Raw genomic sequence first — 72,089 nt, 5'->3', positions numbered from 1 at the left:
CTAATAGTTAATAATTTGTGATTTGGCAAAGAGTTTTGTAACTTAACTAGCACTATTCAGCGTTTCTAATAAAAATGTTTAGGACTCAATTTGTCATTTAAGATTATAGATGTTATAAATTTTTATGTCATGTGACTAATAAATCTATAGACATACAAAGGCAGAGCCAAGGGTGAGGAAACTCCTCCGAAAACTTCTTATATTTATATATTGAAGGAGTTTGGTAACAAACTTGGTATGTCTATTTATATATTGTAGTCTAAAATTACATCCGATTGACATGAAATTTGATATGTCTATTATGAACATAAAGAACATATAATTCAATAATTATATTTTAAAAATATATAATCATATTTATATTTATAGTGAAAGTTGTAGTTTTAGGTTACAACTAAGTTTGTAACCAAATTTTAATCTATATTGAAAAAGTTCTTTTAGTACTTTTGTCTCCTAACATAGGAAGGGGAAAAAAGAAAACAACCAAAGTTGACATTACAAAGCTCCATAATAGGTACTTAATATTATATATCCTCTTTTGTCTCAAAAAAAAAAAAAAGAATAAAACAAAAGGTGAAAAACAATTGATTGGGTTTAAACGAGTAGAGCCGAGCTTATTACTAAAAATATAAGCTTGTTTATTTAATTTTATTTCAAACATGAGCTCAGCTCGAGTTCAATACCAAACAAGATTACATGTTTAAACTTGGTTTATTTTCTTGTCAAATAAGCTACTTGATTAATTTATTATTTTCATACATATTGTAAAACCATGAGTAAAGTTGTTTACCACTTTACAATTCTATGAATTTTTCCTATGAATAGACTATTTACATAATAATAATAATAATAATAATAATAATAATAATAATAATAATAATAATAATAATAATAATAATAATAATAATAATACGTTAATGTCATATGAACTTATTTAAATGAAAATCTAGTACTATATACAATTCAATTGAGCTTCATGTTTATTAGCTTGTTCACAAATGCACTATCATATTTGAACTTGGCTTATTTAAAATGAATATAAACAAGTTTTTTCTCAATTTGAACTTGAGTTATTCATAAATAGCTTGGTTCATTTATAGTCAAGGGGGAGGGAGGGTAGCAATTGTCCCCTTGATCAACCCAACAATAGTAAAGTAGTGATGTGTTACATTGTATAAGTTTGTGGGTTTGATATTTTAAGGATAAACGTTTTTTCCATTCATTCAGGGACATTACTTGTGTCTAGTGCACCGGACACATTAAGAAATGGACACGTATCTACATCTTAATGTGTTTAGTGCACTGATGCACTGGACACAATCCCTACCCTTCAAATTCAACTAATTGCCATCCTTTTCCCAAGTAGCATGTATTCATAGTAAAGTTATGACTTATGCGCCCTTTTATTGCTACATTTAGAAACCATTAGAAATTTATTGCTTAGTCAAATCCTTTTAGCTAAGCCCGCGATGTTTCAATATAAATAAGGGGTAATTCTACGATTCCCCTTCTTTTCTTTTTTTTTGGGGGGGGGGGGGGAGGGGTACAATACCCACAAGTAGTAAACCTACTATAACAGGTTACCAAAACATCATATTTAATGGTTCCATCTTCATATTGGACACTACTAACATTACATATGACTGTACTTTTGTCACATTGTGTAGTTCCCTTATTTTTTTCTCTCATTTGATAGTTCCATCGTCACATTAGACAATACCAACATTACATATAACTATACTTTTATTACATTCGGCGATTCCCTTATTTTTTTACTCACATTTGACAATTTCATCGTTATATTATGCAGTACTAATATCACATATGATTGTACTTTTGTCACATTCGGTGGTTTTCTTATTTTTTTTTACTCACATTGGATGGTGGCCAACGTTATACTGGGTGGTACCAACATTACATATGACGATATCATTGTCACATTCAGTAGTTCACTTATTTTCCAGTTACATTGGATGGTGCCAATATCACACTAGGCAATACCATCACATATGATGGCCCCTTTATTTTTTTTTAGTTGCACTGGATGGTACCAAAGAAACATTGGGCAGTACCATCCATTGTAACTAAAAATTAGAGTGGGCTAACTTTGTTAAATTTATCTCTCTCTCTCTCTCATTGAGTTTTGGCTATTACTTGGCTTGTTAAATTTTTTTTCCTAGAGATCTCATCAATTTATCCAATAATTTGACAATCACACAATTTGAAAATTACATGACTTTATTTCTCAACATCATTTTTCATTACCCCAAATTAAAAGAAAAAAAAAAAAAAAAAAAAAAAAAAAAAAAAAAAAAAAAAACCCAACTAATTAAGTAACTGATATGGAAGACTTCAAATTGAGACACATTTATAGGGAAGAACCCTCATAAATACAAAACAATTGACATTACATTTGAATATTAATACTTGCAAGAGGCCAATCTTTGGATTGTAGTTTTAGACTTTTAGTGCGCGAAGTCAATTTAGATATATACTCTCAAAGGTTCAATAACTTTCTCGAGCCTGTCAAAATAAGATAAATTTCAAGATTTTGTTTAAAAAAATGAACTTACAATGCTCATTTATCTTATCTATAACTAAAATCCTTACCAATCCTCGTGGCATATGAACGGCACCCTCTATTAAGTCAAAGTTTGATGGCAATTGGATTCGTTTCTGAAACTCTTCTGCAACAAACAGATACTCGTCTACCTTAAAGCACAAGAACTTGTGCCATAAACATATAAAAAAGAACCAATACATCAAAATGTACACATCCCACAGAGAGAAAAAGAAAAAGAAATTATACCTTTCAAATGCAAAGCCTTCTACTATTTGGCTTAGGATGACTGTGAAATTGACCTTGATTGCAGCTTCAAGCATAGCTGAAACACCAACATAGAAGCCTTAAATAACACAACATAGAAACCTAAATAACCACAATTTTAGGGGTCAAAAATTTTCTCAAAGCAATCTTTTAACACATGGACAAAACTTGTTATAGCTTGAAAATTGAAATACTAGGAAGTAGTCAACACACGACTATATAGTTGAGTTAGCCCTGGGAAGTCATTCAATTTGGGTAGATCATAGCGAATACAAAGTCTATAGTTTTTTATTCCAAAAATTTCCATATAGGTTATGAGTTACCAAAGATGAAAGTTACCTATTTTTTTTTGTAAAATTACCTTCCTTTCTTGGACCAGTTAAGAGTTTTACTTTAAACACAGAGAGAGAGAGAGAGAGAGAGAGAGAGAGAGAGAGCAAGTAACTGTGGCTATCAACTAGAGCAAATAGGGAAAGCTTAGGAAGGGAGTTGATCAATGGTTTGTTTTAAAGAAGTTCTCTTTTCTACTTGTTAGGTTCTAAATATTTAACTGTGGCTATCAACTAGAGCAAATAGGGAAAGCTTAGGAAGGGAGTTGATCAATGGTTTGCTTTAAAGAAGTTCTCTTTTCTACTTGTTAGGTTCTAAATATTTAGGATTAAATCTTTAGGTTCTAATTTTATGTATATTGGCAAACCAAGAACAAAAACATGTCTAGGTTAAGATATTATGTCTTAGAACAAGTGTTAGACATTGCTCAAGTTGGTTTAAGTCAAGATTCAAGAACAGTCAAGCTACAGAAAGAAGAATTCAAAAACTGTCTTGCTCGACCAATCGAAAGTTGATTTCTGTAGAATTTATATCAGGTACGAAAGCCCATGAAACGTTTAGGGTTTGAGTCCAACACTACTAGGTATAAAAGGAAAACCCTAAATCACATTTCAGAAGCCCTAGAGAGTCTTGTGAGTTATTCCTGTAAGATTTGAGAGGTTTTGTAACCTTCTAACTCAACAAGTGTCTACCGAAAAGAAGATCCATATATAAGAACCAGTGAAGATAAGTTGTTGCATACAAGATCAACAACTGCTGTTAATTTGAAGTTTTGAGTGGGATCTCAAAGTCACAAACGTGTGTGTTTGTGTGCGACAAATTCAGATAGAAGAGTCCATGGATTTTGAGCTGCGTGTGATCGTGTGAGTAAGTACTACAAGAGGTAGCATTAAATTTAGGAAAAAATCTATTGTAAAACTTCCATTCTATTTAGTGAATTTGTTACCTTGAGAATTGTTTAGGTTGAATCCTCCCTATATTTTTTTACCTTTAAACTAGACGGTTTCATTGGTTTTCCAAGGTCATCATATTGCTTGTCTTCTTTACTTTTCCGTACTTAGGGTGTGTTTGTTTGGAAGTGAAATAGGGTGGATGGAAAACTTTGGAGAGAAAATAGAAAAGAAAACTTTTTTGGAGTGTGTTTGGTTGGGTGGGAAAGAAGGAAAATAAATGGTAGGGCCTAGGTGTTTTCTCCCCTAGTCTACCAAAACGTTTTCTCTCCAAAATGGAAAAAAAACTAAGTTGATTTCTGAAAAATGTTGCTTTAGCCACGCTTTTACACTTTTACCCCTCTTTTAAACAACAACCAACTATGCCACAGTCTTTTTTTTTCCCTCCCTTTCCAGTTTCCACTATGCCATAGCAACCAACTGAGTTGTTTGTTTCTTTTTTTTCCTTTTTGTCTTTTTCTCTCTTTATAATGTGTTGAGCTTTTTTTTTCCTTTCTTTTTTTTTTCTTACACACACACACACACACACACACACACATATATATATATATATTATAATTAATATAATATAATATGTATGATGTGTAAATTTTTTAAAATATTATTTTAATAATTTTAATTAATAATAAGTAATATTTTTATTATTTAATGAGTATAATATAAATTATTTCTTACATATTATGTAATAAGGGTATAAGAGTAGTTTTACATAAACTACATTTTCTATCTTCCTACTTTTCTTCTCAATCAAACAAATGAGTTTTCCATCCTTCCAACTAGACACATATGAGAGAAAATTAAATTTTTTCTATCCTCTCACTTTTCTATCCTCCCATTTTTCCATCTCCCCAACCAAACGGACCCTTAGTGATATGATTATTTGTGTTTAACTTAAATCTGAATAATAAATCTAAGTAACAACTTGGTTAATTAATTAAGTTAAACAATATGAGTATACAGGGGTCTAAATAATCCAACACTAATGTTATAGGACTTGAGTGTATTTGCTGTTAATAGAAGTGGGGTCTTACCTTGCCATTGATATTTGTGTGCTTTCAGGGAGCTTTATGTCATTCTTTTGGTTATTGTAAATCTAGTCGCTGTAGAGTGCTGTACAGAGTGTGTAGGGTTATTAAAGATCTATGTGGTTTTGAAGACTGTATCAAATAGATAGAGAGCACTCAAGTGATATCAACATTTTAACATCCGAAATACTAACAAAGAAAAATTGAAACAAAACAAACATATGGTAATCATTTATTAAGAGATTTCACAATTCGTGGTGAAATTAGGGTTTGTCGTTTTGATCCTTACCTTCATTCATATAAAAGCGATTCTTGGAAACCTTCACCAGTGACTAAAGTGACGGGGTGCCAAAAGGAAATTCACTGAACATAGAACGCAAGAGAGAAGAAGCACCTTCTGTTTCTTTCTATCCTTTTTTTTTTTTTCTTCAAGTTTTTTGCTATTATACATTACCTGCTTGACTGGTAATTGGTGTCTCATTAAAATTAAATTAACGGTCGAGATTAAAATGAAGTGAAACAAACTGTTAAGATGTAAGTGGGCAACACACCCACTAGAAATATAAAGGGTACCATGGAAAGATTAAAATGAAGTGAAATAAACTGTTAAGATGTAAGTGGGCAACACACCCACTAAAAATATAAAGGGTACCCTTATCAAAAAAATAAAATAAAATAAAGGGTACCATGGAATGACCCTAACTAAATGATTATTATTATTTTTATTATTATTATTTTTTTTTTCAGTATTCAACTAAAAATTGATCCTAGAGAAATTAATATTAGAGATGGTAATTTTTCCCCGCCCCTCCCCGCTTCACCCTGCGTGAATTTTCCCCACCCCGCAAAGGTGGTGGGGCGGGGATGGGGCAAGATTTTAGCCTTGCACCATGGGGTGAGGCGGGGATGGGTTTAGACTTTTTAGACCCACCCTGCCCCGCTCCACCCCGTCCCCGCCCTGTGTTGCTAAGGGTTATAATTGTAAATTTTTTATACCTTAAAACCCTACTATTTAAACAAACATATCAATATTAACTTCTTTTATTCTACCTAATGTGATTCTCTGCCTTTATTTTGTTATATGTTATACTATGAGATTTTTTATATGATTGTCTTGATAAATACTTGGATATATTATTCAATTTTTTATAAAAATTGATTTGATTTGATGAGATAAATTTAGTTGTAATTTCAAGTATATTTTTATCAATGAAATAAGTTTCATTAAAAAAAGTGTGCTAGTTGTAGGGCAAATTAACAAAAAATAGATTTTTACGGGACAGGGTGGAGCAAGGCTTCGTGAGGCCCCAAGGGGTGGGGATGGGGTGAGAAAGTTTTTCCTGTCATGCGGGGCAGGGCGGGGATGAGGCAAGACAAAACCATGCGGGGCAGGGACGAAGACCCCATAATTCGGCCCCGCCCCACCCTATTGCCATCCCTAATTTAGTTTTCCTCGGTTACTGATGACAACAAATGTATTGTCAACCTATATTTATTGATATTCATATTAGGATTTTGTGAACGCTATTTATGGAATTTTGAGAAACAAACAAATACACATACACACAAGAGAAAGGGAAATGAGTATTAACCAGATAAGTTGTGATTGTGCCATAGTCCAAGTTACTTGCTCAACTTTTTATTTATTATTATTATTGACTCTTAAACTTTTATATATATATATATATATATATATATATATAACGCACAGTTGATGGGAAGAGATGGAAGCACAGTAATATTGTAATGAAAAGAGTGTACGTAACTTGAAAATAAATAACTTGAAAGTAAGAACAATTATAAGGCGGTAGAACCAGCCAAGTATATATGAAAATAATTCAAAGTAAATGAAAGCAATTTAGAACCGTCCGTCTCTATTTGTATTTTTTATATTTTTTATGGCTTTTATCATTTTTTTACTTTTTTGCCTAGAAGGAGCAATGGGAGGCAAACCATATTGTTCACAGAAATTTCCCATTTCATATTTAGCTTTTCTTTTATTTCTTAATTGGTGTTTTAGCAATTTTTCATCATTACACATATTGATACCAAGTTTTTTAATAGTCCTGAAAATATCACCATAGGTTAAATTATCATAATCAATAGAATCATTTTTTCCCATTAATTCTTGTTTTACCTTATGAGCAAAGATAGGAGGCAGACCGTCAATAAAGTTTTCTTTCCAATAAGGCTTATGACAATCTTTCTGGAGCATCACTCTGGAAGTAAAAACATCTTGATACCATCTGTAATCATACATAGTTGGACAACTCAAATTATTCAAATAATCAGAAACACGAGATGAAATATTGGATGGAGTACCAACAAAATGTTTGAGAATAGTATAGATCAGGGTATTAACACCACCAGGAATGCCACGACCAATACTTTCATCAAAAATAGGCAAACCTTCATCATTCTTTTTAACAGCATGTTTAATAGACTCTCTGGATTCTTCAGTGATGTATGAATCCCACCATCCACGAAGAGTACCAGAAAAACCAGTAACAAGTAAATTAACAATTTCAGGTTGATCAAGATCATGGTTATTTTGATAAGCAATACCAACCATAGACATATGACTCATTTTATTAATGATTTCTTGTTCAGATAAACCATCAATATTCCATTCATAAAGCTTATTGGCAAAAACAAAAAACTGTGTTTGAAAAGATCTCTCTTCAAATTGCATATCAGGAGTGGGTTTTGAATACCAGTTTTTAGTAAAAGACATGGGTTTGGAGTTTCCAACAAATCTTTTAATTTCTGGGAAATCATCATCAAAGATTCTTTTTGCAGAAGAAACAGTATCAGGATCTGTTTTTTCTTCAGAAACAATTTCTTTTTTAGAAATAGTTTGAGCAGCTGGAGCACTTGTAGAAGTACCCTCAGTTTTAACTTTTAAATCAGAAAGGAATTTTTCAACAATTTCAAGAGTCTTGGACTGAGAAGTTCTAAAAATAACTTTTTCTTTTTGACTGGGTAAATCAATCAAAGGTTTCTCAGTTTTAACAGAAACAGATTTTTCAGAAACAGGTTTTTCAACAATTTTTTCTTCAATACGGTCAAGCTGTTGACCAAAAATATGCAAAGATTGATTAGTAAAATTGTTTTGTTCAATAAGACTAACAATGGGAGTTTGATCATCAACAATTTTGAAAGGAGAGGCCTTCACTTCCTCTTTTGTCACTTCATCTTTCTTAGTAGATATCAAAATTGGCTCAAGAGGAGGATGACTAGACCTAATAATGGTTTTATCTATTTTAACAAAATTTGATTTTTTTATCACATTTAAATGTTGTTTTGAAACCTCATCTTTTGAAACGTAATGGTTTTCAAGAAAATCAAAAAACAAAATATGTTTTTTCAATTGATTCATCTTTTCCAACAATTTTCTTTTAACACGGTCTTTTTCAGACTGAGCAAAATTATTTTGGAAATATTTTCTTTTAGGTCTATTTTTTGAAAGCATAAATTCATCATACAAAGAAACCAAATCAACTTCAAAGCTTTCATTCAAGATTGTCAAAACTCTTAATTGATTTTGGTAAACAGGGTTTTCAATAGGAGGAAAATCAGAATCAGAAGGACAAAAAGATTTATCAGATTTAGTGTCATCTTCTTCTTCATTAGCAGTTCTACTAAATGGAGAGGAAGTTTCAGGTTTAGTAGAATAGTAAATAGATAGAACACATGAGAGGTATAAGGTTGGTTAGGGTATGTGTTATGAAATGCAACGGTTGTGAGAAAAACATGATAACTGAGTGTTGAACCTAGGATAGTATGGATAGGTTGTGGAGATCCAACTCCTCTATCAGCTCCAGGACTAGTTGTCCTCCTGATATTGTAAATGAAGAAGATTACACTATTGATGATAATGAGTTGATCCCTGATTTTCGTAATTGGAATATTCCTAAAGTTAATACTAAAACTGTTTATAAAACTAGTTTTGTTGAAAGTGCTTTTCATTCTGCTTACAAAGCCAGAACTGTTGAACAAATTTTCTCTATTTCCAAAGTTCATGAAAAATGCTATTTGTTCACTAAAAGAAATATTAGTGATTTCCTTGCTGCTAAAAAATTCAGTTATTTGCATATTGGTATGGTTCAAGTTGCTATTAAACCACTTACCCAAAAGGGTATTAATGCTTATGTTCTCATGTGTTTAAGAGATGCTAGATTTAAGATTTTTAAAGATAGCATTCTTGGTATGATTACTGCTTCTATGTATGATGGTCCTGTTTATTTTAATTGTTATCCTGATCTTACTCTTGCTTTGGATGATCCTAATATTGTTAAAGCTTTGACATTGAATATTGCTTCATCTGGTTATCACATGGAAGAAGGTAGTAAGCCTTTTGCTTTGATTTATCATATTTATTATAGATTGTTGGGGACTCAAATGAATCCATGTGCTAAAATCCCTAGAGAACCTTTTGGTAAAACCATGTTAATTCAATGTTCAACCCCTGATGCTAAAATTCAAGTTCCAAAAATGATTCAATGGCAAGATGTTAAACTTCCTAATGATTGGTTGTTGGAACAAGAATCCCCTCCTGCTAAACCTGTTTTTGATGAACTTGATCTCACTCATATTCAACAATATCTTGATGGTACTGTTAAAATAAGCTTTCAAAACAATCCACCTTTGAGGATCAACGAAGGAAGACATTCCTTTACTGGATCAAGGATCAACGATGGAAGAAATTCCTTTGCTGGATCTGAAAGTATCTCAAAAAGAGATCAAGAGATCAATGATTTTTTGAAAAAGAATTTGGAAAAATCCTCTGATTTTTTGAAAAAGAATCTAGAAAAACCCTCTGATTTAAAGCTAAAAGGAGTTTCCAGTAGTAATTCACAAGTTAGCACTCCTTTCTATTCTACTAAAGCTGAATCTTCCTCCCCTTATGGCAATGTTTCTGTTGATGATGAAGAAGACTTTGTATCTGTTACTCCATTAGATTTTGATTCTCCTTCTATTGAAAATCCTCCTGTTTACCAAAATCAATTAAGAGTTTTAACTGTTTTAAACGATGATTTTTAAATTGATTGGGATTCTCTGTACAATGAGTTTATGCTTTCAAAAAACAAACCTAAAAGAAAATATTTCCAAAATAATTTTGCTCAGTCTGAAAAAGACCGTGTTAAGAGAAAATGGTTGGAAAAGATGAATCAATGGAAAACACATATTTTGTTTTTTGATTTTCTTGAAAACCATTATGTTTCAAAAGATGAAGTTTCAAAACAACATTTAAATGTGATAAAGAAATCAAATTTTGTTAAAATAGATAAAACCATTATTAGGTCTAGTCATCCACCTCTTGACTCAATTTTGATAACTACTAAGAAAGATGAAGTGACAAAAGAGGAAGTGAAGGCCTCTCCTTTTAAAATTGCTGATGATCAAACTCTCATTGTTAGTCTTATTGAACAAAACAATTTTACTAATCAATCTTTGCATATTATTGGTCAATAACTTGACCATATTGAAGAAAAAATTGTTGAAAAACCTGTTTCTGAAAAATCTGTTTCGGTTAAAATTGAGAAACCTTTGATTGATTTACCCAGTCAAAGAGAAAAAGTTATGTTTAAAACTTCTCAGTCCAAGACTCTTGAAACTGTTGAAAAAATGCTTTCTGGTTTAAAAGTTAAAACTGAAGGTACTTCTACAAGTACTTCAGCTGCTCGAACTATTTCTAAAAAAGAAATTGTTTCTGAAGAAAATATAGATTCTGATACTGTTTCTTCTGTTTCTGCAAAAAGAATCTTTGATGATGATTTCCCAGAAATTAAAAGATTTGTTGGAAACTCCAAACCCATGTCTTTTACTAAAAACTGGTATTCAAAACCCACTCCTCCTGATATGCAATTTGAAGAGAGATCTTTTCAAACACAGTTTTCTGTTTCTGCTGATAAGCTTTATGAATGGAATATTGATGATTTGTCTAAACAAGAAATCATTAATAAAATGAGTCATATGTCTATGGTTGGTATTGCTTATCAAAATAACTATGATCTTGATCAACCTGAAATTGTTAATTTACTTGTTACTGGTTTTTCTGGTACTCTTCGTGGATGGTGGGATTCATACATCACTGAAGAATCCAGAGAGTTTATTAAACATGCTGTTAAAAAGAATGATGAAGGTTTGCCTATTTTTTATGAAAGTATTGGTTGTGGTATTCCTGATGGTGTTAATACCCTGATCTATACTATTCTCAAACACTTTGTTGGTACTCCATCCAATATTTCATCTCGTGTTTCTAACTATTTAAATAATTTGAGTTGTCCTACTATGTCTGATTACAGATGGTATCAAGATGTTTTTACTTCCAGAGTGATGCTCCGAAAAGATTGTCATAAGCCTTATTGGAAAGAAAAGTTTATTGACGATCTGCCTCCTATCTTTGCTCATAAGGTAAAACAAGAATTAATGGGTAAAAATGATTCTATTAACTATGATAATTTAACCTATGGTGATATTTTCAGTACTATTAAAAAACTTGGTATCAATATGTGTAATGATGAAAAATTGTTAAAACACCAATTAAAGAATAAAAAGAAAGCTAAATATGAAATGAGAAATTTCTGTGAATAATATGGTTTGCCTCCTATTGCTCCTTCCAGGCAAAAAAGTAAAAAACATGATAAAAGCCATAAAAATATAAAAAATACAGAAATAATTTTGTTAAACCTAATGATTTCTATGCTAAGAAGAAAAATGTTTCTAAAAAATATGTTAAACAAAGATCAGGTAAAGGTAAATGTTTTAACTGTGGTAAATCTGGACACTTCAGTAAAGACTGTAAAGAAAAACCTGGTAAGTTAAAAAACAAATTTAAAATGTTAAATATTGATGATACAGAGCAAGAAGAATTATTCAGAATCCTTGAATCAAACAACTCGTCTGATTCTTTGGAAGATGACTTTTCTCCTTCAACTGATTCTTGCTATCAATTTGCTGATGATTCTTCTGATTCTCCTAATATTAAAATTGGTTGTAGAGATTCTTGTTGCAATGTTGTTAAAACCATTAATGCTCTCACCAAGAGTGAAGAAGATGAAAAATTAATAATTCAACTAATAAATCAAATTCAAAACCCTGAACTGCAAAAAGAATATTTGGATAGGTTTAAGAAAAATTTGATAAGAGATGAAACTGGTAAAAAACCAAAATCTACTATAAGCTTTGAAGAAACTTTGGAAAGATTCAATAAAAAGAAATCTAAAGAATTAACTGTTAATGATCTCCAACATGAAATTAATATTGTTAAACAAGAGATAAATGAATTAAAACATGAATTTAAAAGCATGAAAAGTGATAACAATAATCTCAAACAAGAATTGATAATGTTAAAAATTGATAAAGATCTTAATAAATCCGATAATGAACAAGATAAACAAGATGAGCACAACGATGGAGCTGAATCCTGTCAACAGACTCTTCTTTCTGATAAAGGTACTCCTAATACTTTCACTGATCCTCAACTTGCTTTTGTTAATAAAATACTTCCTCCAAAATGGTTTACACAAGTTAAAATTGTTGTTTCTCCTAATTATCATTTCACTGTTATTGCTATGATTGATTTTGGTGCGGATATGAACTGTATCCAAGAAGGTTTGATTCCTTCAAAATATTTTGAAAAATCCAATGAAAGATTGGTTTCTGCTAATGGTTCCTAAATGAAGATCAAATATGAATTGAATGATGCTCATGTTTGCCATGATAATGTCTGTTTCAAAATTCCTTTTGTTCTTGTTAAAAATATGACTGATAAAGTGATTCTTGGCCTGCCATTTATAAATGCTTTATACCCTTTTCTTGTTGAACATGATGGAATTACTACTGATCCTTTTGGACAGAAAGTAAAATTCAAATTTGCTTCAAAGTTTGAAATTAATATTGAAAATCTGTCTTATAAGAAGAATTCTCCCATGAATGAACTTATTCAAGAACTAGTAATGAATTCTTGCCAATATTTCACTGATGATTTTAAAGGTAATTTTCATAATACCAAAATATTAAATACTATTAATTATCCTAACATTATCAATGATTCTTTGCAGGAATCAGACAATGATGAGTGGATAAATACCACTAATAAGTGGGATAATAATAATAATATTCATATTTATACCACTAGTAAGTGGATTATTATGGAAAAGAAAAACAAGGGAAAAGCTCCTACACGGGACTATTCTCAAAACAAAAGACTCCCAGCGGGACCTTTTGCAATGCATGAAGGCGCATCTTCTGGGGCAAAACCCAGCGGATCAACATCCCTTCAGGGATATGTCCCAGCTAAAATGACATATTCCAGTGGTGATATGATAATTGCTTTACATGAAGTCTTATCCAGATCCTTACAGTTTCATAATGGAGTCTATAGTGAATTACCAGATTCCATAAAATATATTCTTGATAATCTCTATGTTGCTTTTACTAGAAACAATCGTTCCCTGTTTGAAAAAACCCTCCAAGCTCTCGAAATCCACCTTGTTAATCTTACTGCTTAGAATGAAGCTTATATAAGCCACTATGCTAACCTTATTTCAGAAAAAATCCTTGCTTCGGAAAATGACCTTGTTACAAACCTTGTTCCAGGGAATATTCTTATTTCAGAAAATGAGGCTTTTAGAAGTCATCTTGTTGACCATCCAAATATTACAATTGATTCTTACATTAGTCAACTCTTTGGCAAATAGGATATCCATTCAAAGGATAAAATGACTATAATGGGCACTGATTATGCTAGATTGAGTCTTAAGACCCAATCTATGATAAGAAGTGCTTTTGCCAACTTGCCATCAGATATACAATCCCGTATTCTGAGAAGCAAGGCTATGTTTAGGTCTTTCGACCTATGGTTCAAATGTTTTAAGAAACTTGTTACAGCCACTATTCCTGATCCTGATGAATTAGATGAAGGTGATAATGTCTTTATTCAGCTTGATTGGGAAGAACACTTTGGGAGTACTCTCAGAGTATATGAAAAGAAACACCCATTTCCTGGTCTCTTGATAAATTATATGATGGTGCAATTGTTGCTAATGATTCAGATGATGAAGATGACAGGGACCCTAACTGGCTTTCACAAATGTTTGAATATGGCTTTATCAGATCTATAAAATTAACAAGCCATTATCAAGCCAGCCAACTCCCACAGATTATTCAGGATGCTATTAAAGAATTTAACAGTCCTTTTGTTTCCATCAGATGTTGGAGTACGTTGCCAAAATGGGAAAGAGATAACTGGATGAACATCCAGCCTTCAAAGCATCTCATTCTCCTTAATGGTCACACTCACCAAGGGCCATGGTTTGAAGGAAATTCTCAATTATCCTTTGATAATCCTTTTGCTCTTGCAGAATGTTGGAGAAATTGTTTTAATAACCAAATTATTAATGTTGCTCAGAATTTATGGAAAAATTATCATTTTATGGGAAGCACAGATAGGATTTCTGTCTTTGGTCCCAGACCATATTCTGATGCCATTGCTCATTTGCAGATTACTGATCATTGTAATCCAAGGAGTCTTCTCATCCCGGGGAAAACTCCAACGTTTGAACCAATTTTATATTGTGGATTCTGTAACCAGTATGCTATTTACCATGAGCATGAATGTCATTCTCCACAAGGCCCTTTTGATCCTTTTGATGGTTATCCATCCGATGCTCCCTCTACTGATTGATGAGCTTATTCCTGAGGTCACTACTATTACAAGACTGATGCTACTTTATTTGTTTGGCTTGCACAAAAGCCAAAATATTTTATTGCCCTTCACAAATATGTTGCTGAAAATCCGGAACTGATTCATGATGCTTCGGATTTCGCGGAAGATTTTGATTCCCCTATTTGTCTAGCTTGCACAACGGCCAAAATTGTTACAATATTCAAAATGCGTCTGAAAAGCCACAAGCTATGGAATGATGATATATGAAGTGAAGAGATGATATGAAGTGATGCTTCTGACAAAGATTTCAATAAAGCCAACAAAGGTCATATTGAAGTCTTTAAAAAAGAAAAGAGAATCTAAGTACATTCCTTGCATGATGTTGCTATTACCATGCTTCTCTTGACAATGTTGGAGCCAAGAAGAGGACAAAAAAGTTCAGATGTTTTTAAGTCAAAAAAGTGGAAAAAATACTATTCACTTTTACTGTTCACAGATTACTGTTCACGGATTACTGTTTACGGATTACTGTTCATGGATTACTGTTCACTGACACTGTTCACTTTTTACTGTTCATGACACTGTTCACTCCGAAATTTTGCCTATTTAAGGGGGGTTGTCCCTTAAGTTCAAGGGGTTTTTTAACTCAAGTTTAGTTCAAATTTCTCTTCCCTTAGGAAGCCTTCTTAGAGAGAGAACTCACCCTACTTCCACTACTATTACCTTGTTCACCCTTGTTCACTACAAACTTTGTAACTCTACGAACCTTGTAACGAGGACTAGTTCAAACTTTGTAACTGTTAACTTGTACTGTTGAGATCTTGTATTCACTACTACTGTAAGTGTTTATCCTACTTTCAATAACAAGTATTTTCAGTTTTATGTTCATTGTTCTATTTGTTGCTACCGCCACCTTGGACGGATTACTGCCATAACGGACGGTTCTAAATTGGTTTCATTTACTTTGAATTATTTTCATATATACTTGGCTGGTTCTACCGCCTTATAATTGTTCTTACTTTCAAGTTATTTATTTTCAAGTTACGTACACTCTTTTCATTACAATATTACTGTGCTTGTGTCTCTTCCCATCAACTGTGCGTCCCCTTCCCCTTTTATGGTATATATATATAAATATAAAACCGAAACCTCTGAAACTCCCACAATTTTCTACGTCACCACTATTTTCTTTTTCTTTATATTTTAGGTTTTATATCTTATATATTTATCATTTCTCTTCAACGTGTAATTATCTTATCAGTTTTACAATAGTTTAGTTTAAGTAAAACTCTATTAGATATATGTTTCAAGAGCCTGAAACACACAGTTCTCTATTTCTCTCTTTTTAAGAATTCTGTAACAATATTCGAGTCCATACGGATCTTGCTGAAGTCAAGTTGCTTAGGCTTTTACGGCATCTTGATATTGTTGAAATTAAGTGCATCATGTTGCCACCATCAAAGAGGGAGTTCAAATACATGCATTTACGTTGTCTTTGAGCTAATGGCGTCTGATCTTCACGAAGAGATTAAAGCTAATGATGACTTGACCCATGAACATCATCAGTTTTTTCTTTATTAGATGCTACGTGCATTGAAATATATGCATACAAGTAATTTTCTTAATATCTTATCTTTTTTTTTTTTTTTTTTTGTGTGCTTTTCTTTAGTTTTAGTCTTTGTTTAGCTCCCGTGAAAATTGTGGTACAAAGTATTTAGCATCATAGGTAATACTTAGCCTTTGATTCAAATTTGAGAGGGTCTTCAATGTCAACTTTGATTATTTTTATTATCAAGTTGAGATTTTAATTGGTTTATCAAGCATGGGTTAGTTGAGAAATCTGGTCCTCATATGCGATTGGCAGATGATTACTAAGAGAGACAATCACTTATTATAAATAGAGGATGAGGAGTTTAACAAGGTTTTGGGCATGTGGAAAGCATGGCTTAATGAGTAGCAACATGAGAGAAGTCGATGGAGGGGAGGAGACCAGAGAGTTTTTGGACCTCTTTTTTTTTTTTTTTTTTTTTTTTTTTTTTTTTTTGTGAGTATTTCATAGCGTATTATTTTGGGTATTGGGAATTTTGTTATCCAAGTAGGAAATAGAAAACCTAGGTATAAATAGTTGATTTGTTATTTGTTGTTTCATACTGAATTGTTTCCATAGTTTGTAAGTGTATGGAAGGAATTAGGGTTATTTGGAGTGTGGTTTTTGGTGGATAAGGCTAGAAAAATATATAGAGGTAAGGTTTAGAATATATAGCAATGAATAGATCTTATGAAGTTAGATATGCTATGCATTTTTCTGCAAGGAAATATATGAACTTAACTGAAATTTTACGTGATTAATAATGTTATTTATTTTTTTATTTATGGATTGTGGCAACATGGTTGAGACTTCTATGCAAAATACTGATGGAGTAAATACAAGAAAAAGCTAGAGGTAATAGATGCTTGAAATTATTTAACATTTGTTAATTATCCTGTGTATCGCACGGATTAGAGACTAGTTATTATTAGTTTTAAAGCATATGCAAGGCACGTATAAACTCAAAAACCATAACCTGGATATTTGTATTGTTTAAAGCTTTTGCAGTACGTTTTTATAAAAAAGTAAAATATATATTTGTAGTTCATGTTTACAAAATTACAAAAATAAATTATTTGAGCAATACGTTTTGGTTATATATATTGTGTGTTTTTTTTTTCCTAGAAAATTTTAATTTAATCAGAAAATGGGTCACTGTTGCCTTGCCGGCTATGCAATATATATCCAGTATCCATTTCCTCTTTTGTATCTTTTGATGTTCCACCGCCTGTGGTGGAAAGTTTCCTAACTTTTGATAAAGTTGACATGTTTTGTAACAAACTTGTTAATTCTTAGTTATATATATCTTCTGTTTAATAATTTTTTTTTTGAAGAAAAAGTTGTGAAGAGAAGATATGTGAAGAAGAGGAAAGAAAAGTGAATAACAAAATAAAATAATTTAAAAATATTTATCTATTTCTTTTTCTAAAGAGGTCAATCATTGTAGCTTTGATATGTACTTTTTTTTAAGAAGAAGCTTATATATATACTTAGTTGTTTTAAAATAATTCTCAAATAAATAAATTTTATTTTTTTTAAATGTTTATTTTTTAGTTTGATAGTTGGAAGTGAGAAGATTTGAATCCTGGACATTTTTGTGGAAAATACTAGGAGATTCTAGAAGAGTTGTGTGGATTGGAATGTTTGAGTGTGTTGTGCAAGTCTATATTGAGTCCCATAAGGGTGTTTATAAGGTGGATATTCGATTTTTAAATATGTACAATAAACCCTATTTGTAACTTAACTAGTCTTTTTGGATTATAAACACAAATGTGACTAGAATTATATAAGGCCCCCACTATATAGCGGTAAAGATTTTTTTTTTTTTTTCTCTTTAAACATTTATCAAATTAACTTTAATATATGTAACTAAGACTCAATGTAAAGAATATTCCATATTAATGTTAAAAAAATGGTCATTATTAATTATAGTAATTTGGATTTCTTAGTTTGAGTTATTAGTTGCATATTTGATCAAGTTAGAAAGGAATTGGTCAAGCTAAATTTAAAAGGATAATATATCAATTTGGTCCTTATAACATTTTGGGGTCATTATCAATTTGGTCTCTATATTTTGATATCTGTCAATTTGGTCACTATTACATTAAACTTGCAATTAAATTCAACTCACTAACAAAAATTGACTACAAGTTGAAAATAATATGGATCAAATTGACTATTATCAAAATTTAGGGACTAAATTCACTGTGAATGTTGGTTTATTTAGATCCTTGTACACTCAGATTGTTTTACCTAATTAATTAACCAAGTTATTACTTAGGTTTATTATGTAGATCTATGTTAAACACAAACAATCATATCACTTAATGTGAAAAAGTAAAGAAGACAAGCGATATAATGACCTAGGAAAACCAATAAAAGCGTTCGTTTCAAGGTAAAAAAAACCTGGAGAGGATTTAACCAAAACAATCTTCAAGGCAACAAATTCACTAAATAGAATGGAAGATTGACAATAGATTTTTCCCTAAATTTAAAGCTACCTCTTGTAGTACTTGCTCATGTGACCACACACAACTCTGAATCTACGGACTCCTCTATCTGAATTTGTTGAACACAAACACCCATGTTTGTGACTTTGAGATCTCACTCAAAGCTTTAGATCATCAACACAAACTCTCTTGTTTGTGACTTCAAGATCACCTTTGAAGGTTTAAATCTCTAGCACCTTTGATGACTAGTGATAACAGTAACTTTTACAACACCAAATCTTGAGTTTCTTCAAAGAATATTACTAGTAGAAGATGTTAGAGAACTTGGGTATAGAAACCCTAGATCTACAATAGGAGGCACAAGATGCACTCTTCTCTCTCTTAAAAACCCCTTTAAAACGTGCCTTAGGATTTCCTTTAAATACTAGGAGAATTAGATTTGAAACCCTAATCACTTAATGGGCTTAACCAGCTGTTGGGCCAAAATTAAATTCTATAGATCTGTGTCTCGATCAGTTGAACTTGTTCTCTCGATTGGTTGAGCAAGATAGTTTCCGAAATTTTCTTTCTGTAGCTTCCTTATTCTTGTATTATGACTTGCAGCGCATTGAGCATTGTCTAATCATACCTATAGACTTAGAAATCTATATCTAGACAAGTTTGTATCCATGGTTTGCCAATTGTTGTACACTTTTAGAACCTAATAGTGACCCAAAAATGTAATGACCAAAATAGTATTTTCACTACAAGAAAAACGGGCTATTGCGGCGGTCCAGAACCACCGCTAAAGCCCAAAAAACCGCCGCTAAAGGTACATTCGACCTATAGCGACGGGCCGTCTGTCGGTGTTGCAGTGCCGCTATAGGTCGATTGTGGCAGTCGCAAAAAGCGCCGCTATAGATGTACCTTTTAGCGGTGGGCATAAAACCGCCGCTATATGTGTTCAGAATTTGTGACATTGACTTTTAGCGACGGGGTAATGCCCGCCGCTATAGACAATCAATCAAAACAGCTGATTGTACTTGTAGCGATGGGTCATGCCCGCCGCTATAGACAATCAATCAAAACAACTAATTGTACTTTTAGCGGTGGGGTCATGCCCGCCGCTATATGTTTCAACCTTTAGCGGCAGGTGATAGGCGCCGCTATAGGTATTTATTTAAAACGTAAAATGTGCACCTTTAGCAGCGCTTTTTGACCGCCGCTATAGGTATTTTTTTTTTCCAGTGGGTTTTAAAACTGCTGTTTGCTAGTAAATAAATGGTTCACAAACCTGTTACAAAGAACTGTAATAGTTTTAGCTCTACTAACACAATACCACAAATGTAACTAATTAACCACACCACAAATGTCTTGAAACTAACGTAATATTAACATAGAAATATATTATCAAATACATAACATTGTCTATAACCACCATCTTAAAATTAAAAAAAAAAAGATGTGGTCATTTGAATAAAACAACCGCTGAAATTAATCTAATACTATAATCAAAGTTCCAAAGTATTTAAAAATATCTTTCAACACTTGCAAAAAATGCGGTTGTTCTTCCATAGTTCTCTGTACACAAAAAAGTCCAAGAACTCCAAGATAAAACTTATAAGCTTCTTGGTTGATGAGATGCAGCTAATGATTTGGGGAGAGCTGGAGATTGTTCGATCAGAGGAGCATCCTACATACAAAGTATGATTACTTAATAAGTGTGTATAAATGAAATAGAATGACAAGAAAATATTACCAAGGTAAAAAATGGGAACAAGTTAAATGAAGACATGTTTCTTGATCTTTTATGGGAGGACCACCTCTCTTTGCAGCTTCCTAGTTTTGAAAATTTGAAATTACAAAGCAGAGGCACAACAAGACAACTGATGGGATCAAATCAAAATGATTGGTGTTGGGAGGTCCCTTGATATAGAATTCAAAGGATGCAAAGGTGTCACCACATAATTCCATAAACATCTATTAATAACATGGAGCTTCTAGAAATCTTTTTCCTTCACCACCCTTTATCAATGTTACAGATCAATAAATTCATACCGTCACAATTCACAAGTAAATACTAATTATTAAATCAATAAATATGTTTCCAGCTAATGTAATTACTAAACATGTAATTATCTTTCCAGCTAATTGCCACAAGTAAATATTAATTAGCAACCATACATTTAACGTTCCTTTCCTACTACATATAAATTGACACTCAAGTCATTTATCATACTTGATTGCATTGTGTGGTTTGTTGCATTTGTTGAAACATGCGAGCCATTCTTTGCTCCATTTCTTCGAATTGACTAACTTTTTCCTTCATTTCGTCAAAACCAACTAGTGTTTAATGCCCAAATATAAATAAATAACAACCAACCCAACACTATCATAAGACAACATACAATAGTAGTTCAAAGTTGGTAAATCAACAACCATAACTCGACACAAATGTAGCCATGTGTGGTGGAGAAAGAAGGTAGGGGTTGTCTACATTTTCCATGCAATGCCAACAGACATTTCAATAAAAAAAAAGGTGTCGGTATGTAGTTAGAATGCAATCAATAGATAATGTGATCCTAAGACTCTAGCTAGCTCCATAACTATAAGTTTACCTAGTACATAATAGTTGATCCCTTAAATTTATTCCTGTAGTTTACTAAAAAACCCGTTGTAAACTGGAGCTATAAAAAGGGTACAAATATTCTGCACAAAAATTTTTTATACTAGTTCATTTTTTTTTTTGGTTTTATGATGGTTCCAAGATATCATTCAGCAATGAAGATAAAATTAAACTCAATTTTCTATCTTTCTTCAAGTTAATTTTGCAATAAAACCAAAGCAATTAATATTGCTTTGACTGTACAGTTATCACTACAGACCAGAACAAACATTTTCGCAAACACCTACCGCGCATAACTATAAACTATCACAGAAAGTACTAAATTTTTAGATAATTTACCACCCATATAAACAAAAAACATCTTCCCAAATAATATGAATTCAATTTTAATAGCCAAGAAGAAAAACCCAAAAACCACAGCCCAAATGTCATTGAAAAAATCAACACAGATTACAGATATGATTATGAATATTTATACACACCTCTCTGGCAATGAAAACACGAAATGGGGCAAAGATTTTTCAATTTCGTTCCTTCAAATTCAACCGTGTTAATTTACTCTTGTGTTGGTGGGGGAAATGGGATGCCGCTATTCAAAAACCAAACAAATCAAACCAAAATAATAATAATAACAGCAAAGAATCAGAGAGAAATAGAGAATCAGACCGAGTGAGAGATAGACAGAGCGAAGAATTTCTTGCGAAGCGTCAATCGGTGCCAAGATGAACCTTGAGGACTTCCTCTTTTGCTCTTTTGACCAGTCTTCGGTCCTGCTGTGTACCAAACAAGAAATTAGGGTTTCAATAACAATAAATAGAAAAAAGAAATAGGAATCGATGAATGCAAAAGAGTTGTGCGTACCTAGATTAGAGAGATCTCGGTAAGGTTTTTGATGATGCAGTTTTTATTTGACACTGATTAGGCACGGGAAATTCAAGAAGGGTCTACATTACTAGGTAAAACATTACAAAAAAATGATATCCAAAGAAAGTGATTATGCAGAAATGTCCAGATATCAAAGCACGCTCAACAAGCTTTATATTTACTTATATGTTTGCTTTATTTCTCACTAACCTACTTTTTCCAGAAGATAATATGAAACAAAAGAGAGAAGATATTAAATCACACACCATCTCACATAACAATCATAACTGTCATATAAAATGAATTAGTGAAACATAATAATAAACCTGTTAGATTAGCAAGCCCTTCATCACCTATCCCACAGGAATCCAAGTTCAAACTTTCCAAATTCGTTAAACCTGCAAAGAAGCAATAACACACAAAAAGAACTAGTTTGAAGCCACTCCCTAAAAATCCAGGAAGAAATATCAAAGGCAGCATAAAAATAGGCCAGTCAAACAATAAAATTTATAGGGAAGAAATATCTAAAATGAAAAAACTAAATACTTGCAAATTAGAAAAATTAAGTAACAATTATCTCATCATATATGGTGTTTGACCAACAAAGCAGCTATTATTTTTTTATCCAAGCTTTGAACAATTCATTTCAAAACTGCCTTTATCATTTAGATGTCCCATTGTAAAAGAAAATTAAACTATTAGAATTTTACAAAGGAAAAAATAGAAAATCCAACAAAACCCAGGCTAGTCCTTTACTCCAAAAAGGTTTTAAGTATTTCTTTTTCAAACAACCATCACCAACAGATCAAGAGTTCTTCATCCACAATATTTCATTATAAATGAAAATGTAGTGTTCTAAGTCATTTTAGTCAAGGTTGCAAAGAGCTCCCATGTCCTTTCATTACTGAGTGAGGAAAAGAATGAAAAGGTCAAAACTAAGTAACAAGTTAACACAAAAACTTGCTCAGACTGAGCTCACTTGCTCTTTGGATATCTTACATTGGAAAATAGAAAGGAAAAGGTCAAACATTCTGAAGGGAAAAAGAAAGGAGTGGGTGGAGAGAAACAGAGAGAACCTTTAAGATGCACCAAACAGGCATCAGTAATATTGTTGAATCCCAAGCTCAATACTTTCAAGTTTTTATTCCCTGTAGCAATGCAGTAGACTCAAGATTAACAGCCATGCAACAGTTGTAAAGATAAGAATAAGAATTTTCTTATTATGATGCATTACATCATCCACAAGGCCATATCCAATATGGCATCAATAACCTAAGGTCACTCACCAGGAAATTTCTCCCATCCATCATCATTTAGACTACTACATCTGTTAAGGTTTAAGACGGCCAGGGCAACCAGAGCTGTACCCCAAAAAAAAAAAAAAACAAAAACAAAATTAATAATAATAATAAATACACATGTTCAAAGAACTCAAAACTATGGCATGTTAAAAAAAGAAAAGTGATTTCCCAACATATCATATAATTTGTGGACATGGACCTAAGTGTCATGAATTGTGCTGAATATAGAACCTATTAAAAATCTAGGGTTAAGGACATGGCTGTATACTTGATATACAACCATGTTGAACAAATAATTTTAAAAACATCACGACTTGATACTTGACAACACCCGAAGGCTTTGGGCAACATTTGACTAGTGAATATATTTTGGCTCTGCCCACCAATGACCAACCAGGGAGAAGGTAAAAACCAACCAGGCAATTGTGAATTGTAATGGTTGATTCAAGGTAGCTGGGCCTCCTAAGAATATTAGGGGTAGAGATTAGAGTACAAAAAAGAGAAAACTCAGATTATTATTCTTCTGATGTTCTTCCTTAAAATCATTGCAGCCTTTTAACTAAGCTACAGCTGAATTGATCAACTAACTCCTTATCTATCACATGCTCTATAATACATTCAGCACATGCCTAATTAGCCAGGTCATCTATAACTGAATGTGACCTGCCAATAACTACCAAAACATCCTAGGATTCTGTATCAATTCCTCGTACAATGCTAATAGCTACCAAGTATCACAATACAGCTAACACCAAGTACAACAGAAGCATAGTGCATATAAGCATGTACAACAACAACAACAATGCACAAACAGTAGCACCAGCCTTTAGTATAGCAGCACAAAACAGCAATGCACACAGGTAGGGAGACCAGCAGGTTGTAATACCTTTGTCATGATACCACATTTTAAGTAAAGGATGCCCTAAATCCTTGCAACTTAGCATTTAATAACTCTTTTCTCTTTATTTATTGCATTTCTTTTATAGTGTTCTCTTATAAGTTATAATAATCCTAAAGCTGCAGCATCTTAGTGTCACATGATTGAGATAGGTTATAAAAAAAAATTTATTAAAAAATTTGAAATAAGTACATTGGCATTATACTATCAGCTCAACAAGCTAAGATCTAAAATTTAGTATTTCAGTATATATACTCAAAGGGGAAAAAAAACCCTAAAGAGAGAGAGAGAGAGAGAGAGAGAGAGAGAGAGAGAAGGAAAGAAAAGGATTTATAAGGCACATTATATATAAATCTAGGAGTCAAGATCACAAACTAACAAAAGTGGCAGTCAAGGGTTACAAAACCCATTTAGTTTTACTATATTTTGAAACAATTTCTTCACTGTCATTCAATCTTATGTACATTGGCCTACCAATGCAGTTGCCAATGAGCTCTAGCACAAGTGGTACCTTCTTCCCCTATAAGTGTTAGGTGGAGGGTGAGGTTGCAGGTTCAAGACCCACTGGGTGTGTAACTTACCAATCAAAAAAGGAAAAAAACAAGCCTGCCTATGTAGTCTAGATGAACTGTGATGGAAACTATCAAAATATGTGTCATTTGACCTAAGACTCAAACAACTGTGCTGCATTACCTATTTGATTTTGTAAAATGTTAAATCTGTAATTAGAAATGTGTCTTCCTCTGCATAGAATATGTGGCTAAGCAGATCCCAGATTAGTTTTAACTATTTTTGCCCTCCTCATTCTCTACTTAATTTTATTTTGGGTTTTCAGTTAGAATTTCTATATAACTAAACGAAACAAATGAACAGAAAAGGACCAACAAATAAGCAGCACAAAGAATTGATATTTTCTAGCTACAAAAAATCAAAGTAACAACTGAATCATAAACAACAAACAACCCAAAACAGATCAATTTAACTTTAGTACTGATTAGAAAGTTGGCTTTATTTGATAGCAGCATTAGAAACAAGCACAAAAATAAACACATACACTTCACTAAAAATGTGCATTCACATGAAAACAATTGAAAAAAATAATTGCAGTTCCAAACTTAACAAGATGGGGATGTATCATCTTTTTTGCTTCTTAGCACCTATAAAGACTGTAATTAAAAAAAATAAAAATAAAACACTAACCTTTGCTACCATAACATCAAAACCACAAAGAACAGAATTCATATTGAAAAGGAAAGCTTGGGAACCAAAAAAATCACATATGAAACGGAAAATTATACAATACTCCGAGGACCAGGTGTAGCAAACTATATGATACCCCAAATGAAACATCTACTTGAATGTATTAAAAGGAAACTAGCTGTTCCTTTAAAAAGAATTAGGAAAATGCTAAAACTACTATATAAATTATCAGATCAACAACTTAATAACTTTCTTAATTTATTTGTTGTGTTCTGTTTAAAATACAACAACCCAGTTTGTAAGAACTATGTATTTTTTTTTGGGATCATGACAATCTAAATTTTACAAAGCAGAGGAGACAAAAAAACACACACACACACAAGTACAACAGCATTCCAGAGGCATTTAAGAACAACAACAGAGAAGCTGAATAGACCCAGTAGAGTCACACCATCATAGAACAATTTTTTCACACAAAAATAAATAAATAAATAAATCACAAACAGAGAGAGATTTTTTCCTTTACCTTTTTAGCAGAGACACTGGAATCGTTGATGGGTATTTAGAACTTGCTGTTTGCAGAGACACTGGCTTTACAATCTCTGAAATCGTCAACAACAAAAAAATAATACGCATACCTGAGAAAGCCCTTACCCACCCATTACCCCTCCATTAATTAAAATTACTTAATTAACCAAAAAAAAAAACATCTTTACCTGAGAAAGTGAAGGGTTTACAGTGCCATCGACCAATCTCAACAGCTCTTGAATTTCCTCTAAATCCCTAGCCGCTATTCAAAAACCAAACAAATAATCAAACCAAAATAATAATAATAACAGCAAAGAATCAGAGAGAAATAGAGAATCAAAACGAGTGAGAGATAGATAGAGCGAAGAATTTCTCACGAAGCGTTAATCGGTGCCAAGATGAACCTTGAGGACTTCCTCTTTTGCTCTTTTGACCAGTCTTTCGGTCCTGCGGTGTACCAAACAAGAAATTAGGGTTTCGATAACAATAAACAGAAAAAGAAATAGGAATCGATGAATGCAAAAGAGTTGTGCGTACCTAGATTAGAGAGATCTCGGTAAGGGTTTTTGATGAGGAGCAAGCCGCCTCATGTGGTGGCAGTGTTGATTTGAGGTGATGAGATCAGGTAGCTCAAGCCATGGGTTTCTGTCAAGAGAGTTCGGATGAGATAGCAAAAAGAGGGAAGGTTCTAGATTAGGGGTATGAACCGTTAGGGTTAGAAATGATAAGAGAAATGGGTCGGGCTAGACCTGACCCATTTGTTTTTGGACCTAACTAGGCTCGATTTTTGGGTGGTGGTGGTGGCTGTGGTTGGGGGTTGGGAGGTGGTGGTGGTGGTGGCTGTGGCTGTGGGTTTGTGGGTAGTGATAGAGATGAGACAGTGAGGAGATTTTCGGTGTCTGAGAGAAAGAGAGAAAGTGTGGGAGACTAGCTAAAAACGAAAAGGCGCTAAAAATGAACAGGGACAAAAAAAATAGAGGGAAAATTTAGGTCCGGGTGGGGAAAATGTAAGGGCCTACTGCGGCAGGTCAATGACCTGCCGCTATATCTAAGCTTGGGGCTGCTGAAACAGGTATATTACGGCGGGTCATTGGCCCGCCGCTGTAGCACACTGCAATAGCTATAACTATTGCGGCGGGCTATTGGCCCGCCGCAATAGATCTCATGTACAGTGGCAGGCCCAAAACGCACCGCAATAAGGCAACCTATAGCGGCTATTTTGGCACCCGCCGCAATAGGTCCGCTGCAACTGCTTGATTTTCTTGTAGTGTTTTGCCAATAAGAATATGAGAAAATTCACTTGAAAATTGTCATGTGTGTGTATAATTTTAATATTTTAGAGTTAATACAAATACTTCCCCTAAGGTTTGGGTTGATACTAGGTTGTATCAAATCTTTTAAAACACTTTTTGAAAACACCCTTATTCCTATGCATCCTTCTTTATACTTGTCTATTATTTATCTGGCATTGACTACCTTAACACTCTTTTGCAAATATAATTGTCATAGACTCATAATGCAATCATTATGAGACTTGTGCAGTTAAGATAAGTTGTTAGAAGAAAGTAGAGAATTTATAGGAAGGAGGAATTTTCAAACAATGGTAAGAATCGTTTTTGCTACAAGAATAAATTGGATATTTTGAAAAAAAAAAATTATAAGTTATTTAATTATTCTTATTATCAAATAATTACTTAAGTTGGTCCAATCTCAATTATGAGGATTCCTTTCTTTTAATTTTGTACGAAGGGAAGCCCACCTTGTGGAGAAAATACATGGTGTTTCCGTAACATGCATTCTCCCCCTCACACATGTGTGGTCCACGCCCATGTGAGGGGGAGGATGCATGTTATGGAAACACCATATACCACCTCTACCTTGTAAGGGCATCTATTTAATTTTGAGGGCATGCATTACTTGGGGTGCTTCAGTGCTTCTAGCATTTGGGTAAATATGCATTTAGCCAAAAAGTTACATTTAAACTCAATGTTGGTCTTAAATTTTAGAACGTAAAAGTAAAATTTTGAAATGATAAAGCTTAATTTGAAATCACTACTAAAATATAAGGATTGTTGGTATGTATTGAGTTTGAGTCCTATAAGGGTGTTTGTTAGGTGGATATTAGATTTATAAATAAGTACAACGAGCCCTATTTGCAACTTAACTAGTCCTTTTGGATTATAAACACAAATGTGACCAGCACTTTTCCTATGTAAGGCCACCATTGTATAACAGTAAAAATAAGCCTATATAGGGTCCGTTTGAATACAACTTATTTTTGCTTTAACTGAAAACTGAAAACTAAAAACACTGTAACAAAATAATTTTTAAATGTGTGAACTCATGAACAGTGCCTTTTGTCCCCTGCACAGTGAATGCATGTGATGTTGCTGTTCATGCACTAAAAAAAATAAAAATAAAAAAACGTAGAAAACGCAAACTTGAAAACTCAATGTGGATCCAAACACTCATATAATATTTTTCTCATATGGAAAATAAGCCTTTATGTAATGTTCTATACATTGCGTTTTAGTTACTATATATTAAAAGAAAGTTATTTTTTTACTCTCTCAAAAAAAAAAAAACTTTCTTTTAATAAATAGTAACTTAAAGGCAATGTATAGAACATTCCATATTAATGTTTAAAAACAGGTCATTATTAATTATAGTAATTTGGATTTGATTTCTAAGTATGAGTTATTAGTTGCAAGAGTAACGCTATAAGTACAAACTATTTTACAATATTTTTACAAACTATTGTTGTAGTCAACTTTTTATTGGTTCTCATTTGGGCCCATCACTAATATCACTTTCAAAAAAAATAAAAATAAATATAACATTTTTATTTACCAATAATCACTTAGCAGTTTGTAAATTTTTTTGTAAGAAAAATTGTATCTCTAGCATTTTTCTTAGTGGCAGATTTGAGCAAGTTATAAGGGAATTGGTCAAGTTAAACTTGAAAGGAAAATATATCATTTTGGTTCCTACATTTTGGAGTCATTATCAATTTGGTCCCTATTTTTTGATAATTGTCAATTAGGTCCATGTTATTTTCAACTTGTAATTAATTTGGTCCCTACCGTCAACTCACTAACAAAAATTGACTGCAAACTAAAAACTACATGGATCAAATTGATTGCTATCGAAATTTAGTGACCAAATTGATTGTAACCAAAAAATGTAAAGACCAAAATGATATTTTTACCAATAAGATTATGAGAAAATTCACTTGAAAATTGTCACACACACACACACACACACACACACATATATATATATATATATATATATAATTTTTAAATTTTAGGGTTAATACAAATACTTCCTCTAAGGTTTGGGTTGATACTAGGTGTGGTACCAAATTTTTTAAAACACCGTTTGAAAAGACCCTTATTCCTATGCTTCCTTCTCCATATCTGTCTGTTATTTATCTGGCATTGACTACCATACTCCGTATATATAATTGCTATAATGCAATCATTATGAGACTTATGTAGTTAATTAAGACAGGCTGTTAGAAGAAAGTAGAGGATTTGGAGGAATGAGAAAATTTCAAACAATGTTAAAGAAATATTTTGAAAAGTATTTTAACAATAAAATTATTTTTTATAAGTTATTTAATTATATATATACATATATATATATATATATATATATTTATACAAGATAGAAATTCTACTCTAATCTAATCTGAGTGTATATGTGTGTAAAAACTCCCTCTTAGAGACTTGAACCTTGACCCTTTCCCCTCACACCTCACAAGCACTTATACTTGTAGAGTGACCATCGCACCAAAAGTGTGCGGTGGTTAATTATATATTATTATTATCATCAAATAATTACTTGAGTTGGTCCAATCTGAATTATGAGGACTCCCCTCTTTTAATTTTGTAGGTAGGGAAGCCCACCTTGTGATGACATCTATTTAATTTTGACGGCATGCAGTACTTGTTGTACTTCATTGCTTCTAGCATTTGGGTAAATATGTATTCAGCCTAGAAGTTACATTTACGCTCAAGCGGTGTTTGGTATGAGGGAATTTATATTACCTCTAACATCCAGATTCTTTGGAATGTGATGATTTGCAATTTGGATGTCTTGAAATATAACTATTCCTATATTTGGTTTATTTATAAGAATTTTAAAGAAATTATTTATTTTTCTCATACTATCCTTAGATTTATAAACCCAATATCAATTTTTTTTTAACCTTCCTCTAAATAAGTAATAACAAACAAAATGTAAACTATAAATTAAAACAAATTCATTAAAACTGTAGTCTAACTTCAAAATGACATGCATTTTACAAAAATAACTATTTAAATTTTTGTTCTTTATGAAAATCACATCATGTTTTGTTAATAAAAATAAATATTTTATTTTATTTTAGCAAATAACCAATCTCAAATAGGAGATATAAATATTTTATTTTATTTTAGCATTTATGTTATTGTGGTAGGAAGAGATAAAAATAAAGGAATATATATTGATGATTTGTTTTATATTTTTTTTTAATTTTTTTATTAGTATGTTTTATCTCCATTGGTAAATGATAAGTGAGAAATGATAAAATTGTTAATTTATAATAAATGTAAATTTTTTAAGTTTTAGAATTTGGATACCCACCTGTTTCAAATAAAATCCACATTTCTAAAAGAAGGGAGTTAAGCGGGAATCCAAATACTCTTAGCATTTGATTCCCTTATGTGGTTTCCAACGAAACGTAGGAATCTTTCAACATTTTCGAGAATCTTAAAACATTACCCCGTTAAATATTAGAATGTAATGTAAAAATTTTGAAATTATAAAGTTTAATTTAAAATCACTACTAAAATATAAAGGATTAAATTGTAATTTAGCCAAACAACTTTTCAATGTGTATTTTCCATTCGAACTTATCGTTAATGCTCTAAATTTATAATATAAATATAACATTCTAGCTAATCTTTGAATGCCACAAATCTGCAACTAAACTGTTTCTAGTGCAAAAGTATCGAATTAAGCTAAAGAAACAATAAAAATGGAGGTAAAGGAAGGATTGGAGCCTGCGAGTCCTAGGGCACAATACTTCAACAGTTCTGTGCTATCGGTGTTCATTATGGGCGTTATGGAAACAGAGGTTCCAATTACAATCAACGACGCCCGCACCATGTCATTGCTTAAGGACGTGTTCCTGCCCATCAATCCACGCTTCTCCTCCATCATGGTGCTCTCTCTCTCTCTCTCTGCCTCTCTCTTGATGTTTTTTACTTTTTTCTAAGAATATAAAATACCCTCCTGTGGATTTGCGCACTTATACAAATTGCAGTTTCTTGGAAAATAAATGATATGATTTTGCTTCTTTTTCCTCTTTTATGAAATACACAAACAAAAGTGACTCTAAGTAGTGAGAATTTGTGAACAGGTAAAGGATAGAAAAGGTGAGAAACAATGGAAACGGATTGAGGTGAAGCTTGAAGAGCATGTTAATATCCCCATTTTCCCTACTGACTTGTCACCCACATCATACGATGAATATCTTGAAGAATATATATCAAAGATTGCAATGGAGCAGTTTTCACAAAACAAACCACTATGGGAAATTCACATTGTTAAATATCCAACAAGCAATGCAGCAGGTACTATCATATTCAAGCTTCACAATGCGCTTGGTGATGGCTACTCTCTCATGGGTGCACTTCTTTCTTGTCTCCAAAGAGCTGATAATCCTTCTCTTCCCCTAACATTTCCTTCACGCCAACAGTCAGAGATAAAAAGCTACAGAGGAAGTGTTTATAGAAGAGTGTCTGAACATTTTTCCTTGATTTTTAACTCTCTATCTGATTTTGGATGGAGCATGTTAAAGAGTACTTTGATTGAAGATGATCGATCACCAATAAGATCTGGGGACGAAGGGGTCGAGTGTCGGCCAACCATGGTAGCAAGCATGATATTCTCTCTGGATCGTATCAAACACATTAAGGCCAAGCTTGGTGTGGTAAGATCAGTATCTCTTATGGTTTTTACAGTACTTTTCATAAAAAAAAAAAAAAAAAAAAGTATTTAATATTCAAATTATTACAATCTTTTGCTTTTTACTAGTGATTTTATGTAGGAAGAGAAATATTTCAAATTGCTCCTAGATTTTTTTATTAGGTGTGAATTTTGAAAATCTAATCGTTAGAATGCATGTTCTTATTATATAATCCATGCTTGCAAAATTTCAAGAAAATCAAAGATCAATTGCTATCTTATCAATCAAATGTTTAAATTTCAAGTTTTTATTGTATAAAATTATGCATAAAATATAAGTTTATTGATCGAATAATAAATAACATCTTATTTGTACGAAATTTGATATATATATTAAAAACATAGATAACATGCAATCTAATAGTTAAATTTTCAAAATTCATACATAATAAAAAGATATATAAGAAGTTCAAAGAGTTTCTCTTCAAATTAGTTTGAAGAAAAACATTTACCTTTTATATAAGTGTTGCAAATCATTGTTTGATATATATATATATATATATATATATATATATATAAATAGATTTTTGGGTAGAGAACACCTTGGAGACATCAATTGAGCGGTTAATATAACATATAAGGATACTACTTAACCTAAAAACTTAAGTCATGAGTTTGGACCTAATTATATTATATTAGTGACTCATTTTTTTCATTATTACTAATTTGAGACTTTATATATATATACATATATATATATATATATATATATATATTGGAATAGAACACCTTAGAAAGACTTCAATTGAAGGGTTAATATAACATATAAAGACAATACTTAGCCCAAAAACTTAAGTTATTGAGATTGGGTATAATTATATTATATTAACAACTCATCTAGCCACACCAGTCACACATGAAATATTCGTGATTTTAAAAATTGGAATGGATAAAGAACTGGAATGGGAACTAGTTCCTGATTCTCTGGTCCGGTTGATGGTTGGACCGTGACATCATAAATAAATAATTACAATAATTTTATAGCTTATAGTATTTGTTGAAAATGTCTAAACTTTTAAAATAATTTCTATGTGATTTTTACATCTTATATTTCTTTTTCTCAATAATATAAAAATTACAAAATATAGTTAAACTTAGAAGAAAATCAACTAATAAACCAATAATTAATAAGTATAACTAAAATTCTAAAGCAATAAATGCAGGTTTCAAAAGGAAAAAAAAAAAATGAAAGAGATTAAAACAACAAAGGTGGAAATACACTTTTGGTCCCTACATATTGGACTAATTTCCATTTTGGTCCCCACTTTTTTTTTCCCCCTGGATGTGGTCCCCAAAACCTAAAAATCGTTCTTATTTTAGTTACCATCATCTTAGTTACGAAAATTGCTTATGTGACAAACAGAGTGCACTGTTGGCATGTTAGATATAGACATGACTAGTAAAATGATAATAAAAAATTTATTTGATATTAAAAAAATGTCACATCATTATTTAAATAAATAAAAAATCCAAGTTAGAAATTTTTTCATAAAAAATAAATAATTAAAAAAACTACAATCTAATTAAATAAAATAACTAATTTTTTTTTAATTTTCGTTATTTTTTTGGGAATAACATAAGAAGATCACTTATGTTCTTCTCCAAACCTAGAACATCATTACCTCTCTCTCTCTCTCTCTCTCTCTCTCTCTCGGAGAGAGAGGTTTAAGATTCGTTTATGTTTTGACCTTGGGGTTTGGACCATTGAAAATATCATTGCTGGGGTTTCGATCTAAGAGGATGGATTAGAGAGAAAAAGGTGAGGAGAGAGAAGTCACTGCCGAGTAGTAGCTGTGAGCGGTGGAGTGCAGGTCTTCTTCCCCAAAGACAAATTTGGGAACAAAAAAGCATTTTAGTTCGGTCTGTATCTCACTTGACTCAAAATGATTGAGACCCATGAACCCAACCACTAATGACAGTGGCAGTACATACCAGCACCACCACCACTGGTGACTACCTTATCCCTCTAGAGAAAAGCCCTATAGTCTTAAGGCGAAACTTACAATCTTACTGTCCACCTTGCTTTCATCGAAAACCCTAACTTTAGAGAGTTTTTCTTTGAGAGATGTTTTCTTTGCTTGTTTCTTTTCATTTTCGTTTTCATTCTTTTACGCAGGGGAATTGGGGTTTTCCCATCTAGCAACTTGTATTGCCATTGATTCTCTTTCTTTTTAGTTTTACAAGACTTGCCTCTTTTGATCTACAACCATTCTTCTCTTTTTCATGATCTTTAAGGGTAGCCTTTGCTTCCATGAAAATGACTAAGAGCTCTCCTAGTGTTTTAAACCTAAGTCAATCATCCACTAGTTTTGTATCTTGTTGAACAAATATGGTGATATTGTTCCTCTTGATCAAGAATTTCAATTTGAAGGGTTCCATTTTTTTAATAAGAAGGGTTGATCATTTGGACCTTTCAATTCATAGATGTGGATCTCGGACCTATGAATGAGGATATTCCCAAAACTCACAAATAAAAAAGGAAGTGAGTTAGACAAAAAGAGAAGATCTCCAAGCCCTTTGGATTTCCTTGCCTTTACCCCCTTGTAGCGGGATCAATTCAAGCAATGGATCAATTCAGTGCCTCGCTCTTTGTCAAGATGATCTTTCTGAATCCTTTTTTTGTAAACTTCAAGCGGGGCTCATTGATCCATTTGGGAAATAAATCCCTTTGACGCCTTCTCTCTTTCTCCTCATTGTTAATTGACTCCCTACTTCAATTTTAGCTTCCTCCCACCCCATTTATCCCTAAAAACCCTTCACTCCACTCATTTTAATATTTCCAATCATACCTTTGGATGAATGTGTGTACTGTTGAAGTGTTTGTGTTTTGAATTTTGAATTGTAAATCAGTGGGCTATAATGTGTGTTAATACTTGTGCTCTGTGTTTATGTGTTCTATGTGTTTCTTTGCTGGGTTTATAGATTTGATCTGCTGGATGTTTCGGGTTTGTGGTGTATTCTTGTGTTATGGAGGTTATTGTGTTTGTGATCTTGTGTTCATATTGTGTTTTGAGTTTGTGTTCTTGTGATTGAATTTTCTAGGTTTGTGTTCATGTTCAAGATGAAGTCAGAATTGAGTTCCTGTTTATTTTGGGTTTTAATTATGTTTATTATTTATTTTATTAAAATTGATAATTTTTTAATTATTATTTTTATGTTGTCGTGCCATTTTTTAAATGCCAAATAATTTTTTTATTATTTTATTAGCCACGTTAGTGTCTAACTTACCAATGGTGCACACCAAGCAATTTTTGTTAGTAAGATGAGGGTAAGGACTAAAATAAGAATGATTTTTGGGTTTTGGGAACCACATCCTAGAAGAAAAAAAAGGTGGAGACCAAATGAGAATTAGCCAAAATTGTAAGAACCAAAAATGTATTTCCTCTATCAACAAAAGACAAGCATAAGAATTCATAATCAAAAAGTAAAAAAATTAAGTGAAGCCCACGGCCCACCTATATACTATGGCAAACCCCCGTGCCATAACATGTCAAGTTCTTAGTGCTTAGATAAAAGGCACGTCCTTAACATATTTAAAGAAAAAAAAAATAAATAAAACCCTAATCTTATACAAATACGTTCCCCTACCCCACCCAATTGAAAAGAATGAAACAAAACATTTCAGCTCTCTCTCTCTCTCTCTCTCTCTCTCTCTCTCTCTGTGTGTGAAAAACTAAAGAACTATTTCACCCATGGATAGGAACTAAAGAACTGAAGATCTGTTCTCTTTTTTTATTTTCATTGATCTCAACTATGAGTCTATGACTAATAGTAATATATCTTTTATCACCCATTCTAAGAAAAAAGTTGTGTCCTCTTCGATGGTCCAATAGGCTACTAGATATAAGAAAAAAATATAGATTTTTTTTTTTTCCTGGAAATTTGCACCATTCAAGATCCTTTTTCACTTGTCAAAAGTCTTGTAACTGAATTGGTACCTCTTTATGTGCACAAAGTGCTTAGGAGTTTAGGGAGGAAAATGTTAGAGTTGTGGAGTTAGCAACTTATTTTAATTATCTCTTAAAAAAAAAGATATGTTTTAACCCATTTCGTAAAATTGATTCAATTGTACCGGTTTTCGGTTTTCTCAATTGAACCAACGATTACTGGTTTTATGTATTTTTTTGTTTAATTTCCGATTTTTGGAACAATCAAATTGGTGTCCAATTTGAACCGGCTGGTTCGGTTTCTTAAAACCATGGAAATATTACATTAAAACATCCCCTTTCATGTGTGAGTCTTCTACCAAGTCACTTGTGGCATCTTGGTTATGCATAACCATCACCAATAGTGCTCTCTACTCAACCATGGGCAGAGTGAATATGAAAGTCTTTCTTGCACAACTATGGGAATCACCAACATGCACCTAGTAGAACATTTACTCAACCATTGTTAGAATTGGCATGAGAATCTTCCTTGTTCTCTCGGTGAGACCAACTAATGAAAACCTGCCCTAAAACCATTGGCTCTAATACCACTTGTTGTGAAGAGAAAATATAGGGACACCATTTCAACTAAAAGCTTAGTCCAATAACTTTGGACTCAATTATATTATATTAACTACTTATTCTTCTTATTAGTATCCAATGTGAGACTACTTTTTACCAAATTACATTACTCATATGTGAAATATTACAATATATATATATATATATATATATATATATATTCTTCTTATTAGTATCCAATGTGAGACTACTTTTTACCAAACTACATTACTCATATGTGAAATATTACAATATATATATATATATATATATATATACACGGATATCTTTTAGTAGAGTAAGCAAAATTTTTTTTTTTTTTTATTCCTCTATTATAATCGGTAAATGAAATGTAGTTTATTGAAATATTTAGACTTAGTTTATATATATATATTTAATGTGATACAATTAATTTTGTTAACTTTTATTATATTTTACAAGTATGAAGATTCATTTGTTATGAAAATCTATTGAAAATGGCCAATCAATTATCTAGAGTATAGTAACATTGTTTTTCAATTGAACTTTATTTTCTCAAGCACAGACAAAAAATGATGTAATTACTGGAATAATCTTCCTTGGCACCCGGTTATGCATGCAAGAGATTAGCTATAAATCAAGCGAATCGCAATCCACAGCATTGGTCCTGCTCAACACTAGGATGATGACTGGCTACAAGTCAATCGAGGAGATGCTTAAACCTAACTCAAAGGGGCCATGGGGGAACCGATCTACCTTCTTGCATGTACCAATGCCAAAGTTTAAGGATCATAGATCTTCAAACCCACTTGAGTTTGTTTGGACAGCGAGCAAGATAATCAAGAAGAAGAAAAGTTCATTAGGTTTTTATCTCACTGGTAGGCTTTTGGAGATTGTGAAAAAACTTAGAGGCCCTGAGGTACATACATGATCTTATTCATCACCAATAATTCACTATTTCTGCCTTTCATCATTTGCCTTTTTCTTTATATTTGAAAAAAAAAAAAAAAAAAAAAAAAGACCCTGCTTAAGTTGATATATGTTTTTTGGCAACCATTTAACAATTAATACTTGTTGCTCATAACACAAGCCATTAGCCCGATTGCACGGGATAAGTTGTCGAAAAGCCTCTTTAGTCTGTTTTTACTTTTACAGTGTTTCTCCTTTTTCTTTTTTTCTTTTTTTTTTCATTCTTCCACGTTTTCTAAAAATAAAAATTTTTTCCCCAAAAATAGATTAGTGTAACGTGCTACAGATAACATCAAGACTATGTTAACCATTGAAATCAATTTTTCCATATATCACCCCACTTTTTTAAGTTTAAAACAAATTCATCTACCAAACCTAGTTTAAAATTTCTTAGGGCAATTCTACTCAAGGCCAATATCGGTTCATATTTTAAACTTAAAATAATTTCACAAAAAAATATTTTTTCCTTATTTTCTCATGGAAATAAATCCCTAATTTCTCTATCTCTCCACTAATATATTTTCCATCAATATCTTAACTTTGCATAGTTTTAAACTCTAAATTTTTGTTATAAACTAAAATTTTAAATAATTAGGAGAATAGAGAAAGAGAGTTGAATTCTACATTATTTTTTTTTAAAAGAAATAAAGGTAGTGAAGTGGTATACAACTTTTTAAGAATATTATAATATTGTAGCATTTTATATTGATTTGTTTTCTCAGTTTATTTTGAGCAATCAAATTACACGTTTAAAATTTTGATTTATTTCAAATTAATTATTATTAGCAATGCTTTTTTTTCTTTATTATATATTTTTATTAATGTAGACTTGCAATTTTTGAATAAATTTTGTTTCTAATATTGTCTTTTTAATCTTATCCTCCTTAGATTAAAATCTTGACTCCATTTTTTACAGCCCTACAAATTGATGTTGTGAAATAAAAGGAAATAGTTAGACAATGCAAAGAATTATGAAGATAAAATATAATATAAAAAACTTCTCAATTCAAATAGTCATCCACATTATTTCTTAAAAGTTTAACAATTAACACTTATAAGAATTTTTCTTAAATGCTTATTCCAATACAACTGCAGGCAGCCGCTAGATTCATGCATAGGACCATGAGGAACTCCAGTATGATGATCTCGCATGTGATCGGGCCAGAGGAAAAGGTGGCTTTGGATAATCATCCGATTAAAAGTCTATACTTCCTTGGGGGCGGTTTGCCTCAGGTAAAATTAAAATTTTTATACCAACTAGTTTACCTTTTTTAAAAATAAATAAAATCCCTTTTATAATGATTTTTGTATTTTTTATTTATTATTCAAACTCTCGGAGATATCGAAGTATAATTAGTGCCACATTTTATGTAGATCTGACAAGTTTTTGCCTTATAAAATAGAGAGAGTTAGCATGTATTTTTTAATTTGGGTTTTCTCTTAAAGTCATACAAAATGGTTTTGTTTTTCGAAGTCGTCAGAGAATGATTTTTGTAACTTTCAACTTATTACAGGCTATCACATAAATTTCTTTTTGAGAGACCGTAAAACAACATTTTGTTATCGTTTTACTGGATTTGCAATGGGAAGTTGGGCAATACATAGATAGTAATTATAATTTATGCATTTTTCTATATAAAAAAAATGTTAGGATTTTAGGTTGCGGTAGTCATGATATTAATCAATTATTAGCAAAGTAATTAATTAAATTAATTACGCTTTAGAGCTGAATTGAATAACATCACACAAACATGAATCACATTAAGACACTAAGATGGTGATCACTAAGGAAAACCGATGAAATAGATTGCTTCACTATGAAAACCTAGGAGGTCATCAATTCTCAAGGCAACAAATCCACTAGAATAGAATAGAAGTTTATACAAAAAATTTAACCCAAAATCTAATTTTACCTCATGTACTACTTGCTGATGTGACCACACGTAGCTCTGAGATCCACTAACTCTTCTATTCTAATTTGTTGCTCACGAATTCCTAGTTTGTGACTCTAAGATCCACTTTTAATGATTTGTCCTAATAACAATATTGTAAACTAGATGCAGCAACTTCAGTTAATCACTTAATCTTTAGTATGCAAGTAGGTCTCTGGTTGATTCTTTAAGAGAGTTTGGAAAATTCTAGATCTTTGTACAGATACACTACTCTTTTGTGTGTATAAAAACGTGTACTAGAGTTTGCTTATATAATGTACTTGAGATGCACATAACCTTAGATCAAACGACTAAGAGCATCTCCAGCAGCTTCAGCAAATTTTTGTACTATTTGGAAAATGAACAATGACATTTAGCTTTTATCTACCCACTTTTTCAAATACACTTCTAACAGATTCTCTATCACATTCTCTATCTCATTTAAATATTATTTTTTCATTCATTATTTATTCTTTTTTTTAATTATCATTTATTCTTTTTTTAACAACTATATTTTTCAATGAGAAGTGTTATGTTCACAACATTTTATGCAATAATTTTACAACAAAATTTATGTAGAAAGTTGTTACTAGTTCTAATTTGAACCCACCACTGAAATTATTTTTTTACTCGCCAATATTAACTAATAATAATCTGTTACTTAAAATTTATGGTGAAAATATTGTAAAAATATTGTTGTAGTATTTTTCAATTAGGATTTTTTACTTTTTATATTATTTTTCTTCCTTTCCTTTCATTTTCATCCACCGTTTCATTTCTTTTTTTTCTTTTTTTCTATTTCTTATTTTTCTCCTCCACACAAGACACACATCCCCCTTCTTTTTATTTTCTTTTTCACCTCTCAAGAACATTCCAGTGCTTCACATCAGAGAGAGAGAGAGAGAGAGAGAGAGAGAGAGAGAGAGAGAGAGAGAGAGAGAGAGAGAGAGAGAGAGAGAGAGAGAGAGAGAGAGAGAGAGAGAGAGGCTTGGGCCTCCACCGCCGCTCGTCGTCCTCCCCACCGATCGGCTTGTTCTTTTTTTTTTTTCTTTTTTCTTTTTTTCATATTTGCTTATTCTGATTCAACTTTATTTTAAGAATTGGATTTTGTTTTGTGTTTTGTGTTTTGTGTTTGGATTAATTATTTTGCTCATGAACAGGTCTCTCTCTTTTCTCTTTTTTCTTTTTTTTCTTTTATTTTTCTGATTTCATTTGGTTTATGAGAAAAAAAGAAGCAACGGCAACAGAGTGAATGAGAGAATGAGAGGAAAAAAAAAAGAAGCAACGCAGAGAATGAGAGAGAAAAAGAAATTTGGAGGAGAGAGAAAGAATTAATATAATAAGTAGTTGTTCTAATATTTTATTCAAGAAATTCAATAGCTAATGAACAGTAGTCCATCAGACTTGATGGGCTACTGTTCATTAGCAAAAAAAAAATTGAGGAATAGAGAAGCTGCTAGAGCATGAACAGTAGAGATTTTGAGCAAATATTAGCTATATTTTGGCTATGCATTGATTGCTCGAGTCAAAATACTGTAGATTTGATTTGCATGCAGGGGCGGAGCCCGGGGGCACTTGCCCCCCCCTGACTCCACCTAAAAAAGCTAATAAGATCTAGTAATTCTAGTAGTAGTATACCTCTTAAATGCTTTGTCCCATGATAAAACAAAAGGCAACCTCTACTTAATACACTCTGACACTGAAGAAAGCAATTGAGAGATTCAACACTTTTTAAACAAAAACTAATGTCACTTTTGTTTGAAAAAACTTTTATCTTGTACCTGAATTTCAGCATGCTTATTCACGGCATTTTGAAATTTTATCCCATTTTTTATTGTTTATGGAATTGCAATTGTTTGTGGCTCTTATACTTTATACACAACAATAAAGCCGCAGTCTCAATATTTTCACAACAAATTCATCACAAAGCTAAGTGATAAACTGATATTAGCAGATAAAAAGATATGTCAATGGTATGCTGAGATGACAAATGGTTTAAACTTTGACCTTTTGCTATGAACCCAAATTTAAACCATTTATAGAATAGAGAAGAAAAAGGCTAAATTCTACATATGTTTTGAAAGAAATTAAAGTACATATACAACTTTACATGATTATCAAAATTGTCTTTAAATCTTGCCCCCTAAACTAGTGCAATCTTGGCTTCACCATTGTTTGCATGATTCTTGATCGGTCGAGATGTGCAATTCAACCAGTTAAGTCAAGTGACTCTCAACCTATTGAGCTTCAATCAACAACCAGTACTATAACAACAATTCTCTTTTTGCATTCTTGAGTCGTTCGCTATTTGAACCTTGATTTGTCTTGATCAAATAATTAATCTGATGCTAATTAACTTAATAGAGAAACTAAATTATAACTGTTATAATTGTTCATGATTTGCCAACCTACAAAAGTGGACCTAACAAAAAAATATATATAATTTATATCTAAGGAATTTTTTATGTTTGCCTACCACTCAGCTATTCCTTACGTGATTAATATATTTTTTTTCATAATTCAAAGACACCTTGCTTTCAATTTGATTTATCGTATTTTATGGTCAACTGTAACCACTTTTCTTTTCATTTTTAAATATTGATTTGCAGAACCTTCTTATAACAATAGTAAGTTACATGGGAAACTTGAGGGTTAGCGCCATAATAGAGAAAGGATTCCTAGATGCCCAAAAATTCAAGTCATGCATGGAAAATGCCTTCGAGATAATTCTCAAAGCTGCAGATGAAATTCCTATCTAAACAAAGGTACTTGTATTTTTATTACCAAATAAATCGAAATTGATTGACAATATTGATTTTCTATCGATGAATAAGTCAATACAATTTCCATGTGTACGTTCTTATTGTTCATACCTAATGGTCTGCATGTATGATTGGTCAAAATGTTCTCTCATCTTCAATGTAACTTTATGTAGAAAGGTTTACTATCGATCTTTATTGAAATGCTAATTTCTATGAGCAGTCTTGCCTTGATACTAGCTAATTTTAAAAAAAATAAAAACAAAAATGTATTACTTCCATTTCACAATTTAAAGTTGATATAATGAGGCATGTTTCGGTGTTTTGACAACGTCGAAAAGAAATTAATTGATTTCTTAGCCTAATAGTAAAAAACAATCATTATAAAACGGATGTTATAGGCTAAAGTTTAGGAATCAAAAATGTCTTGTGAGGCACATATAAAGTCTAACCATGAATTTCACCGCTAACCAGTATCGATTCCCGACACATCTACTTAAGGCCCTAGCAGGACAAAATTGCCTTATGCCCTTTTCACCTAAATTATATAGTCTTATGCCTCCCTTCCCAAACTAATTAGGAAAATACCCCTCTTTTGAAACTCGACTTTCTCAAAATCGAGTTAAGCCCTATAGTGACGTTTTTAAGGACCTATAGTAACGTTTTAAGGATCTATAGTGACGTTTTGTAACTCGATCTCCATGAAATCGAGTTATAGGCAATTTTATTTATTGCCTATAACTCGATTTTATGGAGATCGAATTACAAAACGTCACTATAGATCCTTAAAACGTCACTATAGGTCCTTAAAAACATCACTATTGGGCTTCATAATTTTTTTTTTTTTTAAATCGATTTTGAGAAAATCGAGTTACAAAAGAGGGGCATTTCTCTAATTAGTTTGGAAAGGAGGGCATAAGGCTATATAATTTGGGTGAAAAGGGCATAAGGCCATTTTGTCTGGCCCTGGCACGTCTTAACCAACATCATTGCCGGACCAACACGCACAAAGACTTGCATGTTCTAGTGAAGGTCGGGTACTTTGTTCCATGTAAACCCATTAAAATCTCCATGATGGGTCACTTGCAAGAAACAATATTGTGGAGATATAAAATAGGACTCATATTGAAAGAAAAATAAATAAGTATTAAGAATGTATAATCAATGTCCAACGACAAGATAAAGGAACGAATTAACCGACAAGATCAAGGAACAAGGCCAGCCATGGTCTTACAGTCCATGATCGATTGGACCAAGATCTCCTTGGCCAACATGCTCAAACTCATTGCTAGCTGAGTCAATACGATTGAACCTGGATCCAATTAATCGAACCATTAACAAGAGAGAGTTGAAAGAGAATAGAGTTCAAGAGAGAAGAAGCAGAGAAATTGGAGCATTTCAATGGTCCGAGAGGTGAAGGTGGAGTCTAATGGTGGTAGCAACAACTTCTTGATTGGTGAAGGTGGAGGCTGGTGATAACGAAGAAGGATATTTGGGTATTTTGGGTATAAGAAAGGAGGAATCCCATTTTTTTGGTGGGTTCGACACATCATATTTAGTAGGTGGCATTTTATTATTGACCCATTGTAGAGATTGCATATTAGCAATGGCAGGTAATATGCTCTCATTTTTGTATGTTGGTTTAAGGTAATCCTTAGATTATCAGCCTTAATCCCCCATGAGGCCATGACTCTTCCGAAGTCTAACCAAAATATTTGAGAAGGAAATTATAAGAGGGAAAAAAAAAAAGAAAAAAAAAAAAAGAGAAGAAGATAAAATGTAATAATGTCTTGCTCGGTCTTTAGTTTGTGCATGCATGTTTTCAATATTGCAAATAATTAAAAAGAAATTTTACAAAAAATTATATGAACACTAGTGTTTATTTCATGATAAAATTGTACTTTCAAGTTGTCTCGCTTTGGCCTTAAAGCAATCTCGAGAAAGCCATTTGGCTCAAAAAGAAATTAAGTGATAAAATTTAGAACTTATAATAACTCGAATATTCCAGTTTAGAGTGAACATTCTTGCTAGCAATTGAAAATTGTGTGATTTTAGGGTTCTTGTTTCAAAGTGGACCTTCACACTAGCGTATTCCAGTTTTAGAGAGGTGTATGCCTTATTGGTCAGGAAGCTACTAATGGGCTTAAGGCTCCGTTTCGTTGGAGTGAAAATAGGAAGGATGGAAAAGAAAGAGAGGAAAATAGAAAAGAAAATGATGTTTTTCTTTGTTTGGTTCAAGAAAGAAAACAAAAAGGATGAAAAACATTGGGAAAAAAAATCCGCCCAGGCCCACAAATTTTTATCCTCCCAATTTGGGAGGAAATTTGGGAAGAAAAGAGAGAAAAGGGGGGCTTAGCACTTGAATTACACATTTACCCCTCTCCAAGTTGATACTTATACGTAGGGTTTTCCCCTTTTTTATTTTATTATGGGAACTTGCATGCTGGTGAGTCAAGTCCTTGACTCCTTTGTTTTCTTCCTCCTTTTTTATTTATTTATTTATTTATTTATTTATTTATTTATTTTTAAATTCTTTTCTTTTGTGTACTACACCCTTTCTGTTTTCATTTTTTTTTTTTTGAAAAAAAAGTTTTGGGTTCTTCAACTTCTTATTCTCTTTTTATTTTAGTTTTTTAATGAAGAAATGATTCATACACATTTTTTTAATAAAAATATAATGTATTATTTTTGTTTTACCTAAATTGGATATAATGGTAAATTTATACGTACTTTATTTTCTATCCTCACTTTTTTTCTCAACCAAATAAAAGAGTTTTCCATCCCTCCATTATTCTATACTCTCAACCAAACACATATGAGAGAAAACTAAATCTTTTCTATCCTTCCACTTTTCCATCTTCTCTCCATTTTCTATCCTCCCACTTTTTCACTCCCTAAACCAAACAGACCCTAAGTCTTGAGGTTTGAACAGATATGCTTAACACATGGTGGTGATCAACTTAGTAGTGATTGGTACTTTTGTCATTGAAACTATGGACCTCGAGTATAGGTCAAAACAAAATGAAATTTTTACACATTTCATATCAATAAAGATGTTCATTTTAAGGTTTTTTTTTTTTTTTTTTTTTTTTTTTTTTTTTCCACTTTCCTTATAAAAGTAAAGACTCCATTTTCGTAAGTTTTTAGCCTAGGGGAATTTGAATTATCATTTGAATCTTCAACTTAAGATTCGTCACCCTAAAGTTGGTGGTAAGGAGTTTTAAATCTCAAACCACATAATAAAATAAAAAAGTTTTCCCGAGCTGCTACTCTCATAATGGTGCATCAACTTCCTGTTGGAGGAGAGAGAGAGAGAGAGAGAGAGAGAGAGAGGACAGTAGAAAATTACTAAATATATTATGCTCTATATGTATAATATAATCGTACTCTCTCATTTAACATAATAGTATATTCCAATAATTAATTTCATTATAAAACTCATTAATTATTCATGTGAGAGACAATTATAAAATATTATTATATTCCAATACCATTCAAATAATTCTTGATATGAAAAAAATATATATTTGATTTTTGTTTTGATAAACTAACAAAAAATTTCTCTAAATGCAGACATTTAGAGAAATATTGTTCTCGGTTATTTTTCCTCTCCATTTTTTTTCCTTTTCTCTTCCTTGTTATTCCTTGGAACCAAAGATATCCTTTTATGACAAATCTAAAAGTTCAATTAGTGTATAAAACACCAATGAACGTTTAGACCCCCAACTCTAAAATTACCAACATAAGCTTATAATCAAACAAAATATGTGCAGAAAATGAAATATAAGCTATAACCAAATTGGTAACACACTCTAAACCATAATTAAAAGGTAAAGAGAAAGGGAAGAAAGGTGCAAACACAAAGATAACATGACGATATATTATTGAAGAAGAAAAAGAAGTACTCGGCGAAAAACTTCTCCGCCGCCCTCCAAGCGGTCAATAATCCACTAAAGAATGAAGTTGGGATACATGAATAGCAGAAGACCCTCCAAACCTAATCTATCCAGTGCACCTAAGCCCTCCAAGCTTCTTGCTCCAATAGGTTTACGTCGAATCTTGTCTTCTCTAGCTTACCGGATCCCGCAATCACCCATTGCATCGACCAAAATGAATTAGTCTCTTCTGAACTGCTTCCCAAGCACCAAAATACCTTCTCACTAATATGAGTATGGTGAGATAAGAATTTGGCTAAATGTACCTCTCAAGGATATGTCAATGGAGAGGGTGAAAGTAAAGGAATTTGGAGAATCAAAAGATGAAAATTGTAGATGAGTCAATCTTGTTTTTCTCTAGGGTTTCTTTCTCAAAATTCTTTCTAGAAGCTCTTTACATATCGTGGGTATAAGGGTATTTATAGTGGTGTGTATAAGGAATGCTAAAAGTCAGGTTTTAATCAAACAGGGCATTCTGGCGACTCAACCTTACGACTAGAACAAGTCAAGAGTTTGAGTCGCGAACTAACTGTCTAGCCAAACTGGAAGTTTTGTCCTGTAGTGCTCTAGCTGTCGTGACCCTTTAGCTCCCCTACATGCTTCACACGTGTGCTACCTTTAGTGACTTGCCAGTCGCAAGATCCAATCGTGAGGCTCTTCTTGAGTGCACACATCTTGAGCTTTCTTCACACTCTCTCACACACTACCCTTATATAATTCCCACCTAAATACAGGGTATCTAATTGCTAAATTACAAGCAAATTTGGCACGGAATAAAGCCAACACATGATTGAATAAATTCAACCTTACAATCTCTCCATTTGGCAATTCCGTGACAAAACCCTAAAACAGACTCTAGACTTAACATATAAGTTGGGAACAGTTGCCAAAACTCACTCACACCTAACTCTAGAACTTGTGAAACTCTTGAACCATACAAACAAGTATTTCCTGAAAACAACAACACAAGACGATCATTGTAAGCAGAAATCTTGAAATGCATATGGAGCAAGCACAATGTGATCAAGTAGTAAAGATTAAAGCAATAAAGCATAGCTTGACCAAACAAGAACAATCACTATAAATAGTGATCACAATGATCATTCATACAAGGAATGAACATCTGGACATGCAAGCTAATAAGCTCAATGCAAAGTATCATTTGCATGTCCCACACTCAATCGATACAAAAACACAAAGTAATTGCATCAAGGATATAAAATCCAACAAGGGCACAAGAGTGATGTACTAAAGAAAATGCATAATATTAACTAAAAGTACTAAGCTACAAAGCATGGGTACATTTAGAAAGTACTAACTAGAAACTTAAATAATTAAACCAAAGTACCAAAAGTTTTAAACAAAAGCATTGTAACCATCCAAGAGATATAAACACTATAAACAAATGATAAGCTGTAAACTAGACTAGCCAATCAATGGTTAGACTATCCAAAAGTGTATGTGTGTGTGTGTGTGTGTGTGTGTGTGTGTGTGTGTATCAGCTTCCTCCTCTTAAGCTCACACAACTCCCCCTTATCAATATGCACATTTCCCTTCTTGTGTTGCTCTCCTCCATACTATATGCTATTGTCCAATCTATACACTGAGTTTGCACACCCCCTTTTTTGGATGAATAGCTAAAGGCTCTCCTCTAGTTTACGTTGAATAGCATCTAACTGTGTCTCAATGGTTGTGAGACGTATTTGAACTTAATTGTTGGTGGAGTAGAGAACAGTTTCAAATCCGGAAATACGCTAATGCAAACTTTCAATCAAAGTACTCAACCTGTCAGCTTGAGAGCTAGATTGTACATGTTAAGTGCTAGTTGTCTGTAGCTCAGGAGTGAGAGGAGATGTGGTCTCGGTATGCCCAGATGTAGTGTGAGTGGCTGAGCCATGACCGGATGGAATGGCATAAGGGAAAGATTCACTCTTAGGTGCTTTAGAAGAGTGACTTTTGCTTGCTTGAAGAGACACTATGGATATTGGGCGAAGACGAACTAGTATTTTTCCTTCTTTTGGTGGGTGAACATCTTCAAGAACCATGATCTTCATGAGAAGAGTACAAAAAGGAAGACATGTTCATGCTGCCGTTCGTGCTGCTGTTTTCCTTATTGTCTGAAAAATGTGAGCATAAATTTCAATCGGAACTCCGGTGATGAGATCACATAAGAACTGTGCTCTTCCAAGATTGATGAAGCCGGTGTTAGACAGTGGATAAAGGTTGGAGAACATGATCAATGTGAGAGTTTTCAGTTCAGGTGCAAACTTTGCAGTTCCAATGGACAAGCCTTTGGTTGAAATCTCATGATCAGGCCTAAGAATTTGAAGAATATCTTGCACTTGAGGAAGTCTATCATCATATGGAATGAGGTTTGCATTTGCTGGTTGATTAATTCGAAGGACCTTTGTAATGTAGTCTGGAGTGATGATGAATTCCTTTCCTCATACCTAACACTTCAATTCATCCCTAGTGAATCTAACATTTGAGTAGAACTTCTTAACTAATTCATCAATCGGGTCCTCGAAGTTCCCAAATAGATCATCCCAATCTTTTTCTTCAAAAATCCTAGGAATAAAAGTTGTTCCCAGGGTATTAAATTTCACAATCCATTCCACCACAGTAGGAGCTTCTTCAAAAATGCTGGAGAAAGTCTGAGAATCGAGGGGAGTCATAAATCTCTCACTATTTGAGTCATGAGACGAATGTCGAGTCTGTTTTGAAACAAGGGATGATGAAACATCAATCACGGGTTCTTTTTCACGAGAGGAATGACGAGACATCTGCAAAATAACAGACACACAGCAGAGAACCAAGTGCAAAACACCAACACACAAACACAAACTTGATTAGATCCAAGTTAGTCCATGAAATAAGCACTCAATGATAGTTAGGAAGAAATATCACTCAAGCATGTTTAAATGAACCAACTATGTAGTAATGTGTAGCTAGCCTGATTGAAATGCAAAAACATGGCATTTATTTAAGCATGTGCAACAATGGTGCATGTGGTGTGCATATGTGATGCATGTGCAGGCAAGGCTAAGCACATTGTAAACCATAAAGTCCTCAGAAACACAAGTAAATGTCTTTGAGACATTTTACTATGAGCATGATATGACAATAGAACACAAACAGGATATACTACTCAAAACTAAGAATCAAACATGAAAACCATGTATTATGAGCATCATACTATAAAAACCAATAAAACCCATTCAACAAACTCAGCAAAATATCCACAAACCATATTCGAACATCATATTTTTCAAAACTCAACAAAAACTCAAAATCCAAGAAATCAAGGGCTAGAAACAAAAAATACATAGAGAAAATGACAAAACTCATACCTTTTCTTGAAGATTGGTGAAGAGATGATGAAGAAAATGGAGGATTTTTGAGAGCACACGATGGGTTTGTGAGGGAGAGGAACGGACAAGACAATGAATAGTCACAAAAAGTGAGGAAAAAATGAAAAGTTTTTGAAAGCTGCCTTGAAAATAACCCTCATTGTGCAAAACATGCAATTTTTGTGACTAGATTGAGTCGCGAACAAGTCGCCAAGTCAAGCTGCCAAAAACCCGTGTGACAAATTTTGAAAAATTTGTCTAAGTATTTTTCGCGACTGGAAGGTCCACCCGCAAGTAAGTCGCGAAGGGAGTCGCGAGTCAATTTGAGTAAACCTTGCGACTGGAGCTTTCACTCGCGAACTAGTTGCCAAACTGAGTTGCAAAAATCCTAAAAAACCAAATTTTCGAAATTTTTTCTAAGTCTTTTTCATGACTGGGGCCTTGAGTCGCCAAGAGCTTCTGTGTAAGCTCGCAACTAGGGGCTCACGACTAGCTTGACTTGTGAGGTAGTCACCAGAACAGAGTTGCACAGTTTTTGAAATTTTTGAAATTTTTTTAAAACAAAAATACTTTTCAAAAACAATTAAAACACTAAAAAATCTTTTTGTATTTGATCAACATATAATTGAGTATGTATAACACATTTAAACAAGTACAATCACACAAATGAATAAGGCATTTATTGAACATAGACATGTGATGTGTGTGGGTACCAAAGATAAGATAGTCCTTAGTCTAATGTGAAGCTTCAATAATCAATTCAACCAAGTCATACACAATTAGCACTAGGAAGAGTGATCAATCTCAATTATAGAAGTATGCATATATGACCTCCCACCAAAACTTGATTACATACTTTTGAAGCTTTTCATTTGGCTTCATTCACATCATAACATTTGATCATTTTGAATCAATACATCTCATTTTGAGATCGATGCTTAAAATTTTTGATATTTCAATTTAATGAACAAGCCTTTGGCTTTTTGGGCATCATACATTTTCATATAAGTCGCTTTCCCTTTTTTCTAGTCGAATACTAATATGTGCAACGGCTTTTGCAGCTCATTATCTCTTTTCATTTTGAGATTTACATTGGTTGAGTTCTTTAAGCAAGAAAAATAAAAGAGTGGGAAGATATATAGGCACAAGTCTACGCATGTATCAAAACCAAACATGACTATTGACTAATCATTCATGACAAACTTGAAGATCGATTTACAACAATCACACATAGATGTCAAGATTTTCCCATAAAGATAGATGTGCATACATAACAAGCTAAGCTCATAAATGCACTAAGCCATTTGTACGAAGGTACTAGGCCAAACTCACATGTGATATGTGCTCAAACATATACGATCAAACTTTTTTGAAATTTTCACTTTTTATGTGGTTTTGGAATTTTACTCACACAAAACTAAAACATAAAAGTAAGATCTAAACAAAAACAATGCATATAAAGAAATGCAAGATGCACAAAATGCATGAAGATATGACATTTAATGCATCAAAGGTCCTACAAAGATCAAAAGAATTAGACCAAGGACCAAAAGAGCAGAAACTCAACCATAGGAACCCTTCCTCATCCAAATGGAACACTTGTTTGGAATGATTGTCTCATGAGAAGAGAGACAAGGGTTGGAAGAATGAGAACTGGAGATGCACATAGACAAGGAGTTAAGAGCATTAAACACTTTCTTTAACAACATGCTATTTTCACTCAAATCCGGTTTACCATTTTTAGCACAACTTCCAAAAAACTCAAGTTTCTATTTTCTTTTGATTCTTTTAAAAGCATGAAATTTAGAGTATTGAGGTCTTAGATGACCAAAAGCACCACAATGGTGACAAACAATGTGTTTAGGTCTACTAGACTTTTTAGGAAGGGATTTAGCAACATGGTTTTGTTCTCTCTTCAACTTATGACATTGAGGTCTTATATGACCAATCACACCACAATGGTGGTAAGTTGGAACAAACTTAGATCCATCCAAAACCTTAGGTTAAGACTTAAACTGAGGCTTTGACTTAAGAGCCTTTCTCTCCACCTTTTGATTTCTTTTATGTGGAGGAATGTACACCAATTTATCCTTTGAGGTAGAACACACAATAGGCACAAAATCGGGTACCACAACATGATTGCAACAAATATTTTCATCTTTTTTAGCAATAGGTTCAGCAATCAAATACTTGGCATGCATCTTAAGAGATTCATTTTCACATTTAAGATCATCAACTAGTTTGTTGGACAAAACAAGCTTAGCATCCAAGTCCATATTCAAACATTCAAACTCCTTTAGTTTTTCAAGAGAATGTTCAGCAAGTTTCTTGTACTTTTCAACCAGTTATTTGATTTATTGAGCTTAGCAATCAAATCATCCTTTTCAAAAATGAACTTGTTGAAATTCTTTTGAAACTTCATAGCATTTTTCTTCAAGAGTTTGATGTTAGGAATATCAACAACACCCAAAGATTTATGTAACATAGCATCACAATTATGAGGATTATCACTCATAGAGGCATTATTACAAACACGTGGCATATTACATTCATCAACATCCAAAACATGCATAGAGGCATACAGAGCACTATCCATGGAAAATAAACACAAGGGGTCAAGGATCACACTTAGGTATTTAAACCACAACAAGTGTACCTGCTCTGATACCAATTGAAAGACAAATTAGTGTATAAAACACCAATGAATGTTTTGACCCCTAACTCTAAAATTACCAAAACAAGCTTATAATCAAACAAAATATGTGAAGAAAATAAAATATAAGCTATAACCAAATTGGTAACACACTCTAAATCATAATTAATCATAATCACAGCAGTAATTAAAAGGTAAAGAGAAAGGGAAGAAAGATGCAAACACAAAGATAACACGGAGATGTGTTATTGAAGAGGAAACCAAAGTACTCGGCAAAAAACCTCTCCGCCGCCCTCCAAGCGACCAATAATCCACTAGAGAATGAAGTTGGGATACATGAATAGCAGAAGACCCTCCGAGCCTAATCTACCCAGTGCACCTAAGCCCTCCAAGTTTCTTACTCCAACAGGGTTACGCCGAACCTTATCTTCTCTAACTAACCGGATCCCGCAGTCGCCCATTGCATCAACCAATATGAATTAGTCCCTTTTGAACTACTTACCAAGCACCAAAATACCTTCTCACTGATATGGGTATGGTGAGATAAGGATTTAGCTAAATGTACCTCTCAAGGATATGTTAATGGAGAGGATGAGAGTAGAGGAATTTGGAGAATCAAAAGATGAAGATTGTGGATGAGACAATCTTGTTTTTTTCTAGGGTTTTTCTCTCAAAATTCTCTTTGGAAGTTCTCTACATATCGTGGGTATAAGAGTATTTATAGTGGTGTGTATGAGGAATGGGAAAAGTCAGGTTTCAATTAAATAGGGCATTCTGGCAACTCGACCTCGCGACTGGAACGAGTCGCAAGTTTGAGTCATGAGCTAACTACCTGGCCAGACTGGAAGTTTTGTCCTATAGTGCTCTAGCTGTCGTGACCCTTTAGCTCCCCTGCATGCTTCACATGTGTGCCACCTTTGGCGACTTGCCAGTCGTGAGATCCAGTCGTGAGGCTCTTCTTAAATGCACACATCTTGAGTGTAAGGTTGAATTTATTCAACCATCTAATTGGCTTTATTCCGTGCCAAATTTGCTTGTAATTCAGCATTTAGTAACCCTGTATTTAGGTGGGATTATTGTAAGGGTAGTGAGTGAGATAGAGTGAAGATTGCTCAAGAGTGTGCAAGAAAACAGAGTGTCGCGGCTGGGACTCGCGGGTGGACTCGCGGCTTCAACCCGCCAGAAGATGCACACGTGCCAAGCATGCTGGAAGATGAACAGTCATGCTAGCTGGAGCACTACAGGACAAAACAGGACAACTGGCCATACGGTTAACTCGCGACTGGATCTCGCGACTTAGTCAAGCCGCGAGGTCAAGCCGCGAGCCACCCCTGTTTTGGAAAAACCTGACGTTTCGCATTCCTCTTCACTCTAGTATAAATACCCTTTTAACCCACGATTGAAAGAGAGCTTCCAGAGAGAATTTTGAGAGAGAAACCCTAAAGAAAAACCAGATTGTTTCACCCACAATCTCTACCTTAGAGTCTCATCAAATTCCCTCACTCTCTTCCTCTCCATTGTCAAATCCTTGAGAGGCATTATACCAAACCTGGTTCTCACCATTATCATCTCTGTGAGACAGACGTTTGGGGTTCTGGGAAGCAGTTAGGAAGGAGCCAATCTTTATTGGTTGATGCTACGGTGTAGTAGCGGAATCCGGAAAGCTAGAGAAGAAAAAGGTTCGGCGCAACCTCGTTGGAGCAAGAAGCTTGGAGGGCTTAGGTGCATTGGGTAGATTAGGCTTGGAGGGTCTATTGCTGTCCTTGTATCCCAACTGTATTTTCTAGTGGATTGATTACCGCTTGGAGGGCGGCGGAGAGGTTTTTCGCCGAGGTCTTCGGTTTCCTCTTCGATAACATATCTGGTGTTATCTCTGTGTTTGCATCCTCCTTCCTCTCTATCTCTGCCTTTACATTATCTGCTGTGGTTTATTTTGTTGTGGCTTAGATAGTTGTTTAATCAATTCCATATTATAGCATATGTTAAGTTTCCGCACACTAGTTGTTTGACATATTGCTTGGGTTGGTTAAGTTGGTTTTTGGGGGTTTAAACGTTCAAAAGTGTTTTTGTACACGTTTTTGAACTTACAATTGGTATCAGAGCGGGTACACAGCTGTTTGGTTTCATTACCATTTGTGTGATCCTAGACCCCTGAGTTGTGGTTGTTGTTTTTGTTTATACCATGCTGAATTGTAGCTCAAGTTTTTGTGAAAATGTCTCTATGCATATGACTGAAAGGGGTCTTACTGATGATCTTGCAGAGTTATTAATAACTAAGAAACATGCTAGAGTTTTTGTTCACATGCTGAAATATCTTGAGAATCAGAATCTTGTCTTACACAGTAGCATATCTGAATCAAAATCATTGATTAAGAAATATAAAAGAAAGAATAGAATGTTGTGTGAGATGATTGAGAATCTGAAAATGAAAAATCAATCTAAAAGTAGCATGAAACCTGATGATGAGTTTGTGTTTGAAGGTCAAGAGTGTCTGTCACATGTAAACCTATTTGTGCATACCTCATTAAAGGTGTTTAATGCATGTTTGTGGTATCTTGATAGTGGGTGTTCTCGCCATATGACAGGGGATAAGTCACTGTTTAAGTCACTCAAAGAAAAGGTGGGTGACTATGTGACCTTTGGGGATGGAAGCCATGCTCAAGTCCTAGGCAAAGGAACCATCGAGATACCCGGTTTGCCTCTGTTGAAAGATGTGCTGTTCATAAAAGGGCTGAAGGCGAATTTGCTGAGCATCACTCAAATTTGTGATGACGACTTCCTGGTACAATTCTCCAAGAAAGGATGTTTGATCATCAATAAAGAGGGGATTCAGGTTTTGGAAGGAAATCGGACTACGGATAATTGTTATGGAATAGTTCCCACGGCACCAATATCGTGTAGAAGTGCTCGGGTAGATATGTTGGAGTTGTGGCATCACAGATTTGGGCATGCCAACTTCAAACAAGTAGCAAAAGTCTCCAAACTTGAAGCAGTCGAGGGACTTCCTAAGTTTGGAAAAGTAAAGAAGACCATTTGTGGTGCATGTCAAATGGGGAAGCAAACTAAGGCAAGTCATCACAAGGTAAATGTGATAGCCACCTCTCGTTGCTTGGAGCTACTTCATGTTGATCTGATGGGGCCCACCAGAACTGAAAGCCTAGGGGGAAAAAGATATATTATGGTCATTGTGGACGACTACTCAAGATACACTTGGGTTGAATTCCTTAGAGAAAAATCAGAAGCTTGTGAGAGGCTGGAGATTCTGTGCAAAAAATTACAAAATGAAAAGGGGATTCCAATAGCCAAAGTTAGAAGTGATCATGGGAGAGAATTCGAGAATGCAAGATTCGAGTCCTTCTGTGAGAAGAATGGCATTAAAAGAGAGTTTTCAGCTCCCAAAACTCCACAACAAAATGGAGTGGTAGAGAGAAAAAATCGTGTGATTCAGGAGATGGCAAGAGTCATGTTGCTTAACAAGCAAATACCTCAAAAATTTTGGGGAGAAGCTGTCAACACCTCGTGTCACATTGGCAATAGGATTTTCTTTCGAGTTGGTACAAAGAAGACTGCATATGAGATATGGAATGAGAAGAAGCCTAAAGTGAAGTATTTCCGGGTATTTGGAAGTAAATGTTATATCTTAAATGATCGAGAGAATCTTGGGAAGTTTGATGCAAGAAGTGATGAGGGTATTTTTCTTGGCTACTCTACTACAAGTCGAGCATATAGAGTGTTTAACAAGAGAACAAAGACTGTGATGGAATCCATAAATGTCAAGATTGATGATGCCTTACCTAAGGTGGAAATGATTGATGATGAAGAAGGGCCGAGCACCGAAGAGCCTGATGTTGAGGTAGAAGCTTTGGATATAGAAGGTGAAGAAACTATACCAGAAGTAGAATCGACTCCCATCAACCCAAGAAGGGAAACGAGATCGATGTCTAGAACTTCAAGCCCCCTTACTCCTCCAGAAGTTCATCCTCCTATCTCTCGTAGTGATGAAGTTTCCACTTCAAAAAGGCCATCCTCAAGAATTATCAAGAATCATCCGGAAAGTAATATCATAGGATCACTTGATGACGGTCTTCGCCTCAGAAAAGGAAATATTCTGCTAGCCAATCATGTAACATATCACTGTTATCTTGCACAGTTTGAACCAAAAAGGGTTGAAGAGGCTCTTCAAGATGAGAATTGGGTTGAGTCAATGCATGAAGAACTGAATCAGTTTGTGAGGAATGACGTGTGGGAACTTGCTCCACGGCCTGAGAACGTTCATGTTATAGGCACAAAGTGGATTTTTAAAAACAAAACTGATGAAGATGGAGAGATAATTCGAAACAAGTCTCGGTTGGTGGCTCAAGGATACACACAAGTAGAAGGGGTGGATTTTGATGAATCATTTGCTCCGGTAGCAAGACTCGAATCCATTCGAATCCTCATGTCCATTGCGTGCACTTTGAAGTTCAAACTTTATCAAATGGATGTTAAATGTGCCTTTCTGAATGGATATCTAAATGAAGAGGTTTTTGTTGAGCAACCAAAAGGATTTGAGGACCCTCATTTTCCAGATCATGTATTAAGATTGAAGAAAGCACTATATGGTTTAAAACAAGCGCTTAGAGCCTGGTACGATCGTCTTACACATTATCTTCTAGATAGAGGTTTCAAGAGAGGGTACGCCGATCGAACTCTATTTGTCAAAAATGATGAAGATTATCTCCTTGTGGCACAAGTCTATGTTGATGACATAGTGTTTGGAGCAACTATCGAAGATCGTGCTACTGAATTTTCTGAGGAGATGAAGGAGTTTGAGATGAGCATGGTGGGGGAGCTCACATTCTTTTTGGGTCTTCAAGTCAAACAACAGAAGGAGGGTATATTTGTATCTCAAGAGAAGTATGCCAGAAATATTGTCAAGAAGTTTGGCCTAGACTCCAAAAAACATGCCTCCACTCCCATGAGCTCTTCCACTAAACTGAATGTGGATTCATCAGGAGTTGAAGTAAATCCTACATTGTATAGGAGCATCATTGGAAGTTTGCTCTACCTTACAGCAAGTAGACCGGACATTGCTTTCAGTGTGGGCGTTTGTGCCAGGTACCAAGCTAATCCGAAGGAATCTCATCTGACTGCTGCTAAACGAATCATTCGATATGTGAATGGTACTGCAAACTATGGTCTGTGATATTCAAAAGACTCAAATGCGTGTCTTGCTGGGTATTCGGATGTTGACTGGGCTGGCAGTGTAGACGATCGGAAAAGCACTTCAGGCGGCTGCTTTTATCTTGGTAACAATCTTGTTTCGTGGATGAGCAAGAAGCAGAATTCAGTGTCTCTATCTACTGCAGAAGCAGAGTACATCGCTGCTGGAAGTTGCTACACTCAGCTTCTTTGGATGAAGAAATTACTTCATGACTATGGAATTCCTCAAGAAACGATGTGTGTCTTCTGTGACAACACCAGTGCCATCAATCTCTCCAAAAATCCTGTTCAGCATTCAAAATCCAAACACATAGAGATACGTTACCATTTCATTCGGGATTTGGTAGAGGAAAGAGTTGTGTGTCTTGAATTCATACACACCGACAATCAAAAGGCGGATATCTTCACCAAGCCTCTCGATGGTCCACGGTTTGAATCACTCCGTAAGACCATTGGTGTCGGTACAATTCCTTGACTCTCTTGTGTCTTGTGTGCTTCATTTTCTTTTATATCTGTCTGTGTTGGAGCACACATTTCTTTTTGCAACTTGTTTCTTGTTTGTTTGTTCTTTTGTGTTTACTATTGGTTATGTTTGTGTTTGATTCATTCTTTTTGTTTCTTGAGTCAAAAATCCAAAAATTACATAAAGAATTTGAAAATCAAAACGCTTGATTGACTTTGTTGAGTTTTGTCTTAAAACTCGTTTTGCCTTGTACCTTTGTGCTAATGGCTTTGTGCATTTTCGAGCATTGCTTGTTTTCATGCACTCATATCACTATGGGAAAAATCTTGAAATCTATGTGATTGTTGTAAATAGATCTTCAAACTTGTCATGAATGATTAGTGAATGGTTATGTTGATCTTGAAACATGCATAGACTTGTGTCTATATCTCTTCCTCCAACTCTTTATTTTTGTTTTGCTAAAAAGAGCTCACCAAATGTAAATCTCCAAATGAAAAGAGATATTGAGCTGCAAAAGCCTGTCGCACATTCTAGTATTTGACTAGGAAAAAGGGTAAGCGACCTTATATTAAAAGTGAAATTTCTTTCAAAAAGGCCAAAGGCCTGTTCTTCAAAAGAGAAATGTTATATATCCCTCTCACAATGAGAGATGATTGCCTCAAAAGATAAAATGTTATGGCAGAAAGTGGAGTCAAATGAAAAGCTCCAAGTTATGTTATCAAGTTATGTGGGAGGTCATATATTCATATTTCTATAATTGAGATTGGTCACATGATCTAGTGCTAATTGTGTATGCCTTGGTTGAATTGATCATTGAAGCTTCACATTAGACAAAGGACTATCTCATTGATATCCACACACAACACACAAGTTTATGTTCGATAAATGCCATATTCATTTGTGTGATTGTACTTAATAAAATGTGTTTTCACATGCTCAATCTTTGTTAATTCAAGCACAAAAAGATTTTTGAGTGTTTTAGGTGTTTTTGGAAAGTATTTTGTTGAAAAATCTGAAAATTTCAAAAATCCAGTTTTTGTCCTGTTTTGGCGGCTCAGTCGCGGGTATGTCAAGTCGCGAGCCTCAGTCGCATCTTCGCTGGTTAGTTTTGGCGACTTGTTCGCGAGTGGAAGGTCCAGTCGCGAGATTCACTCAGAGATTTTCGCAGCTCAGCTCGCGACTCACTCGCGGGTAGACCTTCCAGTCGTGAAAAACACTTAGAAAAATTTTTCAAAATTTTGTTCTTGAGTGATTTGGCGGCTTGATCTGGCGACTATGTGGCAACTTAATCCAGTTGCGAAAATCGCGTGTTTTGGACATACAGGGGCAGTTTTTAAAATTTTCTGTTTTCCCTCGATCTTTTTGTGACTGTTCATTGTCTTTTACTTCTGCACTTTCCCTTTTCACACCGTACCTCCATTGTCGATCTCTATTGTTTGCTTCTTCTCAGCTAAAAATCGTTGACTAACAGGTATGGTTCTCTGTCTTGCACTCTCATTTTCCTAATATATTGGTTTTCCCTCTGGATTATTCACTTTTGCTTGTGGGTTTAGTGATGGGTTTTGTGATGTCATTGTTGTCCTTTCTTAGCCCATGGTAGCCTGTGATTCTGGTTTTGAGCTAATTTATTTTGTTGATTGTGTTCTTCATCTTGTGCTTAGCTAGGGTTAGCTAATTTTTGTCTAATCTGCTATTGCTATCATGTTTCATTTTGATCTTGTGTGGTACCTTGTTGATGTGGTGTTGGTTTTGGTCCTTTTCAGTTGATTATGTGGTTACATTTGATCTCTCTATACTGTGTAGTTCTAATTTGGGCCTTTGTTGTCCCTCATGGACCATACTCATCCAGCTGTTAGGGTTTCATCATTGTTCTTACATTTTCACTAACCCACTGCTGATATAGTCTGTTGGATTGTGTTCTGTCATTTTCCTTGTTTATAATACAGACTGGTCATGTCTCCATTCAAAAAGGCTGCTGTGAAAGGAGGCTCTTCCAAAGGGAAGGAACCTGTAATTGATGTTGATGAAGACACACCTCTCCCGAAAGTGACTCGCTCTTCATCACAGCGATTCGATCCCAATAAGTTCAGATCCTTTTCAGCCTATCAGTCATATGAGAATTTTTTTCTTCATGCCACACCGTTACTAGAGAGAGCTGTGGATCTGCCATCACTTCACAACACTGACATTCCGATATGTTTTGCTCACAAGGATTGGAATTACCTTTTCTCTGATCCGGATATCGTGTATGAAGAGTTGGTTAAAGAATTTTATGCTAACGCACTTGTGGAAGGAGATGAACTTAAGTGCTGGGTTCGGCAAAAGAGCTTTTCTGTCTCTCCTACATACCTGGCAGAAATTCTTCACATCAACAGACCCATTTTTCGTCATTCACCGGTCTATGATGATCTATGTCCTGATGAGGAGCTTCTCAAACAAAGTTTTGGTCAAGACTTGGAGTTCTCACCCAATGGCAAATCCATCAGTGTTTCCTCCCTTTCTCCGAAACTGCGAGTGCTTACAATTGTGATGTTTCACAATTTGTACCCTTTATCAAGTACTGGGTATATGAATCTCGGACGTGCTTTGTTTCTTCATGATCTAATCTCTGATGAAGAAATCGACATTTGTGCTCACATCTTTCATGTTCTGCGCAAAACGGTTCTTCGCAGTGAGTCTCGGATCTGCATTCCTTTCTGCAGTCTCATTTCACGGATCTTGAAGCTCAAGGGGATTTATCCAACGACTGATGAGTCTCCTATCCCCAAACCGAGTCCGATCAACATGCGTACATACAATGCAAGTGTTGGACATAGTCGGAAGAGAGCCAAACCAGAAACTTCTGCATCTCACAGTGACTCTCAGTTCAGCAATCTCTCCCTCGATGAGAAACTTGATCGCATTGTTTCCTCTGTCCACGAGTTGCATACAAAGATGTCTGGACTCACTGCTTCTCTACACCATCAAAGCAACCGATGGGATATGAAGTTTACTTCTCTTCAGACTCAGTTGGATCAAATTCAGAGAAAACTAGAAGAGGATGACTAGCCTATTCCATGACAAAAAGGGGGAGTGATAGGCATAATCAGAGGGGGAGGATATTACCCTAAGGGGGAGTGTCTTTATTTTTTTGTTTCCTTCTTCTCTTTAAGTTGATATATTATGTTTTGTAAAACTGTTTTTCAGGTATTTGTTGGTTTGTACCCATATGCTTATGTAAGCTTTTAGGGTTATTGTTTTATGCATAGTTTGTAGGCTTTATGGTATGTACCATGCTTAAGTGCAGCCTTTATGCTATGTTGAAATCAGTACCTTAATCTAAATGTTCTGCATTTTGGTTTGTGTACTGTCACTCTTGTGCCCTTGTAGGATTGTTCCTAGATGCATATGCCTTGTGTGCTATGCATTGGTTGAGTGTTGAGCATACAAGTGTCTTGCCTTGTGCTTGTTAACTTGTATGTCCTTGTGTTCATTCCAAGTGTGAATGAGCACTGTGATCACTACCTTGTGGTGATTCACTTGGTTGATCAAGCCATGGTTTGTTTATTAACTCCATTTTTGCTTGATTTCATATTGCCTGCTTCATATGCATTTATAATTTTCTGCTTACAATGATCATGGTGTATTGTTGTGTTTCAGGAGTTTATGTTCATATGATTCAAGTGCTTCACAGCTTCTAGAGTTAGGTGTGAGTGAGTTTTGTTCAACTGTTCCCAACTCACATGTTAAGTCTAGAGTCTGTTTTAGGGTTTTGTCACGGAATAGCCAAAGGGGGAGATTGTAAGGTTGAATTTATTCAACCATCTAATTGGCTTTATTCCGTGCCAAATTTGCTTGTAATTCAGCATTTAGTAACCCTGTATTTAGGTGGGATTATTGTAAGGGTAGTGAGTGAGATAGAGTGAAGATTGCTCAAGAGTGTGCAAGAAAACAGAGTGTCGCGGCTGGGACTCGCGGGTGGACTCGCGGCTTCAACCCGCCAGAAGATGCACACGTGCCAAGCATGCTGGAAGATGAACAGTCATGCTAGCTGGAGCACTACAGGACAAAACAGGACAACTGGCCATACGGTTAACTCGCGACTGGATCTCGCGACTTAGTCAAGCCGCGAGCCACCCCTGTTTTGGAAAAACCTGACGTTTCGCATTCCTCTTCACTCTAGTATAAATACCCTTTTAACCCACGATTGAAAGAGAGCTTCCAGAGAGAATTTTGAGAGAGAAACCCTAAAGAAAAACCAGATTGTTTCACCCACAATCTCTACCTTAGAGTCTCATCAAATTCCCTCACTCTCTTCCTCTCCATTGTCAAATCCTTGAGAGGCATTATACCAAACCTGGTTCTCACCATTATCATCTCTGTGAGACAGACGTTTGGGGTTCTGGGAAGCAGTTAGGAAGGAGCCAATCTTTATTGGTTGATGCTACGGTGTAGTAGCGGAATCCTTACAGCTAGAGAAGAAAAAGGTTCGGCGCAACCTCGTTGGAGCAAGAAGCTTGGAGGGCTTAGGTGCATTGGGTAGATTAGGCTTGGAGGGTCTATTGCTGTCCTTGTATCCCAACTGTATTTTCTAGTGGATTGATTACCGCTTGGAGGGCGGCGGAGAGGTTTTTCGCCGAGGTCTTCGGTTTCCTCTTCGATAACATATCTGGTGTTATCTCTGTGTTTGCATCCTCCTTCCTCTCTATCTCTGCCTTTACATTATCTGCTGTGGTTTATTTTGTTGTGGCTTAGATAGTTGTTTAATCAATTCCATATTATAGCATATGTTAAGTTTCCGCACACTAGTTGTTTGACATATTGCTTGGGTTGGTTAAGTTGGTTTTTGGGGGTCTAAACGTTCAAAAGTGTTTTTGTACACGTTTTTGAACTTACATTGAGCTTTCTTCACACTCTCTCACACACTACCCTTACATAATTCCTACCTAAATACAGGGTATCTAATTGCTAAATTATAAGCAAATTTGGCACGGAATAAAGGTAACACATGATTTAATAAATTCAACCTTACAATATCTTTGTGCTACCATTTTAGAGCAATGATATAAACACAATAGTTTTTACAATAAATTTCACATCTGTTGAGTTGACAAGTTATTATTGAATTTTATATGGGTTCACCACTAATACTACTTTATTATCCACCATTAATAATTTTCCACCTCAAACATTTGTGAAAGTTTTTATGGATTTTGGTGTGCCTTTAGACTTATTGAACTTTTTATAGATTAATAAAACTTGTTGAAAAAAGGGTTTTAGCAAGTGTTTGGTTTACTGTTAATGTCATGTGTTCATTTGCCCAAAAACTCTTACACGGTCAAATTAACTAAATACGACACCGTTTGGTATATATATATATATATATATATATATTTTTTTTTTTTTTTGACAAAACGCAAGACAAGACGCATTTGGTATTATATTATATTTAATATATATATATACACATACTGAAGTCGGTGCGATTTCTAGCAGTATGCACATCTTGGCGCCGCTCGCCACAGTAGTCCAACGTCGGTACTAGAGAAATCTTGCCAACCACCATGCCAAAAACCTTCGTTGAAGCCAGAAGGGGGCGAATCGGTGCGGTCAGACTAGTTTTGTCGGTGGAGGTAGATCCATGAATAGGCTTACTTGCATCTATTGGTCATTCTTTCTTTTTTATTTTTTTTTTATTTTTTTTTTGTGAATTGCTTCTTGATGAATCAAATGAAAATGAGATAATCATACAACTTCTCATGGGTTTGACATCACAACATAAGCATCGTTAGTATATTGAATGTAATCATTTGGCATGCCATAAAAGGCTTTATCTTGATAACTTTGCCGAATCAATAATATATCCTACCAATCTATTTCGATGGAGATTTCGAATGAGACGTTCTTTTTTTCTTCGTATTCTATCTAAGGTAGAGGCTCATAAACCTTACTTTATCTAAATAAAGAAATAATGCCAAAAAACTTGGTTTATCTTCCATTCAAAAGATGATCACCACATTTAGGATGCTTGCTTGTTGACACCCTATTTTGCAACCCGTATTTAACCTCACATGGAGGGTAAAAGGGTAATTTCACATTGAAAATATGCATCTTGATTATGGTAATTAGATCCTTAATCTCATTTCACCAAAGTGATCTTGATGTTGTAACGATTAAATCGACTGGTCATTAGCCCTAATCGGACCATTAGATTGAAAGTTATCATCAAATCAAGTTTTAATGGCTGAGATGCATTATCACAAATTGAGTCCGACTATATGAGATTATGAATAATTGATTTCAATTGGTTATAAGTATAATCAATTTGAGATCGATGATGTGTCATAATTTGATTGGTTAGGACTACATTTTATGGTAGGGTTGCACACACCTTATTAACTAGATAGTTAAACATTAATTATTCAATAAGTAATTTGTGCAATTATCTTTTAATTAGAGTAAATTTGGAACCAATTAAGTCTGAAATGGGAGTGATTGGAGCCATTTAATGTTAATTGGAAGCTAATTTGGGACCTATTGGTGTTAATTGTGCTGAAACCATTTTCTAACAAATGACCTCTGCCCACCATTTCATCGATATCTCTCAAAATATTTTGAATCTGTGAATGAGGTTAATTTTCCCAGAAACTAGACATCCCGAGCTTCAATTTGAGCACAAGAATAAGACAATTCCAATCATAATTGAGGCAGATATGATTTTTCAAAGTTGACTCTATAGGCTGTTACAGCAGCTACGGGAAAACCGAATTTTGGCTTGCTCCTCACTCCCACCAATCTTTCCAATTAATGCACCAGATTTTCCCCAAGGTTAAAATGAGGTCTAGGTTCATGATTCTTTGTTAACCCTCATTAAATGGCCTTCCATTTATATTTCCTCCACCACTACTATATAAACCCCCCATCTCCTTCATTCCAAGACACAAAAAAAAATTCCCCTCCCTTCTCTTCTCTTGAGTTCTAGTGAAGTTGAGTAGTCTTGTCATATCTTGGTCTTTCTGAGACTCAAGGTATTGAGTGAGACTCACTCTCCCTCTCCTAACTCTTCTTTTCCTCCACCCTTAGGACCTCCACCCTTAGGACCTCCATCAAGAATCCCTTCCTCCATTATATAGATCTTGCATGAAGGTATAATCCCCTTCCCTAATTGTTTGTTTATATTGTCATAATGAGAATTTAAGATTAAAGCATGATAATTCCCTTGAATATGTTTGAATGTTCTTAATTGTTCTTATGTGCTCTTCACATGTTCTTAGTTGTTCATCACATGTTCATGCATATCAGTAGATTTAATCTTAAATCCACATCAAAAATATGAAAAACATGTTTGTTTAGTAATTCTTTCAAATTCTTGAATCTGGGTTATCACTATCCACACACATTCACTAGAGTTTATTTTTCAATCCAAATGTCATGCTTAATAAATTGAATTAGGGTTTATCACATGCACACACATTAAATTCAACATACAAATTGATTGACATATTGGATGATGTGATATGAATGTTGGCCACCATGGTCTAGAAGACCGGTTTCACCGGGTAAGGCGGGTGCCTAACACCTTCCCTCCTTGTAACATAGCCTCCGAGCTTAGATCAAGGGTTAGTAGATCAAATGCTTATCCATGTAATTTTTGATTTTTAGATTGTAACTAGGAAACAAAGCCATGTACTTTATCTTAGATTGTATCTAGGACCAAAGCCATGTAATTTTCCTATGATCAATGTAAATTCAATTTCAAATTAATAAAATGAGGAATTTTTCATTCATAGTTTTCTTATTTTTTCAATAATTAAATAAGTAGCAACTCCATTGTAAAACCCTTAATCTAAAGGAAAAAATATTACTAGTCGAACCTCCATTTTGAGAGGCCATAACACGACTCCACCCATTCACATGGGTTTGACCCAACTCCTATATAAAAACGGGCCGGGGGCGCGGTCTCTCACATTGCTTATGGAGTAACAATTGATTTTATGGATGATTATGTAAGAATAGGAGAAAGTACTGCAATGAAGAGTTTGAAAAAATTTGTTGCAGTAGCGGTTGATATTTTCTTAGAGGAATACTTGAGGTCGCCAAACAATGAAGACATTGCTAGATTGTTAGCCCATGGCAAAAACCGTGGATTTTCAGGTGTGTTGGGAAGCATTGATTGCATGCATTGGAAATGAAAAAATTGTCCAATTGCATGGAGGGATGTATTGTGGTCACATTCATGAGCCAACTATTATTTTGGAAGTAGTGGCTTTATATGATATTTGGATACGGCACTTGTAAGGTTGAATTTATTCAACTATCTAATTGGCTTTATTCCGTGCCAAATTTGCTTGTAATTCAGCATTTAGTAACCCTGTATTTAGGTGGGTTTGTTGTAAGGGTAGTGAGTGAGATAGAGTGAAGATTGCTCAAGAGTGTGCAAGAAAACAGAGACTCGCGGCTGGGACTCGCGGGTGACTCGCGGCTGCAAGCCGCAAGAAGTAGCACACGTGCCAAGCATGCTGGAAGATGAACAGTCATGCTAGCTGGAGCACTACAGGACAAAACAGGACAACTGGCCATACGGTTGTTGTTTTGGATTATACCATGCTGAATTGTAGCTTAAGTGTTTGTGAAAATGACTCTATGCATATGTCTGAAAGGTGTCTTACTGATGATCTTGTAGAGTTGTTAAAAACTAAGAAACATGCTAGAGTTATTGTTCACATGCTGGAATATCTTGAAAATCAGAATCTTGTCTTACACAGTAGCATATCTGAATCTAAATCATTGATTAAGAAATATAAAAGAAAGAATAGAATGTTGTGTGAGATGATTGAGAATCTGAAAATGAAAAATCAATCTGAAAGAAGCATGAAAACTGATGATGAGTTTGTGTTTGAAGGTCAAGAATGTCTGTCACATGTGAACCTATTTGTGCATACCTCATTGAAGGTGTTTAATGCATGTTTGTGGTATCTTGACAGTGGGTGTTCTCGCCATATGACAGGGGATAAGTCACTGTTTAAGTCACTCAAAGAAAAGGTTGGTGACTATGTGACCTTTGGTGATGGAAGTCATGCTCAAGTCCTAGGCAAAGGAACCATTGAGATACCTGGTTTGCCTCTGTTGAAAGATGTGCTGTTCATAAAAGGGCTGAAGGCGAATTTGCTGAGCATCACTCAAATTTGTGATGATGATTTCCTGGTACAATTCTCTAAGAAAGGATGTTTGATCATCAATGAAGAGGGGATTCAGGTTTTGGAAGGAAATCGGACTACAGATAATTGTTATGGAATAGTTCCCACGGCACCAATATCGTGTAGAAGTGCTCGTGTGGATATGTTGGAGCTGTGGCATCACAGATTTGGGCATGCCAACTTCAAACAAGTAGCAAAAGTCTCCAAACTTGAAGTAGTCGAGGGACTTCCTAAGTTTGGAAAAGTGAAGAAGACCGTTTGTGGTGCATGTCAAATGCGGAAGCAAACTAAGGCAAGTCATCACAAGGTAAATGTGATAGCCACCTCTCGGTGCTTGGAGTTACTTCATGTTGATCTAATGGGGCCCACCAGAACTGAAAACCTAGGGGGGAAGAGATACATTATGGTCATTGTGGACAACTACTCAAGATACACTTGGGTTGAATTCCTTAGAGAAAAATCAGAAGCTTGTGAGAGGTTGGAGATTCTGTGCAAGAAACTACAAAACGAAAAAGGGATTCCGATAGCCAAAGTTAGAAGTGATCATGGGAAGGAATTTGAGAATGCAAGATTCGAGTCCTTCTGTGAGAAGAATGGAATTAAAAGAGAGTTTTCAGCTCCCAAAACTCCACAACAAAATGGAGTGGTAGAGAGAAAAAATCGTGTGATTCAGGAGATGGCAAGAGTCATGTTGCTTAACAAGCAAATACCTCAAAAATTTTGGGGAGAAGCTGTCAACACCTCGTGCCACATTGGCAATGGGATTTTCTTTCGAGTTGGTACAAAGAAGACTGCATATGAGATATGGAATGGGAAGAAGCCTAAAGTGAAGTATTTCCGAGTATTTGGAAGTAAATGCTATATCTTAAATGATCGAGAGAATCTTGGGAAGTTTGATGCGAGAAGTGATGAGGGTATTTTTCTTGGCTACTCTACTACAAGTCGAGCATATAGAGTGTTTAACAAGAGAACAAAGGCTGTGATGGAGTCCATAAATGTCAAGATTGATGATGCCTTACCTAAGGTGGAAATGATTGATGATGCAGAAGGGCCGAGCACCAAAGAGCCTGATGTTGAGGTAGAAGCTTTGGATATAGAAGGTGAAGAACCTATACCAGAAGTAGAATCGACTCCCATCAACCCAAGAATGGAAACGAGGTCGATGTCTAGAATTTCAAGTCCTCTTACTCCTCTAGAAGTTCATCCTCCTATCTCTCGTAGTGATGAAGTTTCCACTTCAAAAAGGCCATCTTCAAGAGTTATCAAGAATCATCCGGAAAGTAATATCATAGGATCTCTTGATGATGGTCTTCGCCTCAGGAAAGGAAATATTCTGCTAGCCAATCATGTAACATATCACTGTTATCTTGCACAGTTTGAACCAAAAAGGGTTGAAGAGGCTCTTCAAGATGAGAATTGGGTTGAGTCAATGCATGAAGAGCTAAATCAGTTTGTGAGGAATGATGTGTGGGAACTTGCTCCACGGCCTGAGAACGTTCATGTTATAGGCACAAAGTGGATTTTTAAAAACAAAACTGATGAAGATGGAGAGATAATTCGAAACAAGTCTCGATTAGTAGCTCAAGGATACACACAAGTAGAAGGAGTGGATTTTGATGAATCATTCGCTCCGGTGGCAAGACTCGAATCCATTCGAATCCTCATGTCCATTGCATGCACTTTGAATTTCAAACTTTATCAAATGGATGTTAAGTGCGCTTTTCTGAATGGATATCTAAATGAAGAAGTATTTGTTGAGCAACCAAAAGGATTTGAGGATCCTCATTTTCCAGATCATGTATTAAGATTGAAGAAAGCCCTTTATGGCTTAAAACAAGCGCCTAGAGCCTAGTACGATCGTCTTACACATTATCTTCTAGATAGAGGTTTCAAGAGAGGGTACGCCGATCGAACTCTGTTTGTCAAAAATGATGAAGATTATCTCCTTGTGGCACAAGTCTATGTTGATGACATAGTGTTTGGGGCAACTATCGAAGATCGTGCTACTGAATTTTCTGAGGAGATGAAGGAGTTTGAGATGAGCATGGTGGGGGAGCTCACATTCTTCTTGGGTCTTCAAGTCAAACAACAGAAGGAGGGTATATTTGTATCTCAAGAGAAGTATACCAGAAACATTGTCAAGAAGTTTGGACTAGACTCCAAAAAACATGCCTCCACTCCCATGAGCTCTTCCACTAAACTGAATGTGGATTCGTCGGGAGTTGAAGTAAGTCCTACATTGTATAGGAGCATCATAGGTAGTTTGCTCTACCTTACAGCCAGTAGACCGGACATTGCTTTCAGTGTGGGCATTTGTGCCAGGTACCAAGCTAATCCGAAGGAATCTCATCTGACTGCTGCTAAGCGAATCATTCGATATGTGAATGGTACTGCAAACTATGGTCTGTGGTATTCAAAAGACTCAAATGCTTGTCTTGCTGGGTATTCAGATGCTGACTGGGCTGGCAGTGTAGACGATCGGAAAAGCACTTCAGGCAGCTATTTTTATCTTGGTAACAATCTTGTCTCGTGGATGAGCAAGAAGCATAATTCAGTGTCTCTATCTACTGCAGAAGCAGAATACATCGCTGCTGGAAGTTGCTGCACTCAGCTTCTTTGGATGAAGAAATTACTTCATGACTATGGAATTCCTCAAGAAACAATGTGTGTCTTCTGTGACAACACCAGTGCCATCAATCTTTCCAAGAATCCTGTCCAGCATTCAAAATCCAAACACATAGAGATACGTTACCATTTCATTCGGGATTTGGTAGAGGAAAGAGTTGTGTGTCTTGAGTTCATACACACCGACAATCAAAAGGCGGATATCTTCACCAAGCCTCTCGATGGTCCACAGTTTGAATCACTCCGTAAGACCATTGGTGTTGGTACAATTCCTTGACTCTCTTGTGTGTTGTGGGCTTCACATATTTATAATATGATAAGTCTGTCTGTGTTGGGGCACACACCTCTTTGTTTAGCTCTTTGTGCATTATGTTTCTTGCTTGTTTGTCCTTATGTGAATACTGTTGCTTCTTTTTATGTTTGTTCAATCATTTTTGTTTCTTGTATCAAAAATCCAAAAATAACATAAAAATTTAGAAAATCAAAAAGCTTGATTGACTTTGTTGAGTCTTGTACACTTGTGCTAATGGCTTTGTGCATTTTCGAGCATTGCTTGTTTCTTTGCACTCATACTTCTGTGGGAGAAATCTTGAAATCTTTGTGATTGTTGTAAATAGATCTTCAAACTTGTCATGAATGATTAGTGAATGGTTTTGTTGATCTTGAGACATGCATAGACTTGTGTCTATATATCTTCCCACTCTTTATTTTTGTTTTGCTATAAAGAGCTCACCAAATGTAAATCTCCAAATGAAAAGAGATATTGAGCTGCAAAAGCCTGTCGCACATTCTAGTATTTGACTAGGAAAAAGGGTAAGCGACCTTATATTAAAGTGAATGTTTATTCAAAAAGGCCAAAGGCCTGTTCTTTAAAGTGAAATGTCATATATCACTCTCACAATGAAAGATGATTGCCTCAAAAGATCAAAAAGATCAAATGTTTTGATTGAAAGTGGAGTCAAATGATAAGCTCCAAGTTATGTTATCAAGTTGTGTGGGAAGTCATATATACATATTTCTATAATTGAGATGGATCACATAATCTAGTGCTAATTGTGTATGCCTTGGTTGAATTGATCATTGAAGCTTCACATTAGACAAAGGACTATCTCATTGTTGATATCCACACACAACACACAAGTTTATGTTCAATAAATGCCATATTCATTTGTGTGATTGTACTTGATGAAATATGTTTTCACATGCTCAATCTTTGTTAATTCAAGCACAAAAAGATTTTTGAGTGTTTTAGGTGTTTTTGGAAAGTATTTTGTTGAAAAATCTGAAAATTTCAAAAATCCAGTTTTGCCCTGTTTTGGCGGCTCAGTCACGGGTTTGTCAAGTCGCGAGTTTCAGTCGCATCTTCGCTGGCCATTTTTGGCGACTTGTTCGCGAGTGGAAGGTCCAGTCGCAAGGTTCACTCAGAGATTTTCGCAGTTCAGCTCACGACTCACTCGCGGGTAGACCTTCCAGTCGCGAAAAACACTTAGAAAAATTTTTCAAATTTTTGTCCTTGAGTGTTTTGGCGGCTTGATCTGGCGACTTTTTGGCGACTTGTTTCAGTCGCGAAAATCGCGTGTTTTGGATATACAGGGGCAGTTTTTAAACTTTTTATTTTTCCCTCGATCTTTTTGTGACTGTTCATTGTCTTTCTCATCTGCTCTTACACATTGACACCGTGCCTCCATTTTCGATCTCCATTATTTGCCTCTTTTCAGCTCAAAATCGTCGACTAACAGGTATGGTTTTCTGTCCTGCACTCTTTTTTACTTGTTGTTACGGTTTTCCCTCTGGTTTATTCACATTTGATTGTGATTTTGTGATGGGTTTTTAGCTCAACTATTACTCTTTGTCCATGCTCAGCTTGGATGCTTGTGTTTCTATTTTTGAGCTGGTTTATTTTGGTGGTTGTGTTCTTCATCATGTGCTTAGCTAGGGTTAGCTATTTTTGTCTGATCTGCTGTTGATGTCGTGTTTCACTTTGATCCTGTGTGGTATCATGTTGATGTGTTGTTGAATGTGGGTCCTTTTTCAGCTGATTATGTGGTTCTATTTGAACTCCCTATACTGTGTAGTTCTATTTGGGCCATTTGTGTCCCTCATTGCTATTTTCTGACCATTCTCATCCAGCTATTAGGGTTTCTTCATTGTCCCTAAAATTCCACTAACCCACTGCTAATTTAGTCTGTTGGATTGTGTTCTGTCATTTCCCTTGTTCATAATGCAGACTGGTCATGTCACCATTCAAGAAAGCTGCTGTGAAAGGAGGTAGTTCCAAAGGGAAGGAACCAGTAATTGATGTTGAT

General features: G+C 34.4%; 2 protein-coding genes and 2 long non-coding RNA genes across 4 annotated transcripts in view; 2 read left to right on the top strand and 2 right to left on the bottom strand.

Moving 5' to 3' along the window:
- Positions 1 to 90, top strand: part of LOC126695560 (wax ester synthase/diacylglycerol acyltransferase 4-like) — a 4,918-nt gene extending 4,828 nt beyond the window's left edge. The window contains exon 6 of the mRNA XM_050392366.1: positions 1 to 90. This exon is cut by the window's left edge and continues 308 nt beyond it. The gene's annotated coding sequence lies outside the window, so the exon portion shown is untranslated.
- Positions 91 to 21,826: 21,736 nt separating this feature from the next.
- LOC126695559 (uncharacterized) lies at positions 21,827 to 27,222 on the bottom strand. The gene is made up of 3 exons (XR_007646051.1): positions 26,777 to 27,222; positions 26,644 to 26,686; positions 21,827 to 22,037 (listed from the first exon to the last, which is right to left on the bottom strand). It is a non-coding gene; the product is annotated as an uncharacterized LOC126695559 (long non-coding RNA).
- LOC126695558 (uncharacterized) lies at positions 22,422 to 26,592 on the bottom strand. The gene is made up of 3 exons (XR_007646050.1): positions 26,428 to 26,592; positions 26,238 to 26,313; positions 22,422 to 22,710 (listed from the first exon to the last, which is right to left on the bottom strand). It is a non-coding gene; the product is annotated as an uncharacterized LOC126695558 (long non-coding RNA).
- Positions 27,223 to 31,262: 4,040 nt separating the features above from the next.
- Positions 31,263 to 42,379, top strand: LOC126696306 (wax ester synthase/diacylglycerol acyltransferase 11-like). Its single transcript, XM_050393068.1, has 5 exons — positions 31,263 to 31,448; positions 31,647 to 32,219; positions 37,286 to 37,639; positions 38,785 to 38,922; positions 42,230 to 42,379. The coding sequence occupies exons 1-5, from the start codon at positions 31,263 to 31,265 to the stop codon at positions 42,377 to 42,379; spliced, it is 1,401 nt and encodes a 466-aa protein (XP_050249025.1).
- Positions 42,380 to 72,089: the final 29,710 nt, after the last annotated feature.

Source organism: Quercus robur, chromosome 8, assembly GCF_932294415.1.
Source record: "Quercus robur chromosome 8, dhQueRobu3.1, whole genome shotgun sequence".
NCBI classification, from domain to species: Eukaryota; Viridiplantae; Streptophyta; class Magnoliopsida; order Fagales; family Fagaceae; genus Quercus; species Quercus robur.
This window is presented reverse-complemented; position numbering and strand designations above follow the sequence as displayed.

Excerpts from the sequence above, each read along its gene's own strand:
- LOC126696306 (XM_050393068.1), top strand. The coding sequence starts at position 31,263 with ATGGAGGTAAAGGAAGGATTGGAGCCTGCGAGTCCTAGGGCACAATAC. Across the intron at positions 31,449-31,646 it reads CACGCTTCTCCTCCATCATG|GTAAAGGATAGAAAAGGTGA; the intron begins GTGCTCTCTCTC and ends ATTTGTGAACAG. Across the intron at positions 38,923-42,229 it reads TTGGGGGCGGTTTGCCTCAG|AACCTTCTTATAACAATAGT; the intron begins GTAAAATTAAAA and ends ATTGATTTGCAG.